The sequence below is a fragment of the Sapajus apella genome, unplaced genomic scaffold, assembly GCF_009761245.1.
Source record: "Sapajus apella isolate SASKATOON/1434 unplaced genomic scaffold, GSC_monkey_1.0 scaffold43, whole genome shotgun sequence".
NCBI classification, from domain to species: Eukaryota; Metazoa; Chordata; class Mammalia; order Primates; family Cebidae; genus Sapajus; species Sapajus apella.
The window spans coordinates 12,794,103-12,865,511 of NW_022436983.1; the positions used below are offsets into that span (position 1 = coordinate 12,794,103).

Here is a 71,409-nt window from a genome sequence, read left to right on the forward strand (position 1 = left end):
TCTGCTGGAGGGACTGGCATCCTCCCAAGACCTATATTTGGCTCCTGGTCAATGGGTCTTTACCTTTGGATCTGGGTCCCTTTGAGAAGCTGAAGAAAGTGACGGAGTCAAAGAAAAAAGATATGCATTCTTATATAAGATTTGCATGGAGTTTCAGAGATTCATGGACAGACCCTCTGAAACCCATCCATCCACCTCCCAGGTAGAGCTGTGGCTTTAGAAGCAGATAGACCTAAGTGCCACTTCAGAGCCGAGATACCTACTCTTCCTCTGTAAGACAGAAAAGAAATCAAGAAGAGGCTACACAACCTGTTTCTTGCCAAAAATGCCTTTTCCCCTACTAGAACCCCATGTTTAGAAATATTTTCTAGGCACAGAGCAGCAGTGCATAGCTGTAGTCTCAGCACTGTGGGAGGCTGAAGTGGGATGATTGCTAAGGCTGGGGAATTCAAGACCAGCCTGGGCAACAAAGCGAAACCCTGTCTCTACAAAAAAATACAAAACTAGCTGTGTATGGTGGCGTGCACCTGTAGTCTCAACTACTCAGGAGCCTGAGGCGGGAGGATCCCTTGAGCCCAGGAAATTGAGATTGCAATGAGCTAAGAATGTGCTACTGCACTCCAGCCTGGGAAATAGAGTGAGACTCTATCTCAAAAAATATATACATTGAAAAATACATATTCTTTATGGAGTGCAGTGGCACAATCTTGGCTCACTGCAACCTCCTGGGTTCAAGTGATTCTCCTGCCTCAGCTACCTGAGTAGCTGGGACTACAGGCACACACCACCACACCTGCCTAATTTTTGTATTTTGAATAAAGATGGAGTTTCACCACCTCAGTCAGGCTGGTCTCAAACTCCTGACCTCAAGTGATCCACCCATCTCGGCCTCCCGAAGTGCTAGGATTACTGGTGTGAGCCACCACGCCTGGCCACTCTAATTTTTATTTATTTATTTTTATGCATTTGGGTAGGATTTTTTTTTCTTTGAGTTGGAGTCTTGCTGTGTCACCCCAGCTGGAGTGCAGTGACATGATCTCAGCTCACTGCAACCTCTGCCTCTTGGGTTCAAGCGATTCTCGCCTCAGCCTCCTGAGTAGCTGGGACTACAGGCAGTGGCCACCACTCCTGGCTAAATTTTTTTTTTTTTTTTTTTTTTTTGTATTTTTAGCGGAGATGGGGTTTCACCATGTTATCCAGGATGGCCTCCATCTCCTGACCTCGTGATCCACCCACCTTGGCCTCCCAAAGTGCTGGGGTTACAGGCGTGAGCCACTGCACCTGGCCATATGCATGTATTTATTTTAAGAGATGAAGTCATGCTGTGTCACTGAGGCTGGAGTGCAGTAGTTATTCACAGGTGTGATCACAGTTCCCTACAGCCTCAGACTCCTGGGATCAAGCAATTCTCCTGTCTCTCAGCATCCTGAGTAGCTAGGACTACAGGCACATGCCACCATGGCTGGCTTTCCAATTTGTTGTTGTTGAGACAGTGTATTGTTCTGTCACCCAGGCTAGAGTGCAGTGGTGCCGTCACAGCACACTGCAGCTTCGACCTCCTAGGCTCAAGCAATCCTCCCACCTCAGCCTCCTGCATAGCCTGTGCCACCGTGCCCAGCTAATGTATTTTATTTTTTGTAGAGATGGAGTTTCTCATATTGCCCAGGCTGGTCTTGGATTCCTGGGCTCAAGCAATCCATCCACCTTGGCCTCTCAAAGGGCTGGGATTACAGGCATAAGCCACTGAGCCCAGCCTCTAATTTTCTTTTTTTTTTTGCTGTTTTTTGAGATGGAGTCTTGCTCTGTCGCCCAAGCTGGAGTGCAGTGGTGTGATCTCTGCTCACTGCAACCTCCACCTCCCAGGTTCAAGCAGTTCTCCTGACTCAGCCTCCCAAGCAGCTGGTACTATAGGGGCATGCCACCACACCTAGCTAATTTTTGCATTTTTAGTAGAGAGGAGGTTTCACCATGTTGGCCAGGATGGTCTGGAACTCCTGACCTCAAGTGATCCACCTGCTTCGGCCTCCCAAAGTGCTGGAATTGCAAGCATGAGCCACTGAGCCTAGCCTCTAATTTCAGTTAACCAAACAAAACCAGGCAAGTGATAGTCAGTTACCCCATCATGGCTGAGTTCATATAAGCCAGGTAAAAATCAAAGCTAACTTGACTGCAGTGGCTCATGCTTGTAATCCCAGCAATTTGGGAGGCTGAAGTGGGAGGATTGCTTGAGCCCAGGAGTTCGAGACCAGCCTGGGCAACATGGAGACACTGTCTCTACAAAAAATACAAAAATTAGCCAGGCATGACGGTGGCACCTGTAGTTCCAACTACTTGGGGAGCTGAGGAAGGAGGATCACCTGAGCCTGGGAGGTCAAGGCTGCAGTGAGCCATGATTGCGCCGCTGTACTCCAGCCTGGGCAACAGAGTAAGACCATCGCAAAAAACAAAAAAAAGTTAGCCTGAGAGGGCTCTATTGTAGATGCATATATGGTTCGGGTTGGCCTTTGAAATATTCATACTCAAGCTTTCATTTTGTTTGTTTGTTTTGAGACAGGCTCTGGCTTTGCCACCCAGGCTGGAGTGCAGTGGCACGATCTCAGCTCACTTCAACCTCCACCTCCTGGGCTCAAGCGATCCTCCCACCTCAGCCTCCCATGCAGCTGGGAGTATAGGTGCACGCCATCATGCCTGGCTAATTTTTGTACTTTTTTGTAGAGATGGGGTTTTGTCATCTTGCCTAGCCTAGTCTGGAACTCCTGAGCTCAAGCGTTCCACCCGCCTCGGCCTCCCAAAGTGTTGGGATTACAGGCATGAGCCACAGCGCCTGGCCTCAAGCTATAATGTTTAAGCTTTCACTGACTCACTCTAAAGCTCACATACTTAAATCCAAGCTAATTCAGTGATGCCATTTGTCTCAAATTCATGCTGTCTCACACATCTATTTATGTACACCTTTAAATGTGAATAAATGCGAAAATTCCACCTTCAAACACACCTTTCCAAGCATTTCCCCATGCTCAAACTCTCTCTACAGTCAATTTAAACACATATTGTACATGAGGTCATATTTGGTTCTTACGCTCAACCTTGTCTCCCATACTGGGACCTTCTGGCCTCAAAAGTAGGGCCATGTGAGAACACAGAACATCAGTTGAAGCCTGGCGCAGTGGCTCATGCCTGTAATCCCAGCACTTTGGGAGGCCGAGGTGGGCAGATCTCTTGAGGTCAGGAGTTCGAGACCAGCCTGGCCAACATGGTAAAACCCTGTCTCTACTAAAAATACAAAAATTAGCCAGGTGTGGTGATGTGTGCCTGTAATCCCAGCTACTTGGGAGGCTGAGGCAAGAGAATCGCTTGAACCCAGGAGGCAGAGGTTGCAGTGAACCGAGATCACACCACTGCATTCCAGCCTGGGTGACAAAGCAAGACTGTCTCAAAAAACAAAACAAAATGAAAACATATCAGTTGAACACCACTGAATACCTGCCATGGTTAATACTAAAGTTGTCAAAAAAAGATACAATTTCAGCCGGGCGCGGTGGCTCACGCCTGTAATCCCAACACTTTGGGAGGCCGAGGCGAGTGGATCACGAGGTCAAGAGATAGAGACCATCCTGGTCAACATGGTGAAACCTCGTCTCTACTAAAAAAAAAATACAAAAAGTTAGCTGGGCATGGTGGCATGTGCCTGTAATCCCAGCTACTCAGGAGGCTGAGGCAGGAGAATTGCCTGAATTCAGGAGGCGGAGGTTGCGGTGAGCCGAGATTGTGCCATTGCACTCCAGCCTGGGTAAAAAGAGAAAAACTCCGTCTCAAAACCATCAAAAAAAAAAAAAAAAAAAGATGCAATTTCTGCTCTCCATTCATTCATTCAAGAAATATTGATAAAATGCCTACAATATACCAGACACTTCAAGGAACTAAGAATATAATGATAACACAGAACTGATGAAGTCCCTGCCTTCATGGGGTTTACAGTCCGGTGGGAGAAACAGAGGGCATGGGAGGAGTAACAAATAGAAGTGATAATTGCAAATTGTGACATGCAACATGAAGCAAACAGAGAGGAGAGGGGCTAGGGAGGGACTGGGGCAGGGCAGGGACCTCTCATAGATGTAGCAGGCAGGGTCCTGGCAGGAAACAGGTGGCACATTCAAACTGGGAAGTGTTTATTTCTGAAGGGCATGGGAGAAGAAAAATAAATACATGCATTAATAGATAATTAAAAATACAAAGGAAATGGAGGAGAGGCAGGGCACAGTAGCTCACACTTATAATCCCGGCACTTTGGGAGGCTGAGGCAGGAGGATCACTTGAGTCTAGGAATTTGAGACCAGCCTTGGCAACATAGTGAGACCCAGTCTCTACAAAAAATAAAAATAAAACAATTGGCTTTTGGTGGTGGCTTGCACCTATAGTCCCAGCTACTCAGAAGGCTGAAGTGGGAGGATCACTTGAGTCAGAGATGTTGAGGCTGCAGTGACAGTGAGCCAAGATCACCCCACTGCACTCCAATCTGGGTGATAGAGTGAGATCCTGTCTCGACAGATAGATAGATAGATAGATAGATTGATTGATTGATTGATTCATAGATACATAGATAGGTACACAGATAGGCCAGGTGCGGTGGCCCACACCTGTAATTCCAGCACTTTGGGAGGCCAAGGTGGGCAGATCAACTAGCGTCAGGAGTTCAAGACCAGCCTGGCCAATATGGTGAAACCCTGTCACTACTAAAAATCCAAAAAATATTAGCTAGGGATGGCGGCGCACACCTGTAGTCCCAGCTACTTGGGAGGCTGAGGCAGGAGAATCGCTTGAACCCAGGAGGCAGAGGTTGCAGTGAGCCAAGATTTTGCCACTGCACTTCAGCCTGGGCAACAAAGTGAAACTCCATCTCAAAAAAAAAAAAAAAGATAAATAAATAAAGGAGAAAAATGGATGAGAGTTTAATAAAAGGGCTGTGTACAAGCAACAAGGAATGGTGCAGTACCCTGGAGTTAGTAACAGTGGGAGCCCTTCCTAGCCTGAGGCTTGAAGTTCCAAGGGGAGGCAGCAAGCACAGCCATGTGTCACTTAAACACGGGGACACAGGCTGAGAAACACACCGTTAGGCGACTTTGTCGTCATGCAGACATCAGGAAGCGTACTTCACGTACTTCACGGGAGCGCCTACTACACACTGACGCTATGCGGCGCAGCCTATTGCTCCTAAGCTACAAACCTATACAGCACGTTACTGTACGGAACACTGCAGGCAATTGTAACACAATGGCAAGTGTGTATGCAAACATATTTAAACATGGAAAAAGTACAGTAAAAATACAGGTTTTTTTTTTTTTTTTTGGAGAGAGAGTCTCACTTTGTCACCCAGGCTGGAGTGCAGTGGCACCATCTCCACTTGCTGCAACCTCTACCTCTTAGGTTCAAGCGATTCTCGTGCCTCAGCTTCCCAAATAGCTGGTATTACAGGCATGCACCACCACAACGAGCTAATTTTTGTATTTTTAATAGAGACGGGACCAGGCTGGTGACCTCAGGTGATCCACCCACCTCTGCCTCCCAAAGTGCTGGGATTACAGGGGTGACCCACCACGCCCAGCCAGAAACATATATAAACATAGAAAGGGTGCAGTAAAAATGCAGCATTATAATCTTATGGAACTTGATAGAAATATTATGCGGTGCATGACTCACTATACAAGAATCTAAAGAGGCCAGGCTTGTTGGCTCATGCCTGTAACCCAGGCACTCTGGAAGGCTGAGGCAGGAGGATCACTTGAGCCCAGCTTGGGCAATGTGACAAAACCTGGTCTCTACCAAAAAAAAAAAAAAAAAAAAAAAGGCAGGTGTGGTGGCTAAAGCCTATAATCCCAGCTACTCGGGAGTCTGAGGTGGGAGAAGTGTTTGAGCCTGGGAAACAGAGGTTGCCATGAGCTGAGATCACGCCACTGCACTCCAGCCTGGGCAACAGAGTAAGACTGACAAAAAAAAAAAAAAAAAAGAGGCCAGGTGCTGTGGTGGCTAATGCCTGTAATCCCAGCACTTTGGGAGGCCGAGGTGGGCGGATCACAAGGTCAGGAGTTTGAGACCAGCCTAGCCAACATTGTGAAACCCTGTCTCTACTAAAAATACAAAAATTAGCTGGGCATGATGGCAGGTGCCTATAATCCCAGCTACTCGGGAGGCTGAGGCAGGAGAATCGCTGGAATCCAGAAGGCAGATGTTGCAGTGAGCCGAGATCGTGCCACTGCACTCCAGCCTGGGCAACAGAGCGAGACTCCGTCTCAAACAAACAAACAAACGAACAAACAAAAAAAATCGAAAGAGAAGAGTCCGCAGAAAGGCCCACATGACAAGACAGGAGTGGCCACATGTACAGAACAGCCAGTTAACAGCGGGGTAGAGACTGGGCTGCAATTCTCATGATCTCCAGTCCAGCGTGCTCCCTGCTATATTAGTTCTCTTGCGATGTTATAACAAAGGACCACAAACTGGGTGGTTTTGAGACAACAGAAATATAGTGTTTCTCAGTTCCGAAGACTGGAAGGCCGAAGTCAAGGTGTCAGCAGGACTGATTCCTTTTGGGGGCTCAAAGTCAGCATCTGTTCCACGCCTTTCTCCCAGCACCTGGTGCTTGCTGGCGATCCATGGTCTTCCGTGGCTTATAGCCACATAAGCCAAATGTCTGCCTGTGTTGTCACATGGCCATCTTCCCTGTGTCTTCTGTGTCTCTTCTTTTCTTATAGGGACACTAGTCTTTTTGGTTTAGTGTGCCTCTCACTCTAGCATGAGCTAAGCTTTTTGTTTGTTGGTTGGTTGGTTTTGAGACAGGGTCTCACTGTCGCCAGGCTGGAGTGCAGTGGTGCAATCTTAGCTCACTACAACCTTTGCTTCCTAGGCTCAAGTGATCCTCCCACCTCAGCCTCCCAAGAAGCTAGGACTACAGGCGTGCACTCCCATGCCTGGCTAATTTAAAAAAATTTTTGTACAGACAAGGTCCCACTATATTTCCCAGGCTGGTCTCAAACTCCTGGACTCAAGCAATCCTCCCACTTTGGCCTTCTAAAGTGCTGGGATTATAGGTGTAAGCCACAGCACCTGGCCTAATTTTAACTAATTACATTTTTTTTTGAGATGGAGTTTTGCTTTTATCAACCAGGATGGAGTACAGTGGTGTGATCTCAGCTCACTACAACTTCTGCCTCCTGGGTTCACACAATTCTCCCCCCTCAGCCTCCCTAGTAGTTGGGATTACAGGCACCTGCCACCAAGCCCAGAGAATTTTTGTATTTTTAGTAGAGATGGAATTTCACCATGGTGAAATTCAGGAATTTCAGGCTGGTCTCGAACTCCTGACCTCTGGTGATCCACCTGCCTTGGCCTCTCAAAGTGCTGGGATTACAGGCATAAGCCACCACGCTCCGCCAACTACGTTTTTGACAACCCTATATCCAAATGAGGTCACATTGTGAGGTTCTAGGAAGGACACAAATTTGGGGGGACACTATTTAACCAAGCACACCTATTTCAAGTTGGCAAGGCATTACATTAGCAAAATGTCCCTGTCATCTTCCCTGCTCTTTCAGGGCCCCTTTGATTTGATTGGAATCCCCCAGTCCTGCTACATTATATATTCAGAGTACATGACTAGTGGCTCACTCACAGGAAAGAGCAAGGACTAATGAGATACTGCTACACACCTACCAGACTGGCAACAATATTGAAGTCATTACAAACCAACTGTTGGTGAGGACGTGGAGCTACAGGAATAGTCCCCTGTTGGGGACAATGTAAACTGGTACAATCACTTTGGGATAAAATTTGGCCATATTAAGTGAAGCTGAAGGTATGCACGCCCTATCACCCTCCTGACTTATATATTCTATAAAAATATATGCCAATTGGCCCAGGCATGGTGGCTCACACCTATAATCCCAGCACTTTGGGAGGCTGGGTGGATCCCTTGAGCCCAGGAATTTGAGACCAGCTGGGCAACATAGCAAAACCATGTCGCCACAAAAAAATACAAAATTAGCTGGGCAGGGTGGCATGCACCACCTGTGGTCCCAGCTACTCAGGAGGCTGAGGTAGAGGATTGCCTGAGCCCGACGGGTCAAGGCTGCAGTGAGCCTACTATTCCACTGCGCTGCAGCCTGGGTAACAGAGTGAGACCCTGTCTATGTATATATCAATGCCAGTGTGTATCAGGATATACATTCAAGAATGAGAAGACGTGTTGGCAATAATGTCAAGCTAAGACCAGGCACGGTGGCTCACACCTATAATCCTAGCACTTTGGGAGGCCCAGGTGGGCACATCACTTGAGGTCAGGAATTTGAGATCAGCCTGGCCAACACGGCTAAACCCCGTCTCTATTAAAAATACAAACATTAGCTGGATGTGGTGGCGGACGCCTGTAGTCTGTGCTACTTAGGAGCCTGAGGCAGGAGAATCTCCTGGATCCACGAAGCAGAGGTTGCCGTGAGCTGAGGTCATGCCACTGTACTCAAGCCTGGCCAACAGAGGGAGATTCAGTCTCAAAGAAAAAAAATAGTCTCAAGCTGGAAACAACTCAAGTATTCATGGACAGCAGAATAAATACATTGTGGACAGAATATAATGAAATATGATACAGCAATGAAAAGTAATGAATTATAGTTCCATACAAAAGCATGGATACTGATGAGGAAGATAAACTGAATACCACAACATATAGATTATATGATTTCATTTAAGCAAAGTTCAAAATTAGGCAAAATTAAGCTCTCTCTCTCTCTCTCTCTCAGTATACATATAAAATTATTTTGTATATAAAATAAATAAATATTTATTTATTTATTTGGAGATGGAGTTTTGCTTTGTCACCCAGGCTGGAGTACAGTGGTGTGATCTCGGCTCACTGCAACCTCTGCCTCCTGGGTTCAAGCTATTCTCCTGCCTCAGCCTCCCAAGTAGCTGAGGCTACAGGTGCATGCCACCATGCCGGGCTAATTTTTTGTATTTTTAGTAGAGACAGTGTTTTCACTGTGATAGCCAGGATGGTTTCAATCTCCTGACCTGGTGATCCTCCTGCCTCAGCCTCCCAAAGTGCTGGGATTACAGGAGCAAGCCACCATGCCCTGTCATTTAAACTACATTACTTAAGGATATACAACCAGGTAGTAACACTTCAAGAAAAACAAGCAAATGGTTAATATAAAAGTCAAGATATACCAGGTGCTGTGGCTCACTTCTATAATCCCAGCACTTTGGGAGGCTGAAATGGGAGGATCACTTGAGCCCAGGAGTTCATGACCAGTCTGGGCAATAAAGCAGGCCCTGTCTCTACAAAAAGTAAAAAGCAAAAAATTAGCCAGACATGCTGGCATGTGCCTGTAGCCCCAGCTACTTGGGAGTTGGAGGCGGGAGGCTTGAGCCCTCAAGGTTGAGGCTACAGTGAGCCTTGATTGCACCATTGCACTCCAACCTGAGCAACAGAGTGATACCCTATCTGGAAAAAAAAAAGTCAAGATGGTGGTTATGCTATCCTCCCTTGGCAAGAAGGGAGCAGTTTGGATCTGGTGAAGAACACACAGAGAAAGGGCTTCTGGGGTTCTAGTAATGTTCATTTTACATCAATTTGTGAAGCTGTATATATGTTTTTTATCACTTTTCTTTTGAGACAGGGTCTTGCTCTGTTGCTCAGGCTGAAGTGCAGTGGTGTGATCATAGCTCACTGTAGCCTTGAACTCCTTTACTCAGGGAATCCTCTGGACTCAGCCTCCCAAGTAGCTAAGACTACAGCCACCTGCCACCACACCCAACAAATTTTTAATTAATTAATAAATTTTATTTTTTTGAGGCAGGGTCTGACTCTGTCACCCAGGCGGGAATGCTGTGATGCATTAATGGCTCATTGCAGCCTCAACCTCCTGGGTTCAAGCTATCCTCGTGCCTCATTTTTTGATTTTTTTGTAGAGACGAGGGCTGGTCTCGAACTCCTGGACTCAAGCAATCCTCCCACCTTGGCCTCCCAAAGTGTTGGGATTACAAGCGTAAGTCTCCACACCTGGCCATGTTTTCAGCACTTTTCTGAATGTTTGGAATATTTCATATATACACCTACATTAAAAAGGGGAGGGGGTCCCTGGGCTTTGGAACCAAACAAAGCAGTTGTGTAGTAGATTTTGACTCTGAACGTATTCCTGAAGGAATAACATGATATAGGACCCCTCTTGGAAAAAGAAGAAATGTAATACAACAATAAAAAAAAAAATGTGACTCTTCTTTAAGAAAAGGATTAGGATTTTCTTTTCTTTCCTTCTCCTTTTGCTTCTCCTTCTTCTTATTCCTTCTTCTTCCTTTTTTTTTTTTTTTTTTAGACAGGGTCTTGCTCTGTCATCCAGGCTGGAATGCTGTGGCATGATCACAGCTCACTACAACCTTGACTTCCTGGGCTCAAGTGATCCTCCTGCCTCAGCCTCCCAACTAGCTGGGACTCCAGGTGTGCACCACCACACTCAGCTATATGTTTTCATTATTTGTAGAGACAGAGTCTCCCTATGTGGCCCAGGGTAGTCTTAAACTTCTGAGCTCAAGCAATCTTCCCACCTTGGCCTCCCAGAGTGCTCAGATTACAGGCATGAGCCACTGCACCCAGCCGAAGAAATTAGTTTTTAATTGAAGAGAAACCATGAAAAAAGTCACTGGCATCTAAAAGACCTGTATTTATCCAGGTGCTGAGGTATAGAACATTCTAATTAAGTGATATTAATGAAGTTGAATTTACAACCCAGTAAACTAAACAAAGAGTTTATGTTTAGTTGATTAACCAGTTGAGACTAAAGTCTAGGCTATCTATGTAACAGTCTTTGGTTTTTTATTTTTCTTCAATACAGTGTAAAAAGATGTTGGCTCTATTATAGGAGTCTGTCTTTACTCATTTGAAATGCAAACTTCTATCTTTGTGAAACCTGTTCCAGACAATTAAGAGAAGTGTTATAATAATAATGAATTACAAGAATTCCAATTAGGAGCCAAGCACTATTTTAGGCAGTTTGTAGTTACTGAAGCAGTTCGGGCTGGGCGCGGTCGCTCACGCCTATAACCTCAACGCTTTGGAACGCTGAGGTGAGAGGACTGCTGGAGCCCAGGAGTTTGAGACCAGCCTGGGCAACATGGTGAAACCCCATCTTTACAAAACATACAAAAATCAACCAGGTGTGGTGGCATGCACCTGTAGTCCCAGGTACTTGGGAGGCTGAGGTAGGAAGATCGCTTGAGCCTGAGAGGTGGAGCTTGCAAGATTACACCACTGCATTCTGACAGAGAGAGACTGTCTCTAACAACGGGCCAGGTGGTATGTGCCTATAGTCCAATTACTTGGGAGGCTGAGGTGGGAGGATCACTTGAGCCCAGGAGTTTGGGGCTGCAGTGACCGATGATCGTGTCACTGCACTCCAGCCTGAGCAACAAAATGAGGTTTTGTCCCTAAATAACATAAACAAATAAAATACTTTGACATGTCACTATCTCGTCTGAGTACTTTCTTATCTTTATTATGTTAAATACCACGAGGTCATACTGACACTTTCAATTCCAATCCAGCAGCTCAGAGTTCTTTTTTTTTTTTTAAAAAAAAAAAAAAAGATGGGGTTTCTCCATGTTGGCCAGGCTGGTCTTGAACTCCTGACCTCAGGTGATCCACCCACCTCAGCCTCCCAAAGTGCTAGGATTATAGGCGTGAGCCACTGCACCCGGCCAGCTCAGAGTTCTTTCTAGCTTTCCTCCTTTTCATGTTTGTAATCCCAGCAATGAGAAACCTATTTTTAATCATTCTGAATGTAACTAAAAAAAATATTTAATAACTAAGAGGCATATAATGAATGTATTGCTGTTTTTTTAAAAAAAGTATTTTTCCCCACTTGTATTAATCTTTGTTCTTCAAGAAGTATAAAAACTCCAGCGTTTTCATTCATTTTAGTCATTCAACCAACAAATATTTATCAAGCAATCACTATGTGCGCAATAACGTTGTAGGGCTAGGGACACAGCAATGAACATAACATTGTATTGAGGAAGGAATGGTGGGAAAAGAGAATAATAGAAGGCTAGGAAATGGGGAAGCTGGGATCTGCACCCAGAGAGCCTGGCTCCAGATTCATGCTATCACATCTGCCTCCGATTGCTTTTGCAATTTGCTCTCTACCTTCTGCAAGAGTTTACAACTCTCTTGAATCCAATAAAAATGTCTTTGTCAGTTTTAAATCGGCACAATGCAGAGCTTTGTGCATCTTCTGTGTTGCTTAACTTCTCGGAGACTCAGTTTCCAAATCTGAAAATGAAGATACTAATCTCAACCTGCTGTTAGGATAAATGAAATTATGCGAAGTGCCTGGAGCTATTTATGACACATCGTATGTATTATTTATTTATTTATTTAGAGAAAGAGTCTCGCTCTGCCGCCCAGGCTGGAGTGCAGTGGCACCATCATGGCTCACTACAGCCTTGACCTCCTGGGCTCAAGTGATCCTCCCACCTCAGCTTCCCAAAGTGGATTACAGGCATGAGCCATTACACCAGCCATGTCATAGGTATTTTAGTGAAGTTTATTTTCCTTTTCTTTCTTTCTTTTTTTTTTTTCGAGACGAAGTCTCACGCTGTCATCCAGGCTGGAGTGCAGTAGTGTGATCCCAGCTCACTACAACCTCCACCTCCCGGGTTCAAGCAATTCTCCTGTCTCAGGCTCCGGAATAGCTGGGATTTCAGGTGCGCACCACCATGCCCAGATAATTTTTGTATTAGTAGAGATGGGTGTTCACCCTGTTGGTCAGGCTGGTCTCAAACTCCTGACCTCAGGTGATCCGCCTGCCTCAGCCTCCCAAAGTGCTGGGATTACAAGGGTGAGCCACCATGCCCAGCCTTGAATTTTCTTTTTCAACACAAATGTTACACTATACAGTTTACCCAGAACAGGGACTTTTTCTCTTTCTGATTCACCAAATCATTTGTTTATATATTTATTCATTTTTATGTCCAAGTATTTATTGAGAATCCAACATATACCAAACTCTCTGCTAAGCATTAGGGATACAGAAATGGCACAGCCTCCATTCTCAGTTTGCTCACAGCCCAAATCCAAAAGACACGCAAATAATTACAGTTATTAAAATAAAAAATAATTATTAAAAACACAAATCATCTGGTAAGTAGCTCTGATGAGAATTAGGAGAAGGGGCCAGACATGGTGGTTCATGCCTGTAATCCTAGCACTCTAGGAGGACAAAGCAGGAGGACGGCTTGAGCCCAGGAGTTCGAGACCAGCCTGGGTAGCATAGCAAAACCCCACCTCTCTAAAAAAGGAAAAGCAAATAAAAATTTAAGAAATAAGAGTAATAGGGCCAGGTGCAATGGCTCACACCTGTAATTCCAGCACTTTGGGAGGCCGAGGCGGGCATATTACCTGAAGTCAGGAGCTCAAGACCAGCCTGGCCAACATGGCAAAACGCCATCTCTACTAAAAATACAAAAATTAACTAGGTGTGGTGGCATGTGCCTGTAATCCCAACTACTCCAGTGGCTGAGACAGGAGAATCGCTTGAACCTGGGAGGCAGAGGTTGCAGGGAGCTGAGATTGCGTCACTGCACTCCAGCCTGGGTGACAGAGCGAGACTCAGTCTCAATAAATAAATAAATAAATAAATAAATAAGAGAACTAGGAGAATGGTGGTCATAGAAGAAGTTATCTTGAAGGAAGAGACTTCTCCTAGCAAAGTCTGGTGCAACAGAGTTTTGCTGTTAAATTTGCAAATAATAAATAGTTAAACAGCACCTGTAATCCCAGTACTTTGGGAGGCCGAGGTGGGTGGATCACTTGAGGTCAGGAATTCAAGATCAGCCTGGCGAATATGACAAAAACCCATCTCTACTAAAAAAATACAAAAAGTTAGCTGGGTGTGGTGGTGGGAGCCTGTAATCCCAATTGCTTGTGAGGCTGAGGCAGGAGAATTGCTTGAACCCAGGAGGCGGAGGTTGCAGTGAGCTGAAATAGAGCTACTGCACTCCAGCCTGGGCGGCAGAGTGCAACTCTGTCTCAAAAATAAACAAATAAATAGGTGAATGAATTCAATTCAGTTCAACAAATATTTCATAGAAGACCCTACTGTCCAAAGCATGGTGCTCTCACTGGAAGTATGAAGACGAAGGGGCAACTTCTAGCAGATAACATCTGTAGCCAGGTGTTTCAGTACTAGGTAGAGAATTCAATGTGGGTAGGCAGACTAGTGCGACAATGAAAAGAGGCAGGCAGCTCTAAGCTCTACCTGAGTAGGCTTCCTAGAATCAGTGCAGTGTTGAAGCTTGAATAGATCCAGTGTATGAATGGGAGCCATTGACAGCTTTTTTTTTTTTGAGATAGAGTCTCATTCTGATGCCCAGACTGGAGTGTAGCGGCATGAACATGGCTCAATGTAGCCTCCACTTCCTAGTTCAAGTGATCCTCCCACCTCAGCCTCCCAAGTAGCTGGGACTAAAGGCACACACCACTATGCCTGGCTAGTTTTTAAAATTTTTTGTAGAGACAGGGGTCTCACTATGCTGCCTAAGCTGGTCTCAAACTACTGGCCTCAAGCAATCCTCCCACCTCAGCATCCCAGAGTGTTGGGATTATAGGTGTGAGCCACTGCTCCCGGCCTTAATTGACAGCTTCTAATCAGAGGCATAACATGGCCAGATTTATATTTGTTGGTAGGATGGAAGACTAAAATCAATGACACTGGCCAGTAGGCTAGATATATATACACTCTCTCTCGACAGCTGTGGGCATTTGGTTCCAGGATCTTGCAGTTACCAAAACTCAGGATGCTCAAGTCCCATATATAAAATGGTGTAGTATTTGCATATAACCTACACACATGCTCCCATATCCTTTTAAAAAATCTTTTTTTTTAAGAGATGAAGTCGATCTCCTAGTCTCAAGCAATCCTTGCATCTCAGCCTCTCAAGTAGCTGGGACTATAGCCACGTGCCACTGCGCTGGTTCCCATATACTTTAAATCATTTCATGATTACTTAAAATACCTAATACGGTGTAAATGCTACATAAATAGTTCTGTATTTTAAATTTTTAATTATTTTTTATTTGATTAAAAAAGTATTTCTGGTCCATGGTTGGTTAAATCCATGGATACGCAACCCACAGATACAGAGGGCACCCTGTATATGTGTGTGTGTGTGTGTGTGTGTGTGCGTGCGTGTGTAAATATACACATGGATAGGAAGCCTGAGGTAGACGTTTTACCTGGAGATATAATTTGGTACTGTTTGCAATTACTCAGGGAGAGTCTGTAGGGTGAAAAGAGAATCGATGGAAGCTTAGGAACTAACGCTCCTTAAAACAGCTGACAGAGAAACAGCAGCCCTGGAGGAAACCGAAAGACAACAGCAGAGGTGGAGAGAAGGAAAGTGTGGTGTTATGCGCATGAAATGAATAGAGGAGGAGCAAGGGCGGTTCCAGAGGGAGGGACAATTATGTGGAATGCTGTACACAGGTCAGAAAAGCGTCTATTTGATTTGGCAGCAGGTGACCTTTGCCAGAGCAGTTTCGGTGTTAGTGGTGCAGGCGGGAATTCCGATGCAAAAAAACTGTGAATGAACGAGCAGGGAAAGTGAAGGTGAGTACGTTAATGAATGAATAAATCAAGTGCTGTGCCCCCTATTGCCCGGGGGATTTCTTGCCCTGGGGACTGGGCCAATGTCGCGCGTTGGTGCGGAGGAAAGGCCTGGACAGGGCTCGGGGTGACGCCTAGGAAACTGTCAGCGTCGCAATCCTGAGGCTCAGCCCCAAGGTCAGGGTCACCTCGAGCCTCCAGAGGCGACTCGTCACCCTGACGACCAACTGAAAAAAACCGGAAGGGAGGGAAACAGCGAATCATCTCGCGATATCTGGAGCGGCTGCCGCGGCCTTCCCGGCCTGGAACTTGTTTCCAGCTCTCGCGAGACTTGCGGGAGTTGGAGCGCGGGGGCAGGTTGAGAGGAAAGCTGGAGGCGCGGGTGGGGAACATGTCGGAGTCGGAGCTCGGCAGGAAGTGGGACCGGTGCCTGGCGGATGCGGTTGTGAAGATAGGTAAGGGGCTTCTCGCTCCGGCACGCCCGGCCGGTTTCCGAGCTGCCGGCTCCAGGCTGAGCTGCCCAGGAGGGCTGAAGGGAAGCCTCACGGGAGGTCAGGCCGCCCGGCCTGTTCCGGCCCCTCCAGTCAAGGCGAGCCGCCCAAACCCCGGCGGGAGGTCACTCGGGCGGCGGGCACAGGCCCGAGGAGCCGGGGCAGCCGCCCTGGTGCGGGTGGTGGGGGTGGAATTGCAGCCCCTAGGAGGCGGTCGGGGTTGGCAGGTGGGTCGCAGAGCTCTTGAATGGAAGACGGTGTCGGGGCACAGCCTCGTGCCAGAGCCTCGGGGTTCTCCTCCCGGGTGCTGCATCCCCTGGCACGCGGCGGGGAACCGGCTCCGGAGCCCACGCTGCTCCCCGGCGGAAACCAAAGTGCCTTCTGGAGAAGGTCACCTGGAGCGTTTCATAGACACCGCCAGGCCCTGATGCGAGTAGCTGTCATTCCCCACCTGTCACCTCTTTATTTGCATCAGAGTAGTCTGGGGCCTGGACTTAGAGACAGAGAGATTATGATCTGGAGTGAGAATTGGGCTGGAAAGCAGTTGTTCACTTTCAGACCTTAATGGAACTCTGCGTAGTCCTTTAACACGTGCTCAGTGACGGCACAAATTATGAAGTCACTGTATGGTGGGGAGGAGAGAGGAAACTCGTTTATTGAGCGTATATTGTCTTCATTGTGCGAAATAATCTTTTTACAGGTTATGAAATGGAGAGTCAGGTGAAGGGATTTGCCCACAGTCACATCTAACAAATGGCAAAATTAGGGATTTAACCCACGTTTTATGGGGTCAAGTCCCATGCGCCTTCTTCGATACTAATTTTTATTATCCAAATGTGATATTTTTGTGTGGTAATCTGAGGGTATTTAAGAGGATTTAGGATTGTGTCTTTGAAAGAATGTGTTGAGAAATAAGATTGCATACTCCATGAGAGCAGGGATGTTTTCTGATTTCGTCACTGCTGCATCCCCAGCCCCTAAAAGAGTGCTTAATAAAAATTGTAGGCCGGGTGCAGAGGCTCACGCCTGTAATCCTAGCACTTTGGGAGGCCGAGGTGGGTGGACCACCTGAGGTCAGGAGTTCAAAACCAGCCTGGCCATCATGGTGAAACCCCATCTTTAAAAAATAAAATAAAAAAAAAATTGTAGAGTGAGTCAATAAATGAAACAGTTTATCACTTACCATTTCACCTCTGAATTCAGCACTTAACAGTCAAGTGATTTGGGCAAGTTATTTAACGTTTCTGTGCCTGTTTCCTATTGGGAAATTGGCAGTAATAATTATTACTGTCTCATAGAGTGTTGGGAGGATTAAATGAGTTAGTTTGTGTAAAGGCTTGAATATGGATCACTTAGGTGTGGGTTATTTTGAAAGCAGCTAAACGGTCACTTTCATTTTGTTACTATTAACAGCTTGCAGTGCAGAGAGAAGACTTAACACCTAGATATGAAATGATCAAAGTAATTACTAGATAATATCATGTAGTTAAGAATGGGGTTTGAGCTGGGCGAAGTAACCCCAGCACTTTGGGAGGCTGAGGCGGGCAGATCATTTGAGATCAGGAGTTGGAGACCAGCCTGGGCAACAAAGTGAGAGGCTTCTTTTAACAAAAAGAAAAAGAAGGAGCTTTGGAGGTAGACAGAGCTGGGTTCAAATCATCCACTCTCTCTCTCTTCTTGCCCATCCTTACTAATTTTATAGCTTTGGGTAAGGTCTCTTTTTCAACTGTGAAATGGTAATGAAAAGAGACTTACTTAAAAGCATTAGGAAAAGTAAAGGACAGAAAAATACATAAGCTACTTAGCACAGTGTCTGGCGTTTTATGTATTCAGTAAATGGTAGTCATAATAACTGGGTTTTTAAAATTTTTTATGTATTTTATTTATATTTATTTTTAATTAAATTTTTTTTTTTTTTTTTAATAGAGGCAGGGTCTCCCTATGTTGCCCAGGTTGATCTCTCAACTCCTGGGCTCAAGTGATCCTCCTGCCTCAGCTTACCAAAATGCTGGAAATACAGACACAAGCCAGACTCGTAATATTTATTATTTATTTTTATTTTTTGAAATAGGGTCTCACTCTGTCACCTAGGCTGGAGTGCAGTGGTGGAATCTTGGCTCATAGGAACTTCCATCTCCTTGGGCTCAAGTGATCCTCTTATCTCAGCCTCCCAACTAGCTGGGACTGCAGTGTGCACCACCATGCTCAGTTAATTTTTGTATTTTTTTAGTAGAGATGGTGTTTTGCCATGGCCCTCAGACTGGTCGCAAACTTTCGGGCTTAAGTGATCTGCCCTCCTCAGCCTCTCAAAGTGCTGGGATTACAAGCTTGAACCACTGCACCCAGCCAGTAGTTGTTGATATTAATATTGTTGTGCTACTAAAGACCACATGAGGCAGTGAATAGTGTCACTCTGTCTCTCGTGAGTGGAACATTGGTAGGGGTGTGGCATATACATGTGGAGTAAGTAGATGAGGCAAGGTAATATGTGATTTCAGGTATAAGTTAAAATGAGTGATTCAGACTCTTTTGCTGTAGGGTTGAATATTAAGTGAGTGGAGGGATGGGCTCAGGTCATTCAGTAAGAGTGTGGAAGGGCTTTCAACTGACCTTTGTAGAATGGCTTGGGATTGAATAGTCAGGATGGAAGAACTGGAGCAAAGGCCAAGTTGGATTTTTATGAGGAGTAAATTGAAGCGCAGAGAGGCTAAATAGCCAGAAGTGGAGGAGCTAGGCTTAGAACCCAGGCATCCTAATTTCAGTGCAAAGAGGGCTGATTTAGGTGGAGTCAGAACTGTGAAATGTCTTAGAGAGATTCCATTTTATCTTAGAGGTGTTTGAGTTGCCCGTTGACTTTTTCACATGCATTCTGCATGTCAACACCTCTGCCTTAAAAATTTCCTTCCAGGGCTCACTAGGCATAGGCTAGTGGGGAATCACGGGATGGTTTCAAGCAACAAATATTTATTGAGCTATGTGTCAAGTCAGTGGGCAAATAGAGAAGCTTGAGACATTTAAATGCCTTCAATGGAATTGATGTGATGTATTAGGTTGCCATTAAAAAACAAACAAACAAATAAACAAAAAAAAAAAACGGCAAACACTGCAGTTACTTTTGTGCCAACCTAGTAAATGAAATTTTGGTATGATTGTTCTGGCAGAATGAATTTGGAGTGGCGGAAACTAGTGGTACTGTGATTGTGAGGTGATAAAAGTCTGACCTGTTAGACTGGAATAAATGGGTATATTTGAGAAATTTCAAACTTTTTTTCCTATCTATGAAATAAGGGAGTTGTCCTGTTAGTGATGGGCTGAGAGAGGACAGAAGAGAGAAGAGGCAGGGGAGGCTTTAGCCTGAGTGGTCTTTGAAACCATGAAGGTGGATGCTCTTCTACAATGAGTGTATTGCTTCCTGTTTTCCCTAGGTAGTGAGGTTCTGGAACTCTTTTAAACCTCTTTGGCTGCTTACTTTTCTGGTATTTCAAAAGAGAGATGAAGACTCAGGGAATGGCAGCCTATCGTAAGATAGATAAGAGGTTTAGTGGAAGATACAGACAGGGAGAAAAGGCAAATGCAGGCTTTCAGCTCCATCTTAATAATTTCATTGTGGGTTTTGTTGTTGTTTTTAAGACAGGGTCTCACTGTGTCACCCAGGCTGGAGCATAGTGATGCAATCATGGCTCACTGCAGCCTCAACCACCAGGGCTCAGGTGATCCTCCCACCTCAACCTCCTGAGTATCTATAGATATGCACCACCACACCCATCTAATTTTTATATATTTTATAGAGTTGGGGTTTCACCATGTTTCTCAGGCTGGTCTTGAACTCAGAGTCTAAGCAATCCACCTACCTAGGACTCCCAGCATGCTGGTATTACAGGCATGAGCCACCACACCTGGTCCATCTTGATAATTTCATACTCTGGCTTGGCAGAGGCTGAAGGGAAGCCATGGTGAATGGACAGCAACTTCTCTGAGTCCTTCTGTGTTTGGTTGTCTTATACCTAAAGTGTTTTGCTTCCAGGGTTCACCAGGGTTATTTTCCCACCAGTTTGCTGTAAGATGACCATTATAATCACTTGCGTTTAGCATAGATGTTGTATAGCTGAGTTAAATAGCTTTCTTAAGTGTGTACTTTAGGCACTGGTTCTTTAAAAAAGTATTCTTCAAGCATCTTTTCACCTGAGGCTTGAATAATATCTTAATAGAAAGTTATCATATGATTTTGTCCTGTAGGAAGAGATACATTTATTTATAAATATCCTTGCCCCCATTACTATCTTAAGAAAACAATTCTAGGCCAGGTACAGTGGCTCATGCCTGTAATCCCAGCACTTTGGGAGTCTGAGGTAGGAAGATCTCTTGAGCCCAAGAGGTGGAGACCAGCATGGGCAACATAGTTAGATCCCATCACTGCAAAAATATATATATATTAGCTGGGTGTGGTGGCATATACCTGTGTACCAGCCACTTGGGAGGCTGAGGTGGGAGGATCGCTTGAGCGTAGAGGTTGAGGCTGCAGTGGGCTGTGATCGCACCACTGCGCACTCCAGTCTGGATGGCAGAGTAACACTGTATCTCAAAAAAAAAAAAAAAGACAAAAGAAAAGCAGTTCTATTTTACCTGTCAATCCAGGTTTTAAAATATCTATTTATTTTGTATCAAATAGTGTGGACGAATAGATGATTTCTAGTATGGTTTGACCTGATAAATTAAGCCAGTGGATCCAAAAACAACAGCAAAAATTAAAACCCATATTGCCCTCTTCTTGGACGGGAGCTCTGAGTGATGGGTACAGTGGGCCCTTATTTGTTCCACATCTGCTTCTCTTTTTTCCTTTCTTTCAGCCCTTGGCCCTTTCTTTTCCTTTATTCCTGTCACATTTTAACTTTTCTTTTTGACCTCTGTTCATGTTCCTGCCACTGCCAGCACATACATTGATTGCCTAGTTCATCTATAAAAGTTTGACATTGGTAGGTCTTTTTTCCTTAGTAACCCTGTTAGCATTTAAGAAGTTCCTAGGTTTCCTGTTTATTTTTTATCACATTTTTCTTAATAGCATGTTTCACCGTTTGAAATTTGTAATTGATTTTTTTACTTGAGTGTTCCTTCTCTGTGGAGTGTAAACATCATAAGAACCAGAGGCTGTTTTGTTCACTGTTGATCCGCTAACCCCTGGTTTAGAGGAAAAAATTATTGTTAAATGAATGACTTGTATTGCTGAGAATTTTGTAGACTGTTCTCTGCTCATATTTGCTACTCAGCGTGCGTTTATTTTTATTTTTTATTATTATTTTTTTAAATGAGAAGGAGTTTCTCCATGTTAGGCTGGTCTCAAACTCCCAATCTCAGGTGATCCACCTGCCTCGGCCTCCCAAAGTGCTGGGATTACAGGCGTGAGCCACCATGCCCAGCCTCAGCATGTGTTTGTTAACTAAATGAATTAATATTTAATTCAAAAAATCCCAGTAAAGTAGATTTCTGCCCGTTCACATGTTTGATCATGTATCCTTGTGTTCTTGGGACTTATACCAACTTTTAATTTCATCTGGGAATGTAAATTACTGTCAGTAGATCTTAATAATAAAGTAGTATTAAAAATGTTGGGGAGTAGTCAACTGAGAAACATAAACCAGAGAGCACTTTGTATTTAAAAAAGTAGAGGGATGATGTTGGTTTAAGTGGTAGTGCCAAAGTCTCATTGCAGGAAATTAAAAAGGAGTGAAGAATATTACATTTTATGAATGGCATGTTCCGTTAGTTTTATGTGAATGCGTCATTAATGGGTTTTGCTTATTTTATGGATTTACTTTTAAGTTTTATCAGATTTATTGAATGTTGTGGCTTTCTTTCTCCTCTCAGTTCAAGAGCTGTGGTATTTATTTTCCTTGCATGTGTGGATAATTTGTCGTAGTACCCATGGGCATGAATAAGTCACACATTTCTTGTTAGTGAGACGAGAAGACAGAGTGTCTTATCAACATAGGAGAGTTAATCGTTCTGGTCTCCACAGAGCTGAGGTCCTCAGCTTGGGCTTGTCACCCTGGACTGGATGGGAAGTTATGTCTGTTTTCAATTTCCCAAGGAAAATAAGATTTTAGGAGATGAGAATAGTCACAGACTTCCAGGGGCTGCTTCCCTGTGGTTTGAGAATTTATGAGCCCCACAAGTGTGAGTCACAGAGGCCCTGTCTTTGCCCTCAGAGTCCTGGTACAACTTACTCTTGAATGCTGAAGGCTAGTACTGGCAGGCTGTGTACCTCTTGACTAAGTTAATGTTGCTTGAGTGACAGCAGCCAGGCCTCAGACTCTGGATTTGCCAGAGGATGCTTTGAGGACAATCTGATTCCAGTACTTTGTGGATTCATACAGAGGTCCTGGGAATCCCTAATGGGACTTGGAAAGCTTTAAAATTGGCTGTGTCTCATTTCCCATAGTTTTGCTCCAATGTGAGACCAGAGTAAGGAATATCTAGTCATACTAATCCACGTATTAGCCTGGAATTCTAGTTTATTCTAAAAGAAGTCAGGTTGTGTGGCAGTTCTGTGTTTTAGCATTTGAAGAAATTTGTTGAATGGTAAGCTGAAGAGTGACACAGTTGAATTTTTGATGTCAGAAAAATCATTGATGAGAATGAATCAGAGGACTAGCTAGGATGAAGGCAGGGAGGAGATGTCATGGTGGAGGGAAACTCCCAAAGCTATGAGAGTTTCCTGAAACAGGCTGTCCTGGCAAGCCAAGTGTGTCAAGCACAACAGTGTTTTCCATTAACTTAGTAGCAAGGAAAACGGCAAGCCATGAACATTTCCAAGCAGCCCCTAGAATGTATTCAGTTCAGTGAACTGGCAGCATACACAGGTATTTTTTTCTTTTCCTCATTTTTATTTTTTAATTTAATTTAATTTATTTATTTATTTATTTATTTTGAGACGGAGTTTCGCTCTTGTTACCCAGGCTGGAGTGCAATGGCGCAATCTTGGCTCACCGCAGCCTCCGCCTCCTGGGTTCAGGCAATTCTCCTGCCTCAGCCTCCTGAGTAGCTGGGATTACAGGCACGTGCCACCATGCCCAGCTGATTTTTTGTATTTTTAGTAAAGACGGGGTTTCACCATGTTGACCAGGATGGTCTCGATCTCTTGACCTTGTGATCAAGACCCGCCTCGGCCTCCCAAAGTGCTGGGATTACAGGCGTGAGCCACCGCGCCCGGCCCTTATTTATTTTTTTAAATTTATTTTATTGCATTTTAGGTTTTGGGGTACATGTGAAGAACATGCAAGATTGTTGCATAGGTACACACGTGGCAGTGTGATTTGCTGCCTTCCTCCCCATCACCTATATCTGGCATTTCTCCCCATGTTATCTCTCCCCAACTCCCTACCCACCACTGACCCTCCCCTATTCTCCCCAACAGACCCCAGTGTGTAGTGCTCCCCTCCCTGTGTCCATGTGTTCCCATTGTTCAACACCCGCCCATGAGTGAGAACATGCGGTGTTTGATCTGCTCTTGTGTCAGTTTGCTGAGAATGATGGCTTCCAGGTTCATCCATGTCCCTACAAAGAACACAAACCCATCGTTTTTGATGGCTGCATAATATTCCATGGTGTATATGTGCTACATTTTTCTGTCCAGTCTATCATCGATGGGCATTTGGGTTGGTTCCAGGTCTTTGCTATTGTAAACAGTGCTGCAATGAACATTTGTGTGCATGTGTCCTTATAGTAGAACGATTTATAATCCTTTGGATATATACCAAGTAATGGGATTGCTGGGTCAAATGGAATTTCTATTTCTAGGTCCTTGAGGAATCGCCACACTGTCTTCCACAATGGTTGAGCTAATTTACACTCCCACTAATAGTGTATAAGTGTTCCTATTTCTCCACATCCTCTCCAGCATCTGTTGTCTCTAGATTTTTTAACGATCGCCATTCTAACTGGCGTGAGATGGTATCTCAATGTAGTTTTGATTTGCATTTCTCTGATGACCAGTGATGATGAGCATTTTTTCATATGTTTGTTGGCCTCATGTATGTCTTCTTTTGTAAAGTATCTGTTCACATCCTTTGCCCACTTTTGAATGGGCTTGTTTGTTGTTTTCTTGTAAATCTGTTTTAGTTCTTTGTAAATTCTGGATATCAGCCCTTTGTCAGATGGGTAAACTGCAAAAATTTTTTCCCATCTTTTCCTCATTTTTTTTCATTAGAAATAAATGAACCAGTAAATACCTCTCAGCCTCAGTTTTCTTATCAATAAAATGATAGTACTTGCCCCAGAGGGTTCTTGCAAGTGAGGATAAAATGAGATAATCTCGATTCCATTCCAAGGCCTCTGTGTGCCCGCGGAGTAGCCATCATGAGCAAAGCTCACCCTCCCGAGTTGAAAAAATTTATGGACAAGAAGTTATCATTGAAATTAAATGGTGGCAGACATGTCCAAGGAATGTTGCGGGGATTTGATCCCTTTATGAATCTTGTGATAGATGAATGTGTGGAGATGGCGACTAGCGGACAACAGAACAATATTGGAATGGTGGTAATATGAGGAAATAGTATCATCATGTTAGAAGCCTTGGAAAGAGTATAAATAATGGCTGTTCAGCGGAGAAACCCATGTCCTCTCTCCATAGGGCCTGTTTTACTATGATGTAAAAATTAGGTCATGTGCATTTTCATATTAGACTTTTTGCTAAATAAACTTTTGTAATAGTCAAAAAAAATGAGATAATCTCTTTAGAGCAGTTAGGACGTTGCCTGTACTTAATAAATATTAACTGGAAGCTGGGTGTGGTGGCTCATGTCTGTAATCCCAACACTTTTGGGAGGCTGAGGTGGGTGGATCACTAGAGGCCAGGAGTTTGAGACCAACCTGGCCAACATGGCGAAACCCAGTCTCTACTAGACATACGAAAAATTAGCTGAGTGTGGTGGTACACACTTGTAATCCCAGTCACTCGAGAGGCTGAGGCATGAAAATCGCTGGAACCCAGGAGGTGGAGGTTACAGTGAGCTGACATTGCTCCACTGCACTCCAGCCTGGGCAACAGAGCAAGACTCTGTTGCAAATAAATAAATAAAAACTGGAGGCTGTAGCTGAAGAGTAGAGCTAAAAGAGTTAAAATAATTAACACATTTACCCTGATCTTGGCTATTGTGCGTTGTAGGTGAGTCTTATTGTGGTTCTTGGCTATTGTGGGTCTGACAATCAATATTGAAGTTTATATACATAATAGTAATCATTAGTGTATACTTCTTGAAACAATTTAATACCAGGTGTTTTGCCTTGGCAGGGGGTGGCACGCAGGTAAATAGGCAGTGGCCCTACCTTGGAGGGGCTTATTACCTTGAGAAACATGAAAAGGATGAAGGACATTTGAGCCCCATTTTGGAGAATATGTAGACATTTAATAGATGGAGTAGGTGGGGGAGTGTGTTTCAAGCTTTGGAAGTGTCCCAGAAGAGAGGGATACTTTGGTTCCTCCTGGGAATGTTGAGAATGACCATCACTTGTTGAGCTCTTAGCTGCATGCCAGGCACAGTGCTGAGCATGTTATATTTTACATCATTATCTCATATCTTTGTAAAGTATTTTCTCCATTTTTACAATGGAAGTTCACAGTGGCAGAATCCCTCCTTTAGGATCACAGGCTACAGCTGCAAGGGTAGGAAGGTGAACCCCATTCTTGTAGCTATCATGTGTTAATGCAGGAGATTTTATCCTTTAGGGGTTAAAGAACTTATGTGGGGAGGGGCAAAAGATGAGGCAGGAAAGGCAGAAGGGGTGCAGGAAGTTACAGAGATTCTTTAAACTACTTTGTTGAGATATATTTCATGCCACAAATTTTCCTATTTCAAATGTACAATTTTAGTTTATTCACCAAATTGTGTAATTATCATCACAATCTAATTTTAGAATATGTTTAGCTTCCCCCAAAAGAAACACTGGACACAGTTGCTCCTGTTCCCAAACTCTCACCCCTACTTTAGTCCCAAGCAACCACCAATCTACTTTTTGTCTCTGTGGGATTTCCTATTCTGGACATTTTACCTAAATAGAATTATATAATATGGAGTCTTTTGTATCTGGCTTCTTTCACTTAGGTAATGTTTTCAGTATTCATCCATGTTGTAGCATTTGTCTGCTCATCATTCTTTTTTGTTACCAAATAATGTTGTGTGGTATATTTGTACTACATTTTGTTTATCCATTTGTCAGTTGGTGGACATTTTGTTTGTTTACACTTTTTAATTTTATGAATAATGCTGCTGTCATCAAGTGTACATGTTTTTGTTTTGTTTTGAGATGGGATCTGTGTTGCCCAGGCTAGTCTCAAATTCCTGGGCTCAAATGATCCTCCTGCCTCAGCCTCCTGAGTAGCTCAGATTACAGGTGCACGACACAATGCCCAGCCCCCCAATTTTTAGGTGGCCATGTTTTCATTTCTCTTGGATATATACGTAGGAGTGGAATTGCTCGGTTGTGTGGTAACTCTGTGTTTAGCCTTTGAAGAAATTCATTGAATGGTAAGCTGAAAAGTGACATGATTGAATTTCTGATTTCAGACAGATCACTGCAGTGACGAGAATGAATCAGAGAGTGCTAGGATGTGGGGGCAGAGAGATAGTTCAGTATATTATTGCAAAATCTTGCCAAAGATGAGATGATCAACTGAGGGAAAGCATGAACTAAGATGAGAGCAGCAGGAGTGGAAAAGAGAGAGAGAATGGTGCTAATACAGAGGTTATATTTCTAGAACTTGAAACGCAGGTTCAGGAGTGGGAGGAGCCAGGTGATGCCAAGCCTACATATATGAGCGTGCTGTTGCTTTTGACAAATAGGAGAGGCAAGGCGGGTAGTAACATTTTGTAGTTTCTTAAGTTCTGGTGTGTCCTGAGATAGGTCACTAATTATATGCAGTTCAGTTAAGAGAGACGAAAGTTATTGGGTTGTCATGTATTCGTCTTCATGAAAAGAAAGGATTTGGCCTTACTTCTTCCTTGTTAAGAAAGTACATGTGGTGGCTCACACCTGTAATCCCAGCACTTTGGGAGCCTGAGGTGGGTGGGCCACCTGAGTTCAGGAGTTTGAGACCAGCCTGGCCAACATGGTGAAACCCCATTTCTAGTAAAAATATAAAAATTAGCTGGGTGTGGTGGCGCATGCCTGCAATCCCAGCAACTCGAGAGGCTGAGGCAGGAGAATTGCTTAAACCTGGGAAGGGGAGGTTGCATTGAGCTGAGATTGTGCCATTGCACTCCAACCTGGCAACAGAGTGAAACTGTGTCTCAAAAAAAAAAAAAGAAAATAGGACAGTAAAAGACTTAGCAACCGACTTGCCTTAGAATTAGAATTAACCAGCAGATTTTGTGTATTCATTCGATAAGCAAGTATAGTTAAATTGTTTGAAGTCATTTTAATGTTTAAAAAATACTAAAAGAAACCATTGAATAGTCATGGAAAAAGAAAGCAAATTATTGTTTTTCTTTAAGTATCAGTTCATCGGATAGATGTGGGTTACCACAAAGCATTGGTGGCTCACCAAAAATTGCCTGTTGGTAACCTGTGTTTGCAAACTGATACCTCTCTATTTCATGGAGTGATATCAATTAGGTTATACTTAAATATTTCAAAGGCTTTTGGTTGTTTATTGTTTTGGTTTTAAATTAGTACATGTTAATTGTTGAATTGGGTAGCGACATTTTGTTTGCTTTATGTATATTTAAACACCAAAAATACTTTTTCCATTTGCAGGAGCAATGTGAATAATGGAACATTGTGATCTTCTAGAGAAGTATTTTCTGTTCGTATTATAGAATAATGTAGTTAAGCGCTATATGGAGCTTGAAAACATACTTAAATTTTTGTTCTGGCTGTGGTTTTATGCTTTCCTAAAATGTGGCCTGTAACAGTTTATTAGTAAATATGCTGAATTGCTTTCTTTGGCAAGTGCATGTCAGTATTGAATCCAAGTGAAAACACAAATATTTACTTATAAAAGTCGTTTGGCGTAGTAATATTTTTACTATGGCCACTGACCCACTAGTGAAATGTTAGGGCGTTGCTAGATTGGATCCTCTTTATTTAAAGGCCACAAGAAGGAGAGAAAGAGAAAGCTAACATTAATTGAATGTCTATTAATGTACCATCATATATGGTACACTGTTAACCTCTTTTTTGCTTTCCCAGCAATTCAAGAAGTTTGTATTTTCACTGTTTTTCCAGCAAGAAAAGTAATGCTCAAAGAAGTTTATAGAAATTGAGAAGCTGATTTTTAAATCTCTGAAAATGTAACAATCCAAAATAGCCGAAGCAATTTTTAAAAAGAAACAGGGCTGAGATTCTTTTTTTCTTTTTTGAGGCGGAGTCCTGCTCTGTCGCCCAGGCTGGAGTGCAATGGTGCGATCCTGGTTTACTGCAACCTCCGCCTCCTGGGTTCAAGTGATTCTTCTGCCTCAGCTTCCTGAGTAGCTGGGATTACAGACGCGCACCACCACACCCTGCTAACTTTTTAGTAGAGATAGAGTTTTGCTATGTTGGCCGGGCTGGTCCTGAACTCCTAACGTCAGGTGATCTGCCCGCCTCAGCCTCCCAAAGTGCTGGGATTATAGGCTTGAGCCACCGCACCTGGCTGAGATTTTTATATTAGCTGATTTTAAGACTTACAGTAAAACTACAGGACAATGTTGGAGAAGACGTGTACATACAAATCAGCAGACTAGGATAAAGTCCAGAAACAGACCCATAAATATATAGTCAATTCATTTTTGACAAGGTAATTTAATGGAGAAGAAAAATCTTTTCAACAAACCATGCTAAAACAACTAGGTATCCATATAGAGGAAAAAAAATGAGCTCACTTAAAAGGATCATGGGCCTGGCCGGGCGCGGTGGCTCACGCCTGTAATCCCAGCACTTTGGGAGGCCGAGGCGGGTGGATCACGAGGTCAAGAGATCGAGACCATCCTGGTCAACATGGTGAAACCCCGTCTCTACTAAAAATACAAAAAAATTAGCTGGGCATGGTGGCACGTGCTTGTAATCCCAGCTACTCAGGAGGCTGAGGCAGGAGAATTGCCTGAACCCAGGAGGCGGAGGTTGCGGTGAGCCAAGATCACGCCATTGCACTCCAGCCTGGGTAACGAGTGAAACTCCCTCTCAAAAAAAAAAAAAAAAAAAAGGATCATGGGCCTAAATATAAAAACTAAAACCATAAAATCCATAAGAGAAAATCCTTTGTGACCTTGGGGTCCAAAAAGATTTTAGGGGATACAGGTGGGGTGTAGTGTCTCACACTTGTAATCCCAGCACTTTGGGAGGCTGAGGCAGGCGGATTACGAGGTCAGGAGTTTGAGACCAGCCTGGCCAACATAGTGAAACCCCATCTCTACTAAAAATACAAAAATTAGCAGGGCGTGGTGGTGTACACCTGTAGTCCCAGCTATTTGGGAGGCTGAGGCAGGAGAATTACTTGAACCTGGGAGGTGGAGTTTGTGGTGAGCCAAGATTGTACTACTGTACTCCAGCCTGGGCAACAGAGTAAGACTCCGTTTCAAAATATATATATATATATTTGGGGGGGATACAAAAAGTAAAAAGTTTCAAAGAAAAACCTGATATGCTGGATTTGATAAAAATTAAAAACCTTTGCTCTTTGAATGGCACCATTAAGAGAACAAAAAGACAAGCCACAGAATGGGAGAAAATATTTGTAGTACATATATCTGATAAAGGGCTTAGAATACATATAAAGATCTCTTAATTTTAATTTTTCTTTCTTTTTTTTTTTTTTTTTTTGTAGACTCAGGGTCTCACTATATTGCTCAGGCTACTACTTCTGGCCTCATGCAATCCTCCTGCCCCAGCCTCCCAAAATTTTGCAATTAAGATGTGAGCCACTGCTCCCAGCTTTTTTTTTTTTTTTTGAAATGGAATCTCATTCTGATGTTCTAGCTGGAGTGTGGTGGCACAGTCACGGCTCACTGCAGCCTCAGCCTCCCACTTCAGCTTCCTAAGTAGCTGGTACTACAGGTGCATGCTACCACATCAGGCTAATCTAAATAATAATAATAATAATAATAAATTTAATCATAAGAAGCCAACACATTGGTAAAATTATACCAATGGCAGGTAAGCACACAAAGAAATACTTAAAATCAGTGGCGGTTAGGGAAATGCAAATTAAAATCATGAGGTAAACCTATATACCCATTAAAATAGCTAATATTTCTTTTTTCTTTTCAGACGGAGTCTCGCTCTGTTGCCCAGGCTGGAATGTAGTGGCTCGATCTTGGCTTACTGCAACCTCTGTCTCCCTGGTTCAAGCACTTCTAACTGTTTGACAGTTTCTTATAAAGTTAAGCATATGATATAGCCATTCTCCTAGATATTTACCAAAGAGAAATGAAAACGTGTCCACACGTGTTCATAGCAGCTTTATTTGTAAGAGTTAAAAACTGGAAACAACTCAGATATCCATCAGTTGGTTAATGGAAAAACAAAATGTGGACAGTCTTTAAAGTGGAGTATCAGTAATAAAAGGAAACCAACTACCGTTACATACAACAACATGGATGCATTTCAGAATCATTTTGTTGAGTGATAGCAGCTGGACACAAAGGAGTATGTACTGTGTGATTCCATTTACATATAAATTTCTAGGAAATACAAACTAGTCTAATGAAGTAAAGGAAAGGGGGTAAAAACAAAATAGTTAGAATGACTAAAGAAAGCATAGCCCAGCCAGGCACTGTGACTCATGCCTGTAATCCCAGCACTTTGGGAGACCAAGGTGGGTGGATCACGAGGTCAAGAGATAGAGGTCATCCTGGCCAACATGGTGAAGCCCTATCTCTACTAAAAATACAAAAATTAGCTGGGTGTGGTGGCGCGCACCTGTAGTCCCAGCTACTCGGGAGGCTGAGGCAGAAAAATTGCTTGAACCCGGGAGGCAGTGGTTGCAGTTGCACCACTGTACTCCAGCCTGGCGACAGAGCAAGACTGTCTCAAAAAAAAAAGCATAGCTGATAATTCTTAGGTCTTGTAACTTGTCATTTTTAAAAAATAGAAAGTAGAGAATGTTTTAAAATGCTCTTTAGATAGGTAGCACGAAAGAAACAAGAAAGAAAGGAGAAATGAGTACAAATCAGAAAAAATGTTGGAGGCTCTAGATAAATGAGGAAGTGGTCTAAGAAAGCAAATCGAAGCCGCCCCTTTGACCCTACCACCATTGTTTTGTTTGTTTGTTTTTGAGACAAGGCCTTATTCTGTTGCCCAGGCTGCAGTACAGTGGCGTAGTCGTAGCTCACTGCAACCTCTGCCTCCTGGGCTCAAGTGATCCTACTGCCTCAGCCTCCTAAACAGCTGGGATTATAGGCTTGCACCACCATGCCCAGCTAGCAGATTGATTTTAACGGATACTGAGAGATGAGGTGTATTTGGGAGGAATCGAAATCCAGTGCTTTTACTTCAATTTTCTTTTCTTTTTTTTTTTTAAGATTGGGTTTCACCATGATGGCCAGGCTGGTCTTGAACTCCTGACCTCAGGTGATCCACCCACCTCGGCCTCCCAAAGTGCTAGGATTACAGGCGTGAGCCACCTCGCCCGGCCTTACTTCAATTTTCTTTATCCAACCTAAGCCATTAGGATGGTTAGGATAATTTATAATTATTGTAACACTCTGTCATAATTGTCGACAGATTTGTAGACTTTCCTTACTTTGACAAATGCAAAGTTAGAACAAATGTTTCTGATTGTTTGTCAGAACCTGTACATGTAAACCACTCAGAATTCCTGTTTGGTAGATTTTAAATGATTAACTAAAGCAAATGATTTAAGCAACATAATTTACTTTTTACAGGAAAGTAGTCTTAAGAAAGCTACTAGTTTCTTGGCATCATTTCAGATGACTAAATTGAAATTCATTTGCTGTAGGAATTTTTTCTTTCTTTGTTTCTTTTTTTTTTTTTTTTTTTTTGAGACAGGGTCTCACTCTGTCACCCAGGCTGGACGGCTAGAGTGCAGTGGCACGTTCTTGGCTCACTGCAACCTCTACCCCCCAGGTTTGAGCAATTCTTCTGCCTCAGTCTCCCAAGTAGTTGGGATTATAGGTGGCCCACCACCATGCCTGGCTAATTCTTTTGTATTTTTAATAGAAACAGGGTTTAGTGTTTCACCATGTTGGCCAGGCTGGTCTCAAATTTTCTGACCTCAAGTGATTCCCCCCGCCTCAGCCTCCCAAAGTGCTGGGATTACAGGCATGAGCCACTGCTCCCAGTCAGAACTTTTTATTTGTTTACTATTTCAGGATAGACCTGTATGTGAAAAACCATGAGCTTGTGAGCTCATAAATATCCTATTCTGATTAGAAGCAAAAATATATTACTGTTTCAATCTCATATTTTGTCTTGACACTAAAACAAATTCTACTAATTCTGTGTATTTCCAGAAAATATTATGAAGAACTTACCTTTCTCATTATTATAGCTGCCACTTGATTTTTTTTTTTTTTTCTTTTTGAGACAGGATCTTACTCTGTCACCCAGGCTGGAGTGCAGTGGCACAATCCCATCTCACTGCAGCCTCGACCTTCTAGATTCCAGTGACCTCCTGCCTTGCCCTCTCAAAGTGCTGGGATTACAGGTGTGAGCCACCATACCTGGCTTCAACTTGAAATTTACTTTGGCTTATAACTTTTACTTTAGAAGATGTTTTTAGGCCAGATGCGGTGGCCCATGCCTGTAATACCAGCTCTTTGGAAGGCCATGGTGGGCATATCACTTGAGGTCAGGAGTTCAAGACCAACCTGGCCAACATGGTGAAATTCTAAACCCTGTCTCTACTAAAAATACAAAAATTAGCTGGGCATGGTGGTATATGCTTGTAGTCCCAGCTACTCAGGAGGCTGAGGCAGGAGAATCACTTGAACAGGGAGGCGGAGATTGCAGTGAGCTGAGATTGTGCCACTGCACTCCAGCCTGGTGACAGAGCAAGACTCCATCTCAAAAAAAAAAGGTGTCTTTTTCTTCACTCAGTTTATGAAAGCTAAATTTTTGGTTTTCTAATGTATGCATGTCCAGGGATTTGGAGAGGGTTTTTTTTGGTTTTTTTTTGTTTTTTGATATGGAGTCTCACTCTGTCGCCCAGGCTGGAGTGGAGTGGTGTGGTCTTGACTCACTGCAACCTCCACCTTCTAAGTTCAAACGATTCTCCTGCCTCAGCCTCCTGAGTAGCTGAGATTATAGGTGTGCGCCATCACACCCGGCTAATTTTTTTGTATTTTTTAGTACAGATGGGGTTTCACCATGTTGGTCAGGCTGATCTCAAACCCCTGACCTCGTGAGCCACCATGCCCAGCCCAGAGAGGTCTTTTTTTATGGGGTTTGGTAGAGTAGTGCAGCCTTTAAGAAAGACTAGACAGGTGTGGTGGCTCACGCCTGTATTCCCAGTCCTTTGGGAGGCCAAGAAGGCAGGTGGATCACTTGAGATCAGGAGTTCAAGACCAGTCTGGCCAACATGGTGAAACCCTGTCTCCATTAAAAATACAAAAATTAGCCGGGTGGGAAGCACACGCTTATAATCCCACCTACTCAATTGGGAGGCTGAGGCCTGAGAATCACTTGAACCCAGGAGACGTAGATTGTAGTGTGCCAAGATCACACCACCGCACTCCAGCCTGGGCAACACAGTGACACTCTGTCTCAAAAAAGTAAGATTCTAGAGTGCCACTGTACTATCATATCAGCTAGGTGCTGCTTTCTGACCTTACTGTCCTTGCTAGATTTTAGCAGGCTGTCAGCCTGAAATTCAGGCACATTCTTTTAACACCTTTTCAAATGCTGACTTGGGATATCATCATTTCTATCAACACATCTTAAATGCAGAAACATGGGTATACTTAAAAATATTTGACTGCCTTTTCTGTTTATCTTCGTCCATGAGGCTTTCCAATATACTCTTTCCTATGGATCCCTGACCTACGCATTGTCATTAAGTGTGGTCATTTCCCCTTCTCAGAAGTTCCTAGTCCTGGTCAAGCCCTTGCTTTTACCTGTACTGGTTGTCTTCCATACCATCTCTTTCATTTCTGCCTATGATGGAATACAGGAAAGGTGGAGGGAGGGCTGTTGAGAGACCACAGGATACACGGTGGTACCATTTCCAGTCGGATGATCCGGGAAGAGTCTGAAGTCTGGAACCTGGCTCCCAGTTGCCATTGCTTGGGGGCTTCAGAAGCCAACTGATGTTTTCCTCTCTGATGGAGCCTTCTTCAGATTTGTACTCATTGCTGCCAGAGTGAACTATGTAAAGTACACATGTGATGCATAGCTTCTCTATTTAATTCCCTCTGTTGCTTCCTTATTGCTTACAGGGTAGAGGCCACAGTCCTTAGCATGGATGACATAAAAAGTTGTCTTGCTTTATCTCCCACCTCACACTTGATAATTTGGCAGCAAGGAGCTTGTAGCTCCTCGTATCTCTTGCCACCTTCCCTCCCTCTTCCTTCTCTAACCCTCCAGGACAGTTTGGATATCCTCCGTAGTGTTTCTTGTGCATCTGTTTCTGTCATTGTACCTTGTACTTTGTGGATCTAATTATCAGTTGGTTCCAACACTAGAACCGTGACCTTAGTGCAAGATCTTATCATTCCCCAGGGCTCAGCATAGTGCCTGACACACAGTAGGTACACAGTTTGTATAATTAAGAAAATGCCCACACATAGCATTGGCCAGAAGGAAGTTTGGAAGATGTTTAGTTTTCCTGTGGTGGGTTTAAAATTTATTATAATAGCTTCATATGTCTGTGAGGAGGCTACACTGGGAGCAGTATAGCACAGTGATGAAGCATCATGCCTCTGGAGTCGGGCTGCCTGGGCTCATGTCTCAGATGCCTGATCTGAGGCAAGCGATTTCACCTTCCTGTGCCTCAGTATCTCTGAAAATGGGGCTCATAAAATAAGTTTACTGTGAAGATTAGATGAGAAAATTTAATCCTTGAGTGTGCCTAGTGATTGCTATTCCCTTTACTATTCCAAAAAACAATGTAGATGATATTTTATTTATTTATTTATTCATTTATTTTTGTGGCAGAGTCCCGCTCTGTCACCCAGGCTGCAGTGCAGTGGCATGATCTCAGCTCACTGCGACCTTTGCCTCCCGGGTTCAAGAATCAAGTTATATTTTAGGTTAAGGGAATTTAGTATTAAAAGATTATCTGACCGGGCGCAGTGGCTCAAGCCTGTAATCCCAGCACTTTGGGAGGCCGAGGCGGGTGGATCATGAGGTCAAGAGATCAAGACCATCCTGGTCAACATGGTGAAACCCCGTCTCTACTAAAACTACAAAAAAGTAGCTGGGCATGGTGGCGCGGGCCTGTAATCCCAGCTACTCAGGAGGCTGAGGCAGGAGAATTGCCTGAACCCAGGAGGCGGAGGTTGCGGTGAGCCGAGATCGCGCCATTGCACTCCAGCCTGGGTAACAAGAGCGAAACTCCGTCTCAAAAAAAAAAAAAAAAAAAAAAAAAAAGATTATCTGATGTCTGTTATAAATAGCATCAGTGTCTTTTAATTATCCAGGTAGAACTTCTCAGCTTTTTTCTTTGACAGTCTCTCCTACTCACCTTACCTTATAAAAAAGCCCAGATAAACACATAACACACACATACCCCCCCATACACACACACTCACTCTCTTTCTCACATACACACACACTTTCACACACAGATTCACTCTCATCTCCCTTAGACACACACACACACACACACACACTTTCACACACAGATTCACTCTCCTCTCACACACACACACACACAACACACACACACACACACTCAATCTCTTAATTGTTAAGTCCTATAAATTCTGCCAACAAAATGCTCTTCCTTTCCAAGGACTCCTACATACCTTAGAAGAATCTTCCTAGAGCAGAGCTTCAGTCATGTTACTCCTTCTAAAACACTCTTTAGGGAAGCCCACTGCTGACTGAATGAAGTGCTGCAGACTCAGCTTCTGGTGTCTTCTGCAGAATGGCCCAAGATTCCTTTGTAGCCCCCTTTCCTGCTGCCTCCAGGATGTGCCTCATGCTTCAGCTCAATTGGGCCACTCATTTACCTGCACAGCCCTGCCTTTCTGCCACTGAGTGGATTGTGTTCCTGTCCCCGCAAACTCTGGCTGTTAAATGTCTGCCCTTCCTCTGAGACAACTCAAATGCCACCTTCTTGAAGACTTAAAAAAAATAAATCTTCTTAGCCAAAACTGTTCCCACCCTCCTTCTCTGAACCCACAGAACACTGTCCTCTCATGCACTGAGGTTTTGCTTTTGGTCAGTTTTTTGGGTAAAATGGGCTTCTGACTTCTTACACTTCTTGATCACAAGCTCCCCAGGGAAGAGACTGTCTGGTTTTCTCTCTGACCCTTGCTGAAGCCAGCACTCTTGCCCTTTAGTGCTCAGTAAATATTTGGACTTTTGGTTTGTTCTTGAAATGTTTTTTCGTGGGGGAAGAAGATGAATCACAGTTACTATGTACAATTTACTGTTCTTCCAAGTGTTTTAGACATCTCATGTGGTTTCATCCTCACTATTCCCCCGTTAGAGATGGGCACTGTTAGTATTCTTTGCCATATGCAGAAACCAACACATAGAGAAGGACTGAGAGACACAGATAGTAAATAATCTAATAGTATTCACAGTTGTTTCAACCTGTCCCAAATCCACATAATCTCGGAACTGAAGAATAATCATTATACAACACTTTCCTTTTTTTTTTTTTTTTTCCCCAGACAGGGTCTCATTCTTTTGCCCAGGTTGGAGTACAGTGGCACAATCAGGGGTCACTGCAGCCCTGACTTCCCAGGCTCAAGTGATCCTCCCACCTCAGCATCCCCTGATGGGACTACAGGCGTTCGCCACCACACCCTGCTAAACTTCCCATTTTGCAAAGTATAAACACTCTGTACTGGACTGATACTCCCCAAGGATAAAAGAAATCTTCCCTAGTGCCTTTTACTTAATAAATGTTGATCAAGTCAATGTGTGTAAGGGAAATACATTATTGGTACTGTTTCTCCATTGAATTTTTTTTTTTTTTTTTTTTGAGATGGAGTTTTGTTCTTGTTGCCCAGGCTGGAGTGCAATGGCGCAATCTTGGCCCACCGCAACCTTCACCTCCCAGGTTCAAGTGATTCTCCTGCCTCAGCCTCTAGAGTAGCTGGGATTACCATGTGCCACCACACCCGGCTAATTTTGTATTTTTAGTAGAGACGGGGTTTCTCCATGTTGGTCAGGCTAGTCTCGAACTCCTGACCTCAGGTGATCCACCCGCCTCGACCTCCCAAAGTGCTAGGATTACAGGTGTGAGCCACCGCACCGAGCCACTCTCCAATGACTTTTTTACTTGAATCATAGGAATAGGCAGCAACAAAATAGCTATAATGATGTATAAATAGAATAGAATGAATCCTTGATTCTTATATTTAATTTCACAAAGATGAGAATCCACTTACTGGTGGCATGGATAAGGAGGAGCGTGAGATATTGGAGATGTTAGGGGAAAAGGGACTCCATATACCATTTTCAGCAGTTTATAGGCCTCAGCCCATTTGGATTCATTGTATCTCCAGCCAGTGCACAGAGAGGAGGAAATATTTTCTGGCTTGATTTGTTGACTATTTCTCATTGATTTTAAGTAATTCAGGTTTTTGTTACCGCTTCTATAAGTCAGTCATCTGTGGTTTCTGTTTCCTTGAGGGGCTGCAGAGTAACAGTCGTGAATTAACCATGGATAGTGTTAAAATCCAGAGAAACACATTGTTGTCATATGTAATGAGAGATAGTCCCCTTGCTGCTCTGCCGACCTCTCCATGAGGTCTACCTTTGTGTAGGAAAGAGCCATGACTCGGAGTCAGACAACCTGGGTTTGAATTCTGCTTTTTATAGGTTTTCATAAGGTTTCATCATAATATGAGGCTTTCATAATAAGCTTTCTAAACACTTTGGGAGGCCGAGGCGGGTGGATCACGAGGTCAAGAGATCGAGACCATCCTGGTCAAAATGGTGAAACCCTGTCTCTACTAAAAATACAAAAAATTAGCTGGGCATGGTGGTGCATGCCTGTAATCCCAGCGACTCAGGAGGCTGAGGCAGGAGAATTGCCTGAACCCGGGAGGCGGAGGTTGCCGTGAGCCGAGATCGAGCCATTGTACTCCAGCCTGGGTAACGAGCGAAACTCCGTCCCAAAAAAAAAAAAAAGCTTTCTAATGTGGTACACTACCTGACACTACAGATGCTAATATCTCCAAAGCACACCCCCCAACAAATGTGATCTTTTATTGTGTTTATCTAAACTTAACAGTTTTGTATCTTTTTTTCTCAGCTTCCCTTTAATAATCTTCAGAGCTTCTTCTCATTTTCCTACATACTGTACTCACATGTGCATTAACTAATTATATTTCAGTAAAATGTCTCCAACTATGTTTCTTGTTGTATCCCTTCTTGGAAGCTGTATGGCTGTCAGAATTCTGAAAGTTGAACTAAGTGCAGTACACACTCATTTAAAAGGACCCCTTTAGAGAGATCCAAGATGGCTGATCACTAGCAGCTCGGGATTGTAGCTCCCAGTGAAAGTGCAGAGAACGAGAGGACGCCACACTTTCAGACGAATTTTTGTTGCTCACGCACCAGGAGATTCCCAGCGGAGGAGCCCCACGGGTCGCCCGCGCGACTCTTGTGGCCAGCGAGGCGGTTTTGCCACTGCCTTGGTGCGGTGGTTCTTGGTGCAGAGTCAGAAAAGCACCATCAATCTTAACGCTGCTGTTTTGGCAGGCGTAGTGGGTTGCTCAGATTTTAGCGCTGGGAATCAACAAGTTGGACGTCCACTCAGAAACCCAATTATAAAGACGGTAATTATAAAGACCACAGATGGATAAATTTATAACGAAGGGAAGAAAGCAGCCTCAAAAGGCTGAGAATACCCAAAATCAGAACGCCTCTCCCTTTACAGGGGATCACAGTTCCTCATCAGCAACAGAACAAGGCCTGATGGAGAACGAGTGTATTCCATTAACAGAAGCAGGCTTCGAAAGGTGGATGATAAGAAACTTCTGTGAATTAAAAGAACTTGTTCTAACCCAATGCAAAGAAACTAAGAACTTTGAAAAAAGGTTTGATGAAATGTTAACAAAAATACACAATTTAGAGAGGAATATAAGTGAATTAATGGAGCTGAAAAACACAACATGAGAACTTCGTGAAGTATACACAAGTTTTAACAGCCGAATCGATCAAGCAGAAGAAAAGATATCAGAAGCTGAAGACCAACTTAATGAAATAAAACAAGATGACAAGATTAGAGAAAAAAGGATAAAAAGGAACGAGCAAAGTCTCCAAGAAATGTGGGACTATGTGAAAACACCTAATCTACGCTTGATAGGTGTACCTGAATGTGATGAAGAGAATGAATCCAAGCTGGAAAATACACTTCAAGATATTATTCAGAAAAACTTTCCCAACCTAGCAAGGCAGGACAATATTCAACTCCAGGTAATGCAGAGAACACCACAAAGATATTCCTCAAGAAGACCAACCTCAAGGCACATAATTGCCAGATTTACCAGGGTTGAAATGAAGGAGAAAATACTGAGGGCAGCCAGAGAGAAAGGTCAGGTTGCCCATAAAGGGAAGCCTATCAGACTCACAGCAGATTTCTTAGCGGAGGCCCTACAAGCTAGAAGAGAGTGGGGGCCAATGTTCAACATCCTTAAAGAAAAGAACTTTCGACCCAGAATTTTACATCCAACCAAACTAAGCTTCATAAGCGAAGGAAAAATAAAATCTTTTGTGAACAAGCAAGCACCCAGAGATTTCATCACCACCAGGCCTGCTTTACAAGAGCTTCTGAAAGGAAGCTACACTTCCTTTCAGCTACACTACACATAGAAAGGAACAACCAGTATCAGCCTTTCTAAAAAATACCAAAAAGTAAAGAGCATCAACATAATCAAGAATTTACATCAACCAATAGGCAAAACAGCCAGCTAACATTAAATGGCAGTATTAAACTCACATATATTATTATTAATTCTAAATTTAAATCGACTAAATCCCCCAATCCAAAGATACAGACAGGCAAAAAAAGCCAAAACCGGTTGGTATACTGCATCCAGACCCATCTCACATGCAAGGATACACAAAGACTCAAAACAAAGGGATGGAGAAAGATTTACCAACCAAATGGAGAGCAAAAATAAATAAATAAATAAAAAGCAGGAGTTGCTTTAAAGCAACAAAGATCAAAAGAAGCAAAGAAGGATATTACATGATAAAAAGATCAATGCAACAAGAAGAGCTAAAGATCCTAAGTATATACGCACCCAATACAGGAATACCCAGATATATAAGACTTATAAAGAGACTTAGACTCCCACACAATAATAGTGGGAGACTTCAACATCAATATTAGATCAATGAGACAGAAAATTAACAACAATATCCAGGATTTGAACTCAGATCCGGAACAAGTAAACTTAATTAACATTTATAGAACTCTCCACTTTAAATACACAAAATATACACTCTTATCAGTACCACATCACAGCTATCTACAGGTTTCAATGAAATATTGGTTGGTTGCTTGTTTGTTATTTTCTTCCCTCATTTTTTTTTTCATGTCTCTATTATTAAGCACAGTTATAGGCATACCCATTTTTAGACTGCATCCTAGCCCGGGCAATAAAGCAACACCCCCATTCTCTCTCCCTCTTCCTCTTTTTCTTTCTTCCTCTCCTTCATTCTTTTTTTTTATTATTATTCTTTTTTTTTTTTTTTTTTTTTAGAAAAAATTAAAAATAAATAAGAAAAAGAAATATGCAACAATTTTTTTAAAAAAAAAGGACCCCTTTTTGAGTTTGGCTTTTCTTGAGCCAGAGCACATCAGTAATGACTCCACAGTAACCTTTCATATCTTTGTTTCTTTCCATTGCCTGGTTTGTTTGCTTGTTCTAATCAGAATCCTGGTAATTGATGTCCGTCCGAGAAATCCCTGCAGATGTTCCAGCCCCTGTCTAGTCCACATAGCCACAGGAAGAGTAGGGTCTTGTAAAATAGTCATCTTCTTAGTATGTTTCCTAAATACCCAGTATGTTGACTTTTAAGAAGCTGATTAATACAGACTAAATTTACCATCTCTGGGTCTTTGGTCTGGCACACTTTCTTGGTTAATTCACGTGACTTGGCATTTAGATGTGGACACCTGGGACAGTCTGTCTTTTCCTCAAAGGATTAAGTAACACAGTTTGAAGCTGACTTAAAACTGTTTTTTTCCCTCATTAATGGGGCCCTGAGCATCTTTCATAAATCAGGAATGTGTCTTGGAAATGTAATTCTCACTAAACCAAGTTCCAAGAGTATTTTCTATAAAAGCACATTCTTGTTTGTTCTGTCACAACACATGCATTTGGTGATTGTAATAGCGTTGACAGAAACATGATTGAACAGGAAGCATGCCCATTATAAATAGGTCAATTTGATATAAATTCATGTTCAAAGCACAAATACAGCTTTATTAGACACAAGACAACGCTAGGAAAATATTGATTACATTTTAAAGCAAAATGGTCTAGTTCAGCAGTAAGTCAAGTCTGAAAGGATCCTCTATTTAAAAAATTATACACACACACCGAAAAATTGCTTAAGTTGATGAAATATAGTCAACTGTGCAAAGAGTAGGAAAAAACCTATTCTGATTCTCAGCTGTGGCTCATCCACAGTGTGATCCTACGCAGCCAGTGAGTTGTATTTTAATAAAGGATTAGCTATTGTAGTACACTTTTTTTTTTTTTTGAGACGGAGTTTTGCTCTTGTTACCCAGGCTTGGAGTGCAATGGCACGATCTCAGCTCACTGCAACCTCTGCCTCCTGAGTTCAAGCAATTTTCCTGCCTCAGCCTCCCGAGTAGCTGGGACTATAGGTGCATACCACCGTGCCCAGCTAATTTTTGTATTTTTAGGAGAGACAGGGTTTCATGTTGTTGACCAGGATGGTGTCGATCTCTTGATCTCGTGATCCCTCCGCCTCGGCCTCCCAAAGTGCTGGGATTATAGGTGTGAGCCACTGTGCCCTGCCCTGCTTCCCCCCCGCCCCCAGCAAAAAGCAAGGTCTCTGTTGCCCAGGCTGGAGTACAGTGGTATGATCATGGCTCACTGAAGCCTCAGCCTCCCAGGCTAAAGTGATCCTCCCACCCAAGCCTCCTTAGTAGCTGGGAGCACAGGCATGCACCATCACGCCTGACTGATTTTTATTTATTATTATTATGTTTTGTTGTTGTTTGTAGAGATGCAGTCTCATTATGTTGCCTCGGCTGGTTTCAAACTCCTGGGCTCAAGTGATCTTCCCACCTCAGCTTCCTAATGTGCTGGGATTACAGGCATGAGCTGCTGCACGCGGCCTATATTAAGCTTCTGACGTTTTCTATCAGGGTGGTGGCAGAACTTACTTCCACTTAGTGAGTTCCGTGTTAGACACTATTAGAGACTTTCCATTTTTCTGATATAGCAACACTGTAAGGTTTTCACTCTACAGATGAACAGGTTGAGGCTGGGCAGGGTTGACTTAGAGCTGACTTGTAGGGCCTGGAGCAGCGGTTTGGGCCCAGCCTGTCTTGCTGCGGCATCAGTGCTCTCGCCACTCACTCAGCAGGAGAGTACATCCTGCATTTTTTGGGAAATTAGATCTTCTCTTTCAGACATGTAAGAATGAAGAATTGCCTTGCACAAGGCTTCTAGGATCTTAAAGACTGGTAATTCCTATAGCTTCTTATATTTGTGAACTGCCAGTGAATATGGTACTTAAGTTTTTGGTTTTTGCTTATGCATCTTGATGTAAGTTACACAAAATAAAATGGAGTTATTTTGCTATTTTAATCTTTTAGATGTACATTAAAATTTAGCACTGATGACTATACCTTAGGCTTATGAATATAGGAACCTTGTTTAAAATGTTATGTGTAAGCTGAAGTGAGGTCTTAATAATTGCCATAGGTTATTGATAGATCAAATAGTTTTATAGTCTTTTTTCCCGTGATCTTTTATAGACACGTTTCAAAGTGAATTTCCGTATTTTTTTTTTTCTGTTTCTCTTCAGTGAGTTGTTCTTCCTTCATTGAACGTCCATAGGCAATTGCAAAGTTGGTTGTACAGGAGCATATATGACTACAACTTGTTCTATTAGGAGCTAACATCCAAAATACATTGCTACCCAAAGACTGCAATCAGATTTTATAGCCTGCTTGTTAATTCCTGCTGATTATGTTTGCTTCTAATTATATGCAGTGAAGTAAAGCTTTATGATCTGTGGCATGGTGAGAACAAAGATTTTTCTAAATACAAAGTTGCATTGAGCGACTAGAAATTGTCCATAACTGTAATGGCCAACAACATACATTTTCCCCCCTTTTCTTACCAAAAGGTGGCTTAAGGTGTACATTACTGTGCTTCCATTGGTTGTTCTCCTTTTAAATTTGTAAAATTCTCTTAGGCATAAGATAAGGCCTATTATTTTATGTATCTTATCAGTATTCTATATATAGTTCATGGACGCAGAGTTCTCTGTTCTTTTTACTGCTAAAATAGCATCCGATGAAATGTTAAGGAATTGCTCCTTAAAAATGTAAGTTTATCTACTAGCTGGTTTTATGATGTTCTGTCAGGCACTAAGCATGCATTAAATTGCATGGTTAGATTGATTCGGAGTAATTTCATTTTAGAGGAATATGTGCCAATTCTTTTTCTTCTCCAAAAGACATGGTTTTAGAGCATGGCCCTGGGCCTAATGTTAATTCCATAAGGCTCCTTTGTTGTGTTCCCCACCCCCCACCACACGCCCGCAACTGGTCTTTGCCATGAAGAAGATGTGTACCTATAATCAGGCATTTCTTTACTTTAGGGTTATTTGTCATTTCAGACAGCATGGACTTTTGAGAACAGGCTTAAGTTGGGGAAGGCAAAGTTATATAAACTGTATTCATTGTTAAATATTTGCTTCCAGGGAGGGTGAAAAATGCTTTGTACTTTTTCCTTTGGCTTTTTTCCTTCAAAAGAGCTTGTCATGCAACAACAACAAAAAGTGGCCAAGGGCAGAGAAAACTCTTCTCTTTTCCATGTTGGTTTGTTTTTATTGTAAGACAAACCTTTCATGTTTTATTGTTATGAAGTTTAAACCTGGCCTAGAGGTGCCAATCTTTAGTGGAAACAGCTGCAGAGTTGGTGTCCCCCGATCAGGTGGGACTTCTTTGAAGCAACATGTTGCCTTTTAAAAGAGAATTGTGCATGTGAGAACTTGAATCTGTAAAACTCATCAGCGGTTCTCCCATTGTTTATCTTTTAAGTAACAGAGATAGCTACCTTTAAGTAAAACATTGCAATTAAAAATTGTTTTCTGAATTTTTTTTTTTCTGAAGAGAATGGTCTTATTACTTTTTGTCTTTAAAATATAGAAATGAGGGAAAAATCACCCTTAAGAATTGAAGATATAGTAGCCTAGTTAGTTAAATTGGGCTGCTAAGACCATAGAGCACATTCTTTGATAACTCCTTTTTGCTGGTCTAAACTGTGATTTTTATTTCATATTTATACTTGCAGGTAAATGCCTATGATAGGAGCAAAACTGGGTGGTTGGGCATATTTCTGAATTCTAGAGATTGAAGATTTTCTACTTGATTTTGATTGATGTGGAAGCATTGCTCATCTTTTTGATTGAGTGCTACTGTTAGCAGTGGAGTCAGCATCATTCTTGGTCTACTGCTAGGAAAAGTTGAGCATCAGAGAGCTTTTTCTCCTTGGGGGAAAATAGAAGAGACAGGCATGGAGTCAGAGGGACAAGAAAAATGCTGAAATATTTTCCTTTGGGGCTTTTGATTTCTTTGCCAAAAAAATTGCCTCCAGATGGAGAAGAGCAAAAGCTCTGATTGTAAGCCATTATGTTTTTACTGGCCTATCTCCTCATCCCATTGCCTGGTTTGGAATCTGTAAGCCAGTCCAAATCTTTTACCTCATTTTCTAGTACCAAAATTCTGTCTTACTCATCTTACAGCTGCAAGGAGTGAGACAGGTCTCCTTAAAGTTGAACCCTGTGCCATTTTATAAACCAAGCAACAGCAGAGGCTTGTCAAGGTATCAATATCAATGGCTTCCATGTCTCTGAGGTTCTTGAATCACACCTACCAGATTCTTGTGTCTGTGACTTGTGCAGTAGGATTAGTCTGGGAATGAATCTGAACAGGCCCTTTTGGCTTTGTGAAGACTTGTTACTACCCGGGTTGTCTAGCATTCTGAGCTGTATGGGGAGCACAGTCATGTTTTGGCTGTTGTTTCACTGGCAGTAGAAATCTTAACATTCCAATTTCCCTTGAGGGGTAGTAATCATTTAGGGGTTGAAACTGTAGAGGAATCCAACATCTGGACATGGTGGGTACAGTGGCATTGGAGTCTGACAGACTTGAGCCCAGATCACTGTTCTGCAACTAACTAAAGAGTATTCTTGGGCAAGTCATTTTCTTTATCTGAGGCTCTGGAGGGACATCTTTCTCTTCTGTCTAGATGTTCTGGCTTGTTTGATTGCACAGGGTTTAGGAACTGTTCTGGATCTCTGCTTTTTATCCTCCTCAAAAAGTAGCCATCACTCCAAGTGCCAAGGTGACAAAGAGAGCTTCCTGTTGACACTATCTCACACTTTGGCTGTGGTATCCCTCTTTGAGGTTGGTAGGAGAGCGCAGGATGCTGGAGGCTACTTGCCAGTGTAGAGAGGGTTGACTCTAGAGCAGTCTCCTGGCTTGTTCCCCTGCCCCACACCCTGCAACTTGTCTAGACAGAATAGGGAGTCAAGTTTTTATTTCCTGCTGGGCAGGAGAACCAAAGGCATCTATACAACCTCTGACAAATAAAGACAGTTAGAAATTAGAAAATTAATTCTCTACCAAATTATGAAAAAAAATCTGTTTTATGCTGTTTACATTTAAGAAATGTTAATGTTATTGTTGTGAAGTTACTGTTATGAGATTTGTCATGTTTTTTTCTCTTTGTAGGTACTGGTTTTGGATTAGGAATTGTTTTCTCACTTACCTTCTTTAAAAGTAAGTGTGACTCTTACTATCTTTTCAACACGATGTTATAGTGTATATGTGTATGTAGTAGGGACACTTCCAGGGGACACACTGGAACCCATCCATTTATGGGGTTAGGTAGGCCATATAAAATGAGTTAGATAAAGAATGTGGACTTGAAAGAGGTCGAAATGAGTCAGGCAGTTTCAGTATTTCCCGTGGGCACTGAGGCAGGGAGCCTGTTATCCTAAATATGATATCATTGCAGAAGCCCGTACTTGATGCCAGTGAGTCATTTGGCCAAGTCTACATGCTCAACTATTTCTAATTAATTGTAATTTTTTCTAGAGGAATTGAGAATGCAAATCCTGCTGGTAATAGAAACAAGTAGACCGGAAATACACATACTTCTTGATCAAAAATTCTCCTAAGCAAAAGGCAGGCAATATTCTTTTCATTCTGTGGAAGAACCTCTGAAGTTTGGATATTGAATAGATGCCTAAGGGATCATTTTGACCTCTTTTCATGAAGAACTAGTGGGAAATACTTGACTAGAGAATCATACTTGACACATAGTGCTGATATGAAAGAATCATGTACAGAGTGGCTTAAGTAAACCCCATGACTTACTATTATAATCAAAGTCTGTAAATATTGGGAAAATGCTTACATCTTTTTAGAGTTCACGCATCTTAATGGCTAAGAAATTAGTTAAAACGAGCAGATGATTAGAACTGATATAAAAAAGTTAAAAGGTTTATCTACTGTTTTAATATTTTACTAATTTTCCTCAAACTTATCAGCATAGGCATTTAACAAATATTTGCTAAATTAATAACTTTACTAATTTACACCTTCTCATTTTTGGGCCATTAATGAAACATTGATAAAAATGTATGGTTATTATAGTCATTAATATGATGCATGTTGAATATTTATTGAACCCTAAGTGAAATGTATTTAAGAGGATGGGGAGCTTTATCTTCTCTTAATAGTTCCCTATTGGGATTTTCCCTTTTCTGCTCACTAGGAAGAATGTGGCCATTAGCCTTCGGTTCTGGCATGGGATTAGGAATGGCTTACTCCAACTGTCAGCATGATTTCCAGGCTCCATATCTCCTACACGGAAAATATGTCAAAGTATGTACAGAATATATATTTCTCTTTCTTTCAGAAGAAAAAGAGATTTCTCCTGAGCCCCTGAAGAATTCTTTAGACTGTATGTAATGAGTAAACCATGTGTTGCATTGTGGCACCACTCAGATACTAATTGCTCTTTGGCCTTCAGTGATGTCATCACTGCTTTGGTGCTAAAGTCTCCCCTGTGCCTTCAGATGCATATGTGCATTCAGATATATACTCATATGCTAGCCGATTGGAATTAAGGAACCTGCTTGAACGTGTATCATCAATGGTAAGGTAGATTGTGTTAACGATCTGTAAGTAGCACTTTTTGTTTAAGATATCAGAGTGCCCTGTAGACATCTCACATGTACTTAAGCTAAACACAAAGACTTCCAGAACTCAGCCATGATTCTGCTTTTTATTAGTTTTTTTTTTTTTTTTTTTTTTTTTTGAGATGGAGTCTTGCTTTGTCACCTAGGCTGGAGTGCAGTGGCGCCATCTCAGCTCACTGCAACCTCCACCTCCTGGGTTCAAGCTTCCCACGTAGCTGGGATTACAGGTACCCACCACCATGCCTGGGTAATTTTTGTATTTTAGTAGTCACCATGTTGGCCAGGCTGTGATTCTGCTTTTTAATTGAAGAAGGCAGTCTTGTGTGTAAGTCTCACATGATTCTGCCGAAGTCCTGTCTTCAGCTGGATTTTATTTTATTTATTTACTTGGAACAGAGTATCACTCTGCCGCCAAGGCTGGAATGGAGTGGCATGATCTTGGCTCACTGCAACCTCAGCAAGTAGCTGGGATTCCAGGCATGCGCCACCAGGCCCAGCTAATTTTTGTATTTTAGTAGATACAGGGTTTCACCATGTTGGCCAGGCTAGTCTCAAACTCCTGACCTCAAGTTATCTGCCCGCTCGGCCTCCCAAAGTGCTGGGATTACAGGTAGGAGCCACCGCGCCCAGCCTTCAGGTGGATTTTTAATGCTACATGCAAGCTGAAATCTTCTTACCCACACCTCCAAAGGGAACAGGGCAGCAGGCTTCCTCAGGGCTTCGTATGTTGCCATCTTTCCCTTTGTCTTGCTTGATGATTAGTTACTATGGGATTTAAGTGACAGGATCATGGGAAGCTGGATGCTCAAGGACAGAGTTGGCACTTATTTTGTATTCCCAGGGCCTGAAACAAAATAAGCACTCAAATAAATGTAAAATGAGTGAATTAAGTAAATTATTCTATTAGAGGTGAGTGCTGATGGCCTCAGCCTTCCTAAGGCATAGCCTTTGCTGCAGCAGCACCCTTTTCGGTGAACAGCTTCACATTCCCTGCATGCACAGAACCCTCAGCTTCTCAAGTGACTTGTGAATAGGGCAGCAGCAGGACTAGTGGAAAGGGCACAGAAGCCAGGAGACCTGGGTGCAAGCCAGTCACTTGCTTCTGTGTGATCTTAAGTAGTTTCACTTCTGAGCTTCCATTTTTCTCTGTAAAATGAGGGTAATAATTTCTACCTACGACGTTGTCGTGAGAATTAGACACGAAAATATTTTTAAGCTGTGAGGTGCTAAATACACAGAAACATTGGTTGTTATAGATAAGGCCAGCCCAAAAAGGGTGATTGACTTGTCTGTTGTTCCACTGTCATAACAAGTAGAGTGGAAAATGTGGTACAAATGCATGTCCCAATTCCAGTCAGGAGTTGTGGCCACAAGGCCCACCAAATCTCAGATAGCAGTATCCTGCCACAGCCTTGCTCACACCGTCAGCTGCCTGCAGCCAGCCTATGTGTGTTGGACAGATGGGAGCAGGGGAGCCATCTCTGCACCAAAGCAAGAGTGAGGTCTTCACAGGGACAGTGCAAGGAGAGGTGCAGCTGCGTGGCATCGAAGCCCGCAGTCAGCCTTTTCCACCACTCCCTGGCTCCTCACTTTCCTGACACCAGAGCTGATTGTGGAGAGAACCAAAAGGAGCAGAGAGAGAAGCTTCAGGTCTTTTGCTTAAAACATTTCCATTGTTCCAAACTGTGTTGTTAGGGGTAATGGCTCAGGGGTGATTATATGCATATTATGTATTTAATGGCTGGGAGTTACTGTGGAAAATATTGTTCCATTTTTTACATTTGTGTGTCCTGCTCCAAATGGCCTTGTAACTGTATCCGAACTTGAGTCTGTGCCTTGATGTTGTCATTCTCCACTCCCTGAAAAATGGAGCAAAATCCCAACTTGGGCTTATTCAGTGCAGTCCTATTATAATAACTGCTTCTTGAGTCCCTGATCTGCCCCCAAAACCATCCTGCTTGCTTTATCTTTAATAATCTTTCCCTCTGGACCCCTCAGTGGATTTGTGAGAGGTGTCACTGTCCTCATTCAGCTGATAAGAAAGCAGACTCTTTTTATTTTTTTTTTAAAGAGATGGGGTTTCTCCATGTTGGCCAGTCTGGTTTCGAACTCCTGACCTCAGGTGATCTGCCCATCTCGACCTCCCAAAGTGCTGGGATTACAGGCGTGAGCCAACTGTGCCCAGCCGAGAAAGCAGACTCTTAAGCAGGGTTGAGAAACTCGGCAAGGCCATGTAGTTCGTAGGCTGATTAGAACCATGCTTTCCCCACTCCCCTGAGATGCCTTAGACAGGTTTTAGGAATTGTTATCCAGCTCATAGTGGTTTGGCCTGTTCCACTCGTTTCCTGTTCTTCTCCCTGTAAGATTGGGACTGGGGGGCACTCTTAGGAACCTGGGCGGGGTGTACATAGTCCTGATGTGATACAGTTTTAACGTAACAGTGTGATCAGGTTTTGGCCTCTGGCCCTTTGGGTCTGACCTGACACAGCAGAGAGGGTTGTCAGAATCCCGTCTGACTCGCTGTCTGCAGAGTTTTAAGCTGAGTGTCCTTGCTTTACAGGAGCAGGAGCAGTGACTTCACCTGAGAACATCCCAGTGGGAGGACAAGAGAAATCATGTTTATTCCTCAGGAATACTGAAGTGCCCTGGAGTAAGCTGCCATTGTTCTGTAACAATGTTATCAGTGATGCTTTAAACTCCAGCACCTGGTTATGTATTTGAAACCAAGTCTGTTTCTTGTTTTGTATTTTCTCTCTGGAAATTGTAAGGAGGTGGTCTTAAATAAATTAAACAAAAATAGGAAGCCCGTTGCCTGGCCTTTGTTTCTCTGCCTTTGGTCTGTGAGCATGAGGAGGACTGTGCGTGAACTGCCAGCAGCTGTAGCCGCTTGCTCACAGCCTCTCTGAGAACCCCCTGAAAGCAATCATTGGGTATTCCTTCCCACTTGCCCCCTCATGCATAGTTTTCAGAACTCCTTCCGCCTCGTACATCAGAAGTTGAAGATTGCTGCTGCATGGCCTGATGGAGATGACTGATGTCTTAAGGCGCCTTTCCTTCTGTGGCAGCTCTTCGTGTGTTCTCACCTGGGACCTGGCAGGGCACATCTCAGCTAGGCCTACTGCGAGGAGGTCACACTGCTGCTGTATTAGCAGGGGAGGAAACCTGGCTGTGTGGATGGCCCACTCCGTTGATGTCAAGTCCTGCAGCTTTGTAGAGCTTTATACAGTTCAAGCTTCAGCTCTGGAGGAAAGCTCATGGATCACCCACCTGGCTGGAAGGGCCCGTTTGGGGCTGATTTTATCTTGATGTAGCAGCTGAGGTTTGAGGACAAAAGGGCCACTTCTAATGTCCCTCTGAGTTTGTTCCTGTGGTTTCACTTGAACCAGGAATGCTAGATGCAAAAGTCATTTTACCAATTTCTTCAGACAATGTACAGAACCCCAGAGCTCAGCCTTTCTGATTTCTTTTTCCTTATCATAGAATTAAGATAGGCAGACCCCCATCCCACTTGCCCCTGTATCCTGTAGATGTTGATTGAGCGTCTACTATACAATAGGCACTGCTGTAAGCAGCAGAGATTAAATGGATAAAAAGACAGCCTTCTGCCTTCGAGGGGCTTAGAGTCTGACAGAAAGACAGACATACAAACGCAACTCTGAAGTTGTGTTTTTAACGGAGAGGAGAGGTGTGGGCAATGTGCACTGAGAACAAAGGAGAAGGAGCAGCTATGTCTTTTCAGGATGGCCCCACAGGCAATGGAATACCTGCACTGAGACTTGAAGTTGACTGGGGAATCCCAGACAGAAGGAGGGTAGCGTCTGTGTTGGCTCAGGATTATGTAATGCATATTATAGCTGGGAAACCGCAAGCAGTTCAGCATAGCCAGGGTGTGCGGAGGCAGGGGAGAGGCGTGAAGAGGGAGGCTGGGCAATAGGGTACAACTCATGTCTGCCTCCAGTTCAGGAACATTGATTAGACCTTAGTTCTTTTTTTTTTTTTTTTTTTAAGAGATTTTTTAGAAATAATTTTATTTACAGAAAATTCACAGAGGATTGATAAAATGTCATGAATATAATTTTGTTGGCAATAATTAGCAGAATCAGAGTAGATTAATATATAAGGTCACATGGTATATTAGTAATATAAACTGAAGATTAGACCTTAGTTCTTTTTTTTTTTTGAGACAGAGTTTCACCCTTGTTGCCTAGTCTGGAGTGCAATGGCGTGATCTAGGCTCACCACAACCTCCACCCCAAGCAGTTCTCCTGCCTCAGCCTCCTAAGTAGCTAGGATTAAAAGTGCTATAGGAAGTATATTCAGGGTAGCAAATACCCTCCTTCATCCTTCCCACTCCGTTTTCCAGAAAGGTCTGCTAGGCTCTGCCCTACAAACTGTCCAGGCTTCTCCTGCCTGGGCTTGTTTTCATCTTTGGATCATCTGAAGTCCAAAGATGGGCTTAGCCCTGGACTGGAAGTCATGGCTATAGCCACTTGGCTTGCCATAGCCACATGGCTGTTTTTCACTTGGTCCTCTTCATTCCATGATTAAGGCAACCCATGTAATTAAAAGAAAAATAATGTGCAAACCTGTTTCATCCCTTCCACTTGTTTTCTCCCTATTTGCTTTAAAAGTATTTTCCTGGCTGGGCAGAGTGGTTCACACCTGTAATTCCAGCACTTTGGAAGGCCGAGGCAGATGGATCACGAGGTCAAGAGATCAAGACCATCCTGGCCAACATGGTGAAACCCCGTCTCTAATAAAAATACAAAAATTAACTGGGCATGATGGCACATACCTGGAGTCCCAGCTACTCAAGAGGCTGAGGCAGGAGAATCACTTGAACCCGGGAGGTGGATGTTGCAGTGAGCCGAGATCATGCCACTGCACTCCAGCCTGGTGACAGACAGACTCTGTCTCAAAAAAAAGTATTTTCCTTCCTCAATTTTTCTGTCATTTTTCCGTAAACAAGGTGGCCACAAATTCCCTAGACATGTTAGCAAAATATGGAGTGGAGAGGGACATTGGACTCAAACTTCTCTATCTCATTAGCTGTTAGGTTTTAGACATTTATTTGGATGATCTCTTTGGCACCTTGGAAGCACCACTGAAGTGCCCTGGGAAATGGGTCAGCTCTCTGATGGAATAGTTCTCGACAGAGGCCAGTCAAAGAAAGCACTGGCCACCTGCTTTAGTTCTAGAGTGCTTTGTATTCCCGCCTTGTAGCCCTTAGCGGAAGCTGGCCAGAAGCACACTTGATCTTGTCCCCACTCCCTGCCCCCATTTCAGATCAACCTTCAGAAAGTCCCAGCTTATTGGCAAAGGCAAACATTCTGTGTTACTCTGAAGTTTCATTAGTAATTCAAGTCTTCTGGGGCCCTGTTCCCTTGTGGGCCTGTGCAACTGACTTTGCTTCTTGTCTGCCTTTCTGGAACCAAATCCAAGGAAATTCATGGAATTGGGGAGAGAGTGATGGGAACCCAGCAGGGCACAGGATGCTAGGATGAAACTGTGGCGCCCCAAAAGTGGCCTGCTCTGCCAACATACATAAATACATACAGTCTGAGCTTGACACTGTATAATTTGGCCCAGGACAATATGTATTTTGAGCTCATTTAGGTGAATGACTTTGGCATTCCAAGTACCCACTGGGGAAGCCTTTATCAGGCTGCATTTGCCTTATGCAGAAGTATGCCTTTGTTCTGAGAAATGGCCTCAGAACACACTCTGTTGAGCTGTCTCCTTTAGTGAGTGTCATCCTCTCATCCATTTCAAAAGATCCCAGATTCAGACTTGAAGTCCTGCTTGTAGAAAATGCAGGGGTTGGGAATGGAGGAGATGACTACGTCAGTTTGCTTTTAGTTTTCCCGAATCTCACTGTTTACATTTTTGAAAAATGTAACCAAGCCATAATTGCATTTTACTTGTCGTGGTTCGATCTGATTGTATTGTTGAAGGACTATTTTTGAACCTGTCCAAATAAACTCTGCAAAGTATTTCCACAGGAATATGACTCCATGGCACTTGGACAGCCTTCATCCTGAATGGTGCTGAGACACAAATGGTTTCCTGTTGCATGCCTTCTAATTCCCCAAATGCAAACGGGGTGGAAGAGAGAAAGTGGAAATTCTAAGTACCAAAAGGAATGTTAAATTTAGAATAATAAGCTCATCTGGAAGCTATCACCACTTTTTTCTTTAAGTGCGCTGCAAGCATCGCTTCCCCTTGGACACCGAAGCTTAGTATTGGGGTAAAGACAGACTTGGACAGGAGCAGGGGAGAAGCCCCATGTCTCACGAGGGCCTCTGTGTGGAGCAAGAGAGAGAGGCTGTCAAGTGCCTGGATGAGAAGAACCAAGGGAGAGACAGGGCTGTAAAGCAGGAAGCCTGTAGGATTTGGAGTCAGGAGACCGGATCTAAGTTCCTGCTCTACCACTTACTTGCCATGGGACCACAGGAAGTTTCCTTAACCTAAGGGGTTGTTGCAGGCTCGGCCCAGTGGCTCACACCTGTAACCCCAGCACTTTGGGGGGGCTGAGGCAAGTGGATTGCTTGAGCCCAGGAGTTCTAGACCAGCCTGGGCAACATAGCATGATCCCATCTCTACAAAAAACACAAGAATTAGCCAAGCATGGTGGAATACACCTATAGTCCCAGCTACTTTGGAGACTGAGGAGGGAAGATCACTTGAGCCCAGGAGGTTAAGGCTGCAGTGAGCTGTGATCATGCCACTACACTCCAGCCTGGGCGACAGAGTAAGACCCTGTCTTAAAAAACCACACACACACACACACACACACACACACACACACACATATACACACACACTTATTTACTGAGCACATGGTCTTGGAGCTAGGCTAGGAAGAAGGGGAAAAGACACTGAAAAAAGAGAACTCAAGGAGCTTCCACCCAGGTAGCATAGAACTATCACTGAGCATTTGCATTCAGGATAATTGGCTTCAATTGTTTGACCCTCACTTAAGCAGTTCAGAGCCAGAAGGTGGAGGTGGAGGAAGATGTCAAGAATTCTTGAAGGAGGTGTGGGCAGGGTGATGACTCTTTAATAGGGAAGAAATTGGGGCTAGAAAAAAAGAGCTCATTATCAACCGTCAATCAAGTCATCTTTATTCCTGGTCTCTCCAGTTTGAAATAGGCAGAACATATATCATGAGGTTTAATTTTTACAAGGCTATGATAGAAGTACTATTATCCTCATTTTAAAGATGAAGAAACAGATTTTGGAAGGGCAAATTAACTTGCCCAAGGACAAGTAGGTGAGACGATGCAGGTGTAATTTGAATCTGATTCCGGAGGCCAGACTCTTACCTACTTTCTATGCCGGTCAAAAATCTGTTTAGCCGGGCGCGGTGGCTCAAGCCTGTAACCCCAGCACTTTGGGAGGCTGAGGCGGGTGGATCATGAGGTCAAGAGATCGAGACCATCCTGGTCAACACGGTGAAACCTCGTCTCTACTAAAACTACAAAAAATTAGCTGGGCATGGTGGTGCGTGCCTGTAATCCCAGCTACTCAGGAGGCTGAGGCAGGAGAATTGCCTGAACCCAGGAGGCGGAGGTTGCGGTGAGCCGAGATCGCGCCATTGCACTCCAGCCTGGGTAAAAAGAGCGAAACCCCGTCTCAAAAAAAAAAAAAAAAAAAAAAAAAAAAAATCTGTTTAAAGCGGGAGGGTCATTTCAAAGGAAAGCAGTTGGATACAGTTTAAACCGATTTGAGATACTTAAACTAGTTGAAATGGTCAGAGCCAGTTTCTTTGAGTTTAAATTCATAAGTTGATCCAATTTGAAGTCAGCTGTATTTGTTTAAAAAAATAATTCTGGCCAGGTGCCGGTGGCTCACGCCTGTAATCCCAGCACTTCGGGAGGCCAAGGCAGGTGGATCACCTGAGGTTGGGAGTTCAAGACCATTCTGACCAACACAGAGAACCCTCATCTCAAAAAAAAAAAAAAAAAATTAGCCAGGCATGGTGGCACATGCCTATAGTCCCAGCTACTTGGGAGGCTGAGGCAGGAGAATCGCTTAAATCAGAAGGCAGAGGTTGTGGTGAGCCGAGATCGCATCATTGCTCTCCAGCCTGATGACAGAGTGAGACTCCATCAAAAAAAAATTTTTTTTAATTAAAAAAAGAATTCCTACGTCAATTAATCAGAAACATAATTGTCAATCAGACCTTTGGATTACTGATGAGTTTGGCTAAGTCCTTACAAATGTAATAAAGCATCATGACATTTTATTGGCTTACGCATCTTAAAATCTATACACCTTTCAATTAGATAATTAGATTTCTTTTTCATTTTTTCTTTTTTTTTAAGACAGGGTCTTACTCTGTTGCCCATATTGGAGTGCCGTGGTGCAATTTTGGCTCACTGCCGCCTTGACATCCAGGGCTCAGGTGATCCTCCCACCGCAGCCTCCTGAGTAGCTGGGACTACAGGTGCACCCCACCACACTTGGCTAGTTTTGTTTTTTTTTTTTTTTTTTTTTTTGTAGAGATGGGGTTTTACCGTGTTGTCCAGGCTGATCTTAAACTTCTGGGCTCAAGCGATCCACCTGCCTCAGCCTCCCAAAGTGCTGGGATTTTGGGCATGAACCACTGCGCCTGGCCTAAATTTATTATTTCTTATTACGTGGCATTCCATGAGAAATAACTTTCCCTTCTCCCTCATCTATTTAGTCATTTATCTATATCAATATGGACTCGTGGATTCTCATTTTATTCAATTTATTACAATCCATTATTATTATTTATTACTCAAATTGTATAGATTTGTCCAGTAGGATCTCTTTCAAATGGGTGTCTGTATCCCTTTGACATATCCACTCCATTCTTGGAACACGACCTATCACGGACTCTCCATGTATTTGCCCTACCCCAGCCTTGGAATCAGTAATTTCTCCAATTCCTTTTAGTGGGAAGCGGTAGTTAGAAACCAGGCTCTCTAGGTGTGCTCGTTGCTGTTGGTGTGCCATTGCTTAGACACACCAGTAGCTTTGTCCACCTCTTAGCCAACAAAGCTACAAAATATGTGTGTCTGTGTGTGCGTATGTGACCTTGAGTTCATGCTATCTTAAGTCTAAAACCTAGGGTTTAATTTAGCCTTCCTGCCATCCATATTTGTAACTCCCTTATCACACAGTGAGACATGTGGCTCTAGGGATTTGATTTTGAAGGAGCAGTATCTATAAATTAGGTCTACTTGGCTTCTGTGTGTGTGTGTAAGAGTATAAATGTGCTGTGATTCCCCCTCCAGTCTCTCGGTCTTTGTCTGTCTGCACGTGTATGTCTTCCTGTTTCCCATCACTCTTTCCCTCTAGCTTTTCTGCTGTCCGTATCTCTGATTGTGATCAAGACCTAAAGTACCTTTTTTTTTTGAGACAGAGTCTCTTGTTCTGTCCCCCAGGCTGGAGTGCAGTGTCACAATCTCGGCTCACAGCAACCTCCACCTCCCGGGTTCAAGCGATTCTCCTGCCTCAGCCTCCTAAGTAGCGAGGATTACAGGCTCTCACCACCATGCCCAGCTAATTTTTGTATTTTTAGTAGAAAAGGGGTTTCGCCATGTTACCCAGGCTGGTCTTCAACTCCCAACCTCAGGTAATCTGCCCACCTTGGCTTCCCGAAGTGATGGGATTACAGGCGTCAGCCATCGTGCCCGGTCTAGAGTATATTTTTATTATAATAGTTATGGAGTAGTTTTATTCTATTTTTCAGTTAGGTAGTTGAGTTTAATGTTTTCTATATTTTTATTTTTATTAGTTGTTATAAGTAATGTTTGTTGTATTTTTAAAGCCGTTAAATTAACTTGCTTTTTAAGTGGGTGGCTCTGACTGACTGATCATTCCATGGGTCAGTGACTTTCAATCAGAAGAAAGGCTTCCCCAGATTCTTACTATAGAGCACGCACTGTTCCCATCTGAGCTTCCCTGGGTCACTGTGTAATCATGAGAAAGTCACTTGATCTCTCTGGGCCTCATTGTAAGACGGCTGTAATGACCCCTATCCCTTCCTTCCACATGGTCCAGATGTGAGGTCAGGCACCCTGTGATTGAGGAGAGAAGTAAAATAACCAGATAAAGAGTTCATTTTATAATGTAATCAATTATGTAATAAATTATGATGGAAAGAATAATCTCCCATCTAAGTGGGGTATATCCATTATAGTATCACGTGATAGGCTCTTCATACCACAGAAATTAAAGACTCACCACTGTTCCAGACGTGACCTCCTCTTCTCCCCATGGAAGCAGACTTCACGGATAAAACCCAAATTCTACTTGGTTTACAGGAGAAGTCCTCCTGTCAAGGAATAAAAATATGATTATAGATCTTCTCTTCATCAGTTTGGATACGTCTCGTGAAGACTAGGAGATAAAGTTACAGAAGGTAACGCTAGAATTTGTCAGTCAGGAGCCACATCTATTAGGGTTTCCTGAATCCTCCGCCTGGGCCCCCAAAACCAACCATAAAACTTCTTTCTGGTCTGGACCTGTTATCTGTAAAGCCTCAGTTTGATTGAGGGTAGGGAGCTTGAGGAATTTCTTTGACCTTGCCAGAATCTCTGCAAGTCTTCCAACTGGTCTTCCGGCTTTCAATTTCTCCCTCTCCTACCAGTCTTGACAATATTTTATGCATGTTGTTTTCTGCTCAGAAATTTTCAGTGACTCCCCAATAGGCACAGAATATAGGTCTCAATTTCTTTTCCTTTTTTTTTTTTTGAGATGGAGTCTTGCTCTGTCACCCAGGCTGAAGTGCAGTGGCATGATCTTGGCTCACTGCAACCTCTGCCTCCTGGGTTCAAGCAATTCTCCAGCCTAAGCCTCCTGAATAGCTGGGACTACAGGCACGCCACCATGCCCAGCTAATTTTTGTATTTTTAGTAGAGACAGAGTTTCACGATGTTGGCCAAGATGGTCTGGATCTCTTGACCTTGTGATCTGCCCGCCTCGGCCTCCCAAAGTGATGGATTACAGGCATGAGCCACTGTGTGCGGCCATAGGTCCCAATTTCTTAGCGTAGCCTTCAAAGCCATTTAACTCCTATCTCCACCTCACCCCATGTGGAGCAGGATAGGGGCTAAGAGCAGGGGGCTCTGGAGTCAGACGTGAGTGGTTTGAATTCCAATTCTTCCGCTTATTAGCTGTGGGGCCTTGGAAGTTGTTTACTCTGTCAATGCTTTAGTTTCCTCATCCACAAACGGGAACAATCATAATAATACCTGCCTCAAAAGGTTATTACCTGCATGAGAATTAATTAATATTTGAAAAGCACCTTCATCAGTACCTGACATATAGCAATGTTAGACCATTGCCTCCCTCCACACTCAAAAATCGAGTCTCCACACGGCAGCCGGTGTTAAACATAAATTGGATTATATCATTTCTCTGCTCAGAATTCTCCAATGGCTTCTCATCCCATTTGGAGAAAAAGTCAAAGTCAATACAGTGGACCGCAAGACTCTGCAAGACCTGGCCCTCTTGGTATGTCTCTGACCTTGACCCCACCCGCCCCTCCCTTGCTCCTCTGCCCCAGTCCTCCGGTCGCTGCTGTTCCTGCACACACGGGCCCATTCCCAACCCTGGGCCTTTGTACTTGTTCTTCTCCACATAGACCTCTCTTCCCCTAGAGATCCATCCACGCAACCTGCTTCTTCTTCTCCTCCAAGTCTTGGCTCAGATGTCACCTCTGCCGCTTATGGTGGCTTATGCTTGTAATCTCAGCACTTTGGGAGGCTGAGGTGGGAATATCGCTTGAGCCCAGGAGTTTGAGACCAGCCTGGGCAACACAGGGAGAGATCCTGTCACTACCAAACATACAGAAATTAGCTGGGTGTCCCAGCTACTCAGGAGGCCAAGACCAGAAGATCAGTTGAGCCCAGGAAGTTAAGACCAGCCTGGACAACATGATGAAACCCCATCTCCACAAAACATACAAAAATTAGCCACGCCTGGTGGCACACACCTGTAGTTTCAGCTACTGGGTGTGGAGTCTGGGGAGGCTGAGATGGGAGGATCGCTTGGGTGGAAGTGAGCCAAGATTGCACCACTGCACTCCAGCCTGGGCAACAAAGTGAGATCCTGTCTCAAAAAAAAAAAAAAAAAGAATGTTGCCTCCCCAGGGAGATCTTCTCTGAACACTCCGGTTTTTATAACTCTCCCCCTGTCTCGACACTCGCAGACCCTCACTCCCTTTCCTGCTTTCTTTTTCTCTGTGGGATTGTAGTTACCTATTTTGTTGTTTGTCTGTGTTCTCCCACTAAAACGTAAGCTCCCTGAAGGCAGGGAATGTCATTGGTTTTGTTCACTGCTTTATCCTTAGAGCACCTACACAGAGCCTGACACAAGGCAGGCACTCAGTAACCATTTGCTGAGTAACTGAATATTAGTATATTAACTCTATTTCAATCAAACTACTTATTGATTTATGAAACACCCCTTACGTAGGGCTGACAACGGCATTCAAACAAGGAAGTTCCATTTCTTACCGTGGGCTGCTTTCTGGATGTGCCCAAGTCGTGCTCATATCTTGAGCCCCTGCGCAAATCCCACCTTTTCCAGCAAGCCTGTTCTTTTTTCCTTTTTTTTTCTTCCTTTTTTTTTTTTTTTTTTGAGACAGAGTCTTGCTCTGTCACCCAGGCTGCAGTGCAGTGGTGCAATCTTGGCTCACTGCAATCTTCCCGTCCCGGGTTCAAGTGACTTTCATGCCTCAGCCTCCCAAATAGCTGAAACTATAGGCATACACCACCACAAGCAGCTAATTTTTTTTTTTTTTTATTAGAGACAGGGTTTCACCATGTTGGCCAGGCTGGTCTTGAACTCCTGACTGCAAGCGATCCTCCAGCCTTGGTCTCCCAAAGTGCTGGGATTACAGATGTGAGCCACCATGCTGGCCCAGCAAGCCTCTTCTAGCCACGCCAGCCCCCTGGGAGTTCTTCCTTCTCTGAGCCCCCATGGCTCACATGCCTGGGCACCCTCCTTGTCAATAAGCCTTCCCTTTGCTGATTCATATGCCAGCCCTTCTCCCTTAGAAGGCAGCTCTTCTGCCTTTTCCTATCTCTAGTACCTTGTGTTGTGCTGGATGCTTAACAAGTCTAAAAAACACTGTTCCTTTAGTCAAAAATTTTTAGGAGGCAAGTAGCACATTCCTTCAAGTCAGCTTGAGATTGTGAGATCCTTAAGAGGCTCATAGAATCCAAGGTGAAGAAGAACACCGAGGAGGCATTGGCAAGAACCAAGCCCTCGTCAGCTCCTTCAGCAGCCAGAGTTCTCAAGAATTCTGCCCGTATGGGTGGCAGTTGTCCCAAATGGTCCTTATGCCTCTCAGTTCAGGAAGATAGCCTGATAGGCCCAGCCTGGGTCGGGCATCCTCTCTGGTCCAATCACCTTTGTTTAAATTTTTTTTTGTGGAGCAGGGTCTCACTAGGTTGCGTAGGCTGGTTTTGAACTCCTGACCTCAAAGTGATCCTCCTACCTCAGCCTCCCAAAGTGCTGAAATTACAGGCAGGAGCCACCGTGCCAGGCCTTGATTTCTGTTCTTGATTTTTGGTCTCTCACCCTACCTACAAATAGTGTTTTTATTGATTGATTGATTGATTGAGATAGGAGCTTGCTCTATCACCCAGGCTGGAGTGCAATGGTAAGATCATAGCTCACTGCAGCCTCAAATTCCTGGGCTCAAGTGATCCTCCAACCTCAGCCTCCCAAGTAGCTGGGACTAGAGGTACATGCTGCCACATCTGGCTAATTTTTAAATATTTTTTTTGAGACATTTTTGCTCTTCTTGCCCAGGCTGTAGTACAATGGCGTGATCTCAGCTCACCACAACCTCTGCCTCCCAGGTTCAAGTGATTCTTCTGCATCAGCCTCCCAAGTAGGTGGGATTACATGCATGTGCCACCATGCCCAGCTAATTTTTGTATTTTTAGTAGAGACGGGGTTTCTCCATGTTGGTCAGGCTGTTCTCAAACTCCCAGGTGATGCAACCGCCTCGGCCTCCCAAAGTGCTGGGATTACAGGCATGAGCCACTGCACCCGGCCAATTTTTAAAATTTTGTTGTGGAGACAGGGTCTTGCTATGTTGCCCAGGCTGGTCACAAACTTTTGGACTCAAGTGATCCTCCTGCCTCGACCTCCCAAAGTGCTGGGATTATAGATATGAACCACTGTACCTGGCCCTACAAAGAACATTTTACATTTTTCCATGGGGCCAAGGATCCATGGAGTCCTTGGGGCCTCATTCCTGCTCTCCCGTCCAGGCCAAGGCCCTCTGCAGCCCTTGAGAGGACAGACTCCGAACTGCGGAACCCATGGTGCATGGCCACCTTCTCCTTCTGTGTCTCCTAGGGCCCAAGATGGGGCCCGAGGCTTCCTGAGCCTACCAGCAAGGAGGAAGAGTCTAGAGGACACAGCCCAGAGGGGTGGGCTAAAAGTCAGAACACCTGATTCTGGTCCTGGATCTTCTGCTGACCTGTGGAGCGGACTTGGGCAAATCCTTTTTTCCTTTATGAAGAAGGATAATATGGCCAGGTGTCGTGGCTCATGCCTGTAATCCCAACTTTGGGAGGCCAAGGTGGGAAGATTGCCTGAGGTCAGGAGTTTGAGACCAGCCTGGCCAACATGGCAAAAACCCGTCTGTACTAAAAATACAAAAATTAGCTGGGTGTGGTGGCATGCACCTGTAGTCCCAGCTATTCGGGAGGCTGAGATGGGAGGATCGCTTGAGCCTGGGAAGCCGAGGTTGCAGTGAGCAGAGATTGTGCCTCTACACTCCAGCCTGGGCGATGGAGAATCCACCTCAAAACAAAAACAAAAAACCCACCATAGTAACTGCCAGTTCCTGAGAGCCAAGCATGTGCCAGGCTCTGTGCCTCACATTCACGTCTCTTAGTGAATCCTGGGAATTGGTCCTATTACAATTCCTATTTTCCAGATGAGGAAACTGAGGCTCAAGAGGTGCAATACTGGAGTAAGGGGAGGACGCTTTGTACTGAATCCTGGATTTGATCCAGGGCATCTGACTCCAGCGCCTTTTCTGAGCTATATATATGAAACCTCCCTGAAATAGCTTTCATTTTATGGAGCACGTGCTGTTTTCCAGGAACTGCGCCGAGCGCTTTGCGTCCATCTATCTTCTCAAATCCGTCTCATTATAATCTCACCTTAAATGTAACCTCGTTGCAACGTGTTCTGCGGCTTCTCAGTAAGTTCGTCTCCCCCACCACATCGCCCACTCTGACTTAGTTCCTTCATAACACTTTTTCTCCTTTTTTTCTTTTAAATTATTATTATTGTTATTATTTTCAAGATGGAATCTCATTCCATCGCCCAGGCTGGAGTGCTCTGGGGTGATCTCAGTTCACTGCAACCTCCGCCTCCCAGGTTCAAGCAACTCTCCTGCCTCAGCCTCCCGAGTAGCTGGGATTACAGGCGCCTGCCACAACACCTGGCTATTTTTTTTTTTGTATTTTTAGTAGAGATGGGGTTTCACCATGTTGGCCAGGCTTGTCTTGAACGCCTGACCTCAAATGATCCACCCACCTCGGCCTCTTAAAGAGCTGGGATTACAGGTGTGAACCACCATCTTGGGCCAACAGTTCTAATTTTTTTTTTTTATTTTTTCTCCATGTTGGTCAGGCTGGTCTTGAACTCCGGACCTCAGGTGATCCACCCGCCTCAGCCTCCCAAAGTGCTGAGATTACAGGCGTGAGCCACCGCACCTGGCTCTTTTAAATAAATATTAAACAACTGAACCTGGAACCTTCGTAACACATTGATTATGTGAGATCCGCTCATCTGTTTATTACACAATCTGCCTCCCTGTGGCAGAACATAACCTCCTTGGAGGCTGGGACCTTATTGGTCTAGTCTGTTGAGTCCTCAATAGCTCTGTGCATGTCTGGCACTTCATATGAACAGTAAATATTTGTTGGATAAATGAATGAATCCAGACAACAAATCTAATCTCTGGGAGTACACAGAACTACAAACTGCATTTCATAGATAAGAAAACCAAGGCCCAGGTGTGAAACAACTTTCTCAGGGTCAGAGGGCGATGCAGCAAAAATTAAACCCTGAGCCTCCCCTAATGAGTCCGAATGGCTCTTCCCAGCTCCAAACCTGGAAGTGTGAATGCTCTTGTCTTTATTGTAAAAAGAGAGGGACTGCGTAGCAACCCTCTGATTCAATGCACTGGACTGGGAAGGCAGGTCTTTTGCTGGTTTTCATTCTCTCGCTCCAGTGAGAATGCAGAGGTTTGGACCCCTGTCGAGGCCAGACTGACAGGATTAGAGGAAACAGCTGGCCTGAGCCCGTGCCCTGCAAGAGGGAGCTCGCATTCACGGACTCTGGGAGAGAGCAGCTCCCCACCGCTCAGTCACATTCCAGGTCGGTCATTTTCCTGAGCCCAGATGTTTGCTAATGAGCGGGAGAGAGGGGCTTTCAGCCCTGAGTCCCAGCTCTGGGCCCCACGTTACCTCGGCCCCAAGAGGCTGGCTCAGGGCCAGGAGGCTCTGGCCTTGGGCCCATGCCCTGTGCCAGCCAGGCCTGTAGGGGCAGCTGGAACACTACTGCCAACCAGGTGCATCTGCTGGAGCTGGGAGACTCTGACATGACAGGTTCTGCCCCACCACCCTGGATCTCATCATCGGAGCAACATCCCGGCTGCAGCCTGATGGGGAGATGCACTGAGGCAGCTGAGAGGATAGAGGGGGTGTGGTGGGCACAGAAACATGGACTTTGGTGTTGACAGGTCTGGGCTCAAGTCCAGGCTTTGTCAATCACTAGCAGTGTGGTCTTGAGCAGGTCATGACACTTTCTGGTGCCTCGATTTTTCTCACCTGTAAAATGGGAACAATAATGGGACTGTGGTAAGGATTAGAGATGAAGCAGACAGAGTGCCCAGTATCATGCCTGGCACAAAATGTAGCTATGGATAGATATTATTACCAAGTGACCTACCAGGCCCCCTGGCCACACAGTAGCTTTCCTGTAGTTATCAGCCATCAGCAGACAGATGGTGACTCAACTCCAAACCCTCTGTCCCTGATTAGGAGGTTGATGTTGTTCTTGAATGTCCCCGTGTTTGAGAGATGATGGGCTGCCCCGTGGAGGGCACTGGCTGGAAGTTGCGGCTTCTACTCCTGGCTCTGTGTGTAATCTGACAAGCTCATCAGGCTCCACAATTAGCTTTCTGCAGTGTGGGAGTGGATTCTTACAAGATACAGAACTCCACTTTCCATACTGCTCAGGGTATGTGTGAAAGATGGTGGTGGTAACCTTTGGCTGCAAAATGGTAAATATTTCCTGTGTGCCTACTGTGTACAGTGCAGTGAGGCTGGTTTCTGCAGTACATGGTACATGGTTATCCAACAGACATTAGCTGGCATGGCCTCTTACTGTGTGACTTTAGGTGAGTTACTTAACCTCTCTCTAGACCTTCTTTTTTTTCACTTTTTTTTTTTTTTTTTTTTTTGAGACAAGGTCTTGCTGGAGTGACAAGTTCATTAAGCTCCACAATTAGCTTTCTGTAACATCACCCAGGCTGGAGTACAGTGGCACAATCATAGCTCACTGCAGCTTCAAAGTCTTGGGCTCAAGTGATCTTCCTGCCTCGGGATTTTTTTTCACTTTTATTATTTATTTTACTTTATTTATTTATTTTTTTGAGACAGAGTCTTACTCTGTTGCCCAGGCTGGAGTGCAGTGGTGCCATTTCAGCTCATTGCAACCTCCGCCTCCCGGGTTCAAGTGATTCTCCTGCCTCAGCCTCCCAAGTAGCTGGGACTACAGGCACACGCCACCACACCTGGCTAATTTTTGTATTTTCAGTAGAGACAGGGTTTCACCATATTGGCCAGGCTGGTCTCAAACTCCTGACCCCAAGTGATCCTCTCCACTCACCCTCCCAAAGTGCTGGATTACAGGCATGAGCCACCGCGCGCAGCACTTTTAAAATAAGAGACAAGCCGGGCGCGGTGGCTCAAGCCTGTAATCCCAGCACTTTGGGAGGCAGAGGAGGGTGGATCACGAGGTCAAAAGATCGAGACCATCCTGGTCAACATGGTGAAACCCCGTCTCTACTAAAAATACAAAAAATTAGCTGGGCATGGTGGTGCGTGCCTGTAATCCCAACTACTCAGGAGGCTGAGGCAGGAGAATTGCCTGAACCCAGGAGGCGGAGGTTGCGGTGAGCCGAGATCGCGCCATTGCACTCCAGCCTGGGTAACATGAGTGAAACTCCGTCTCAAAAAAAAAAAATAAAAAAATAAAAATAAAAAAAAATAATAATAAAAAAAATAAAAAATAAAATAAGAGACAATACTTAACTCATAGGTTTATTATGAGAATGGTAAGTGCTGGCAATGGGATGAGGCACATGGTAAGGTGCTCAACACATGTGAACTATTATAACGGTTATAGTTACCATTAAGTGAAGACCTATCTGTGCTACATCAGTGGGGGATAACAATTACTTTATTCGCTGGGCATGGTGGCTTGAACCATTGCATTTCAGCCAGGGCGACAAAATCAAAACTGTGTCATAATAATAATAACGTCATTCAATCAAATACATTGTACATCTCACCTGGCCTGCCCATAAGCACTGGAGACACTGAAATAAACACATGATTCCTGCCCTCAAGGTCTAAAGGAGGAAAGAGATATACACAGCTATTCTAGAGGGAAATTGACATGAACAGAAGTTCCTATCCCGTGCTCACTGGAGGCGGGAGATGCTCCCAGAAGGTCTTGGGAAGGTTTTCCAACCTGGTGCTGGAAAAAATATTTGCCAGGAGTTGAAAGGAGGGGAAGGGAATTCCGGGCAGAGGGAAGGGTGCAGGCAACAGCTAGGAGGCACAGATGCAGGCTGGTGTGGAGGGTGCGGGTAGGCTGGAGTACACCAGGGAGTTCCCAGCAGGCCACTAAGAGCCACGCAGAATGCTCGGCAACCACATGAGTCAGATGACCAGGGCTGCGTCCATCTGGAAGTTTCCAGCTAAGGTGGGTAAAGCACATGGACACAGGTAACTATGCTGTAAAGCAAAATCCCCGAGTCCCACAATCGTGTCCCACGTGGTGTCCCTGGGCCACCACTTTTCAGTAGCAAGTTATTTTCTCACCCCGTTGTTAAGCACACAGAGTAGAGAAGGCGCCGCCGCAACCTACCCAAGTGCCCACTGATTGGATGGGAACCCCTGAGGTGAGGCTGGACGCTGGGGCCAGGCGCTCCGCTCTTCCCAGGAGCCAGAGAAGTGAGTCTATTTGCCGCCGTTCTAGTTCCTAATAGTCCCTGGGGCTTCTCGGGATGCTTAAGCCAAGTGCCTGGAGCCGATTAGAGGTCGAGAGCGACACTAGGATGAGACTGGGCGAGGCCGAGCGACCCAGGCTACCAACAGCACGGACTTGAACCGGGTCGTAAGCCGGAGCGGACCGGATGGGGTGCACCACAGAACTGCGGAGTGAGGACGGACTCCCGGTGCCGGGACGCGGCGGGCTGGAGCGCCCTACTCTCGGGGCAAGTCTGCAGTGCCCGGTGCCCACAAAAAGGACACCTCCATCTTTGTCACCCCGAGGCATGGCACGGCCTGACAGCCCAGGCTCGGGAAAAGTCGGGCGGAGAGAGTGGAAGCGCAGAGAAACCCAGGGAGGGCGCTTTAGAACGGGCCGGGGCTCCAGGCGGGCTGCCCTGGCCCTCGGGCGCCGGCCAGGCGTCCCGGCAGCCCCACGCGCCGTCGGAGAGCGCCGAAGCCCGGCCCGGGGCGGGCAGGCGGGCGGCGAGAGGGCCCGGGGCCCCGGCGCCCCTTCCTGCGCACCCGGAGGGAGAGGCCGCGCGCGCCCGCCCGCTCTTTCTGCGCGCGGCCCTCCCCGCTGCCCCCGCCCTCGCGCCCTGTTTGGAGGGAGCCACCCTGACGTCGGAGCCGCTCCCCCGCGCCGCGCGCCCGCCCGGGGCCGCAGACGGCGCGCAGCGCAGCCCAGCCGAGCCTCGCGGGACCGCCCCCAGCCCTGCCGGCCGCCTCGCCGAGCCTCCCGGGGCGCCCGGGCCCGCGACCCCCGCACCCAGCTCCGCAGTACCCGGCGGGCGCGCGCGGTAAGTACCGCCCGGGCCGGCACGCGGGCACCCGGCTTCCAGAGGCTTCGGCGGCGGGGGCAGCGCCGCGCCCCCGGCCCAGAGCTGCGGCCGCGGGCAACGGGCGGAGGCACCGCGGCCGAACCCGGGAGCCCTGGGGGGCCCGGCGGGCGCCTCGGGACGCTGGCTCTGGGGACGTGGGCGCGGCACGGGGTGGCCGGGGGGCACCGCCGAGCCCGGAGCCCGTCCCCAGACTCGCCCCGTGGTTCCGTTGCTCTCTCGGAGTTTCCGCGGCCGGGAGAGAGAGGGAGCGAGGGAGGGAGATGCGTGGCCGGGCAGGGGCTGGGGCTCGGCCGCCGGGCTCGCGTGTCCCCGGCCGTGCCCGGGCCTCGCCGCGCCGCGCCTCTCGGCTCTGGACGTTTCCGCCTCCCCCGGCCCCCTCGGCTTCGGTCCCTACGTCCGTGTGTCTGTTTCTCCATCGCTCCGTTTCCGCCGCTTACTCTCCCCGGGTCTGCCCGTCTCTTTCCGTTCCCCGCCCGCCTGCCTCCGTGTTCGGCTGCCCGCGTTTGTGTCTCTGCCTCTCGCTTTTCTCTCCCTCTCTGTCTCTGCGCTGTCCTCTGTGGGGTTCTCGCCGTGTGTCTGCGCGTCTCCCTGACCCCCCGCCCTCGATCCAGACAATCCCCCCAGTGTCGGAGGCTCGCCCTCCCCCAGCGGGGTTCACGAATAGTTTCCTGGACCAGGTGCGCCAAGCCCTCCGCCTGCCTCCCGCCGGCCCCGCGGCCTGGCCCAGGTCATCTCCCTGGAATTGAGTCTGGGGCAGGGAGAGCCAGCCTTTCCCGGGGCTCAGTTTCCTTTAAGAATTCCACCCCCGCGAGGTCGGCTGGACTACAGGCCCTGCTTCGGGCCACCTGCCCGGCCCGTTCCCAGGGCGGGGCGATTCTGATCTTTTACAAGCGGTGGCAGAGGGGGCAGCCGCCTGCCTTGGCGTGGCCAGGGGTTGGCGGGCATCAAGGGAGAAGGCCATACTTCCAGGCTTTCAGAGGCCCTCGCTCCCGCAGCTGGACGCCACCAGCCTGTTACTAGGGGCACCCCGGGAAAACAGAGGTCAGGGCTGGAGGCCAAAGACCGGACGCTGGCGGGGAATGGAGGAGGGGAAGCAATTTGTCAACAAGGAGCCCCTCACCCTTTGTTACTGCGGAATGGGGCCTCCCGAGACTCCCCCAGATGCTGGGGCTGTTTGGGCGTGGTTTGCCTTGAGTTGGGGCCAAAGAAAAGGCGAGGCTGCCGCGTTTCCTCGGTGACCCCCACCCCTCTCCACCCACCCCTGCAAGCTGGACTTCTCTCTCCTGGGGCCTGTGTTTTGGAGGGGTGGACAGGGTGTTCTGCCTTGGCCAGGGATATGGCGTCAATATTTTAAAGTGAAATTTCAGGCTGAGTTTAGCTGCTTCCCCCCACCCCCAACCCCAAGGGTCCGAGGCTGGCGGAACGGGCAGGGTTGATGGTGAGGTCTGTAGTGAGACTTCTGCTGAGCAGATGTGCAGCCCGGCCCTGCAGCAGCTCATTAGTATGGATTTGTTTTGGAGACTGTTTTTGGTCTGCGGGCAGGAGGGTCTGTGGTAAGGAGGGTCATGGCCTGGGTTGAGGGGCTGGCACAGAGGTGGCCAGGGCTGGAAGGTGTAGGCAGGCCTGGGTGGCATGGGCTCGGCCCTGTGTGTCCGCCCCCTGGACAGCTGATTCATGCTCTGCCTGGCCAGAGCCTCCCCAGTGCTGAAGGAAGGAAGGAAGCCACCCTGCAGTGAGATGGGGTCGTGGAATCACAGTGGCCTTAAGCAGTATGCTGGAGCCAGTCTCCTCCCTGGGGATCTGCTGAAATGGGCGTTTGCAGACCAGGCTGCCCATTTTACGGTTGCAAACATGAAGCGTAGGGAGGGGAAGCAAAGGGTCAGTGGCCCGAGCTATAACCATTGGACTCTGATGACTCCAGGCACACAGAGAGCCGATGTATGGGCTTTGGCCAGAATGCATCCTCAAACCTCAGGGTGAGCCCAGGAAACCCCGTCCAGCTAACCAGAGCCGGGGCCCTACCTGAGTGAGCAGGGAGCCCAGGTGTGACACTGCCTTGCCCCTTCACAGAGGAACATTTTAAGTTGCACCATTCAAGGAAGTCCCTGTGCTCATTCCAAGACCTGGAGCAATCGCCCTGCCCTTGCCAAGCCCCAAGCCTAGGGCTGCAGCCCAGCCGCCCTCCACACCCTCTGTGCCCAGCAGCACACTCAGCCTGGTGACAGGGCAGAGCCTGTTTTCTTCAAGTTGGATTCTGGAGGAGGCTGGTGTCTCCAGGACCCCGTCTTAGAGTCTGAGTGGGATCTTCCTCCCAGTTCCTGCCCTGGCAGGGAATCATGTTGCGCTGCCCTTGACAGTTTCTAAAATCCGTTCCCAGCTGTCATCCCACTTGCTTGAGTTTCACCTTGAGATTTTCCCTAAATCCAGTTTCACTGGGGCAGATGCAGCACAGACTGAAATAGCCTCAGGACCCACCCAGGATCCTGTGGGAGTGAAGGGCAGAAGGGGGCAGGCAGAGGCCCAGGGAGGGTAAGAGGCCCAAGCTAGCACTGAAGGCGACGTGGACTGAGAAATTAACTATGATGGACCATCTCTCCAGAGGTTTCCATGTATTCTTCAGTTTAATTTTCACAGCTGTACTGTGAGCTGGATATTAGCACGATCCCCACTTTGTACATGAGGAAACTGAAGTACAGAAAGGTTAAAATGGGGCCAAGTGATCCCAGTGCTTTGGGAGGCTGAAGTGGGAGTTCAAGACCAGCCTGGGCAACAAAGGGAGACCTCATTTCTACAAAAAATACCAAAAATTAGCTAGGTATGGTGGTGTGTGCCTGTAGTACCCAGCTACTTGGGAGGCTGAGGTGGGAGGATCGCTTGAGCCCCAGAGTTTGAGGCTGCAGTGAGCTATGATGGTGACACCACGTTCCATCCTGGGCAGCAGAGTGAGATCCTGTTATAAACAAAAACATAAAGAGAAAGATGAGGATGACTGAACTAAGATTTGAAGCCAAGTCTGTCATAATTGTAGAGAGTGGAGGAGGAGGAGCAGACCGTGCACTTAGTGTGGGGGGAGAGGAGAGGGAGAGGCAGGGAAGGGGGGGCATCTGGTGTGAAAGCCACCAGCCACAAAGGCTGCGTGCTCGTGTGTGTGCGGAGTGCAGTGTCACCTGAATGCTGAGCCCACAGGTAGTATTGTCCATCCCCATCCGCTGGGGCCAAGTGTGGGAAGGTTCCCAGAGGAGGTTCTGGAAGCAGGAGGTGAAGATGGGGAGGGAGAGCCCGCCTTTCTACCATGGATTCTCCAGGCCTGCCATCCATGGCTCTGCACCGAGTGATTGCTGGAATGGGTAACAGGAAACGCCTGGGGTGTGTGTGTGTGTGTGTGTGTGTGTAAGAGAAAGCAGGTACTTGTGCAGATGTGCATTTGTTTGTACGTATATAGGCATGCTTATATATGCATGTGTGTGTGTTGTGTTTTCATAGGGGCACAGGTGGGGTATGCCTGCTTTTGAGTGCATGTGTGGGTCTGGGGTGAGTGGATATACTCTACCTTGAAAATTCTGGTATATCTGGCCTTGAGCGACCCTGAATA

General features: G+C 45.0%; 2 protein-coding genes and 1 pseudogene across 6 annotated transcripts in view; all 3 read left to right on the forward strand.

The window, feature by feature from the left end:
- Nucleotides 1–15,960: 15,960 nt before the first annotated feature.
- On the forward strand, nt 15,961–50,487 carry MICOS10 (mitochondrial contact site and cristae organizing system subunit 10). The gene is made up of 4 exons (XM_032300637.1): nt 15,961–16,105; nt 46,206–46,253; nt 47,254–47,363; nt 50,241–50,487. The coding sequence occupies exons 1-4, from the start codon at nt 16,042–16,044 to the stop codon at nt 50,253–50,255; spliced, it is 237 nt and encodes a 78-aa protein (XP_032156528.1). The 5' UTR covers nt 15,961–16,041; the 3' UTR covers nt 50,256–50,487.
- LOC116566388 lies at nt 24,426–24,848 on the forward strand (annotated as a pseudogene).
- A 16,240-nt stretch (nt 50,488–66,727) lies between the features above and the next one.
- NBL1 (NBL1, DAN family BMP antagonist) overlaps nt 66,728–71,409 on the forward strand; it is a 15,189-nt gene continuing 10,507 nt past the window's right edge. For 2 of the 5 annotated variants that reach the window (XM_032300641.1, XM_032300640.1), the window contains exon 1: nt 67,686–67,775. Coding sequence is in view for 1 of the 5 variants with exons in the window: in XM_032300645.1 (XP_032156536.1) it covers nt 69,288–69,370 (83 nt within the window). In the remaining 4 variants the exon portion in view is untranslated. Of the gene's footprint in view, nt 66,940–67,511; nt 67,776–69,093; nt 69,371–71,409 lie in introns of those variants that run through there. The other 3 variants (XM_032300643.1, XM_032300639.1, XM_032300645.1) reach the window with 3 other exon arrangements.

Coding starts and splice junctions, on each gene's coding strand:
- MICOS10 (XM_032300637.1), top strand. CDS start 16,042: ATGTCGGAGTCGGAGCTCGGCAGGAAGTGGGACCGGTGCCTGGCGGAT. Junction 16,106..46,205: donor GGATGCGGTTGTGAAGATAG/GTAAGGGGCTTC, acceptor TTCTCTTTGTAG/GTACTGGTTTTGGATTAGGA. Junction 46,254..47,253: donor CTCACTTACCTTCTTTAAAA/GTAAGTGTGACT, acceptor TCTGCTCACTAG/GAAGAATGTGGCCATTAGCC.